We start from the raw sequence: 66578 nt of genomic DNA on the forward strand, positions 1-66578 counted from the left end.
CTAATATAAATTGTAACAATGCAAATATTTAGTTTCATAACTGGAATATATTTCTCAGATTTAATGTAACATCTGAATTTATTACATGAATGATTTTCAACAGAGAGTTAGTCTATCAATGATAGATAGTTTTACAGACAGAAGAACTATAAGAAATGAATACAATATGGAAAGGTAGGAGAAAGGGAATGAGAACCTTTAGTAGTTTAACATAAATCAGGTTATGAAATTACTGTATGGATGCTCTTCTGAAATGAACTCAAAATATTAATTAACTGACACCATATATATATATATATACCAAAGTTATTCACCAAATTGTAAATTATTGCATCAAATAAACTGTTTGGGTGGTCATTCATTTTGAGTGTGGACAATACTCTTAGTCATTTTTCCTAATTAACGCGTTTTTATAATTAAATATTTTGAACAGATATATTTTGAAAATGACATCTTTTGTAGTTTTTCACTGTAATAATCTAAATGTTGAGTATGTTATTCTATAATGCTACTTAAGTTTATACTTCTATGTACAACATCCAGCTTTTAAAAATAAATAACGATATACCTCGTTTTACAGACTGTTAAACTTGAGCAGTAACCAGAACCACTTTTGCACTTACACATAGAAAACAAAATCCGTTAATCAACTAAGAGCTTCAAAGTATCTATAAAACGTCGGTCTAAAACCGTACATTTTAGCCTTATCAACCTTTACCGTTAGATTGCTATTCTTCATTACATCATTGGTAACTTATATGAAATATTAAAATAAACAGTTACGACTTAAATGCAATTTACTGTAAGTGTTAACTTACAACAACAATATAGTTCGATGTATTCAGAAGGTGTGTTTTTCGTTTCTTGTACGTCTGAAAATTTATTGAATCCAGCGCAGTACAAGTACAGTGTGAACTGTAAACAAAAAGCAGAATTTATGGACATTTTTCATAAGGATGCGTACGCTCGATGGTTCTCACGTTAAAGACAAACAAAAACTTCAGTGATTTAACTCCTAAATGATCAATTGTTGTTCAAAGCTGTAAACAACAATCATCATCTAAATACTGGTGATTCTAAGTTCCGTAGAATGCTCCAATAATTTATTTTATTTTGTCTTAATACAATAAGTAACGGGATTCTTGTCACGTACTTGCTTTTTCTAACAGAAGTGGATGCATGATCAACAGTTCTAAACATACAACAATCAAAGGCTTCTGCTCACTGCAAAAACCATCGAAATCACAATGAATGTGATTCATTCAATTAACTGCACGATAGTAATGTGTAGTCCATATCACTCAAACACCTGTGGCACAGCTTTCTTGGTTTACAAAACATATAACAGGTTAAAAGCCTGGTCAAAGAATGGTAAAAGATAGTCCCAGTATTTACTGATGTGATTTTTCTCATTTTTGAACTATGTAACTTGACTGAAAGATATGTCCCACTTCTCATGATTCACCTCTTGATTAATTGTATGGAATATTATTAACTATTACACTGCTTTAAGCAAATTCTTCTCGGCTAAAATACACTTCTTGATTTCCCATAACCCAATTCCTTCGAAATATTTTTAACTTTGGGAAAATTGTTATTAAAAGTATTTAATACCAATAGATATACTACTTGAATATCAACTAAATCTTTAATCACTGAATGTGTTATGAGGAAAAAGAACTCACCTCATTATAAAACACTGTAGTACAGTTCTCCTGAAGTAAACATTTTAATTTACATTTTTCTGTGTCATTTCTCAGCATGACTGACTTTAAGACAGGTGTCCGGATTTCTGTTTTATCATTTTTCAATACTATCCACTTTCCTAAATCATCTGAACATCCAAGAAGCAAAGCTTTTGTTTTTGGTAGGTTAATACACTGACAGTCAACAAGTTTTATCAGGTAAACTGTGACGATAAGTAACTGAAACCAATTCATGATAAGATAGATTTATAACACTCTCATACTACATGAAATATATATATAATTCCGTTAGTTCCACTATTGAAATCAGTTCATAAAATTTGATTGGTTTATCTTACGTGATTCGTGTGTACATAATAACCAATAATTACTGAACAACTATGTAGTAATACTAACCACGTACAGGAGGAATCTAATATGTTAAGGTTGAGTCTTTAGGTTACAGAACAAATGTTTTTAAAATGAAAGCAAACTACCAAAAGTAGATACATCAAAATCCACGTAATTTACACAAACAAACAAGTACAATGCAGAATCTAGCAAATCTAACATGCAATATAATATGACTTACGTGAATCCCATGATTCGACTACAGATGCTTATCTAAGTAAACCAAAGATATACTACAATGACCACATTTAAGTAAAACTACTGAAGGTTCTTCTTCATTTCCAAATTGTATTCATTTCTTATAGTTCTTCTGTCTGTAAAACTATCTATCATTGATAGACTAACTCTCTGTTGAAAATCATTCATGTAATAAATTCAGATGTTACATTAAATCTGAGAAATATATTCCAGTTATGAAACTAAATATTTGCATTGTTACAATTTATATTAGTATTGAATGAAGATAAGATGCAAAGTGTAAACATCCTTCATATCAGAATTATTTGACAGATATCTTCCAATCACTGACGACATGATATAACATTACGTCTACAATAGGTTTCGCTTAGGTTATATCATATGTTTTGTAAATTACAGTAATATCATAAATTTGCAATATAAGGCTGACGGATATGATGGAACTTTAACGACGCATTAATACCAAGTCTCTTTGATTATAGTAGGTCCATTTACATGGTTAATTTTAGTGGTATTTGATAAAGTCGAATAAGGAAACTGAGGCGAACGTTAAGGTTTTGCAATCATCATAGAAGACATGTTAGAAGTCGAAAGTTGAACAAACACGAAAACAATCTTCAAATATGCAAACTGATATACTACTTACAACCTCATAATTGAAAATTGTTAATTGTGTATCATAAATAACTTGAGCCAAAATGGAATTATTGACTAGCTCGATAGGGATAATTTAATTAGAATTCAACATGCTTAATATGTCAGAATGATTCCTTAGATTCCTTACTGATTTGAAATTAAGATAGATTTCAAAATTGAGATGTTTACTTGGAAATATACGACTAACTTCACAGCTGATTATCAAATCCGGATTTGATGAAATGTTGGATTTCATCAACAAACTCTTTATATTTCGCATGTTGCTAACATCATGCGATGCGTTTCATGAACCACACGTTCAATGGAACCACTGAGACGCATTTTCTCACCTAGTACGTGGAATGTATGCGCAGGAGATTGATTATACTAATTCCGCAAAAAATAATCAAATAAAACTATTTGGAAATATAAGACGATCAAGAAGCGATATCGGCCTAAAAGTTCAAATATCGATTTGGAAATGAAACAGAATGTATAAATTCATCTGTTTGTGAGTAAATTTACATGTGTGATAAATTTATCTTGTTTGTGCATCCGCTTTAACAACATAATCTGTTGAACGGACTATACTCACTTCTATCTACATATCACATTCTACATTCCGTAGACATCTAATATTTAATTATTTCTGTATTTAACCCGATGCATCCCAAACAGAATTTATGTTAGTTAAAAATATGACTATAGTATGACAGTTATTCGGACAAAGTTATTGTGAAATAATGAAAATTTATAGTCAAGACGCTCTAAGAAACCACATGAGACTTAAACCTGCGTTTTGTTTTCAACTTGGATTCATTGGTGACGATGTTGCAGTGATAATCAACAGAAGATTAAAATCACACCGATCAGGACGGGTTCAGCAGAGAAGATTATTATTTTGTATAAAACAATTTGCTTTTTATTCCAAGCAGAGATCGACATGTACTCTTTTCAAGTTACTGCCAAATGTCTACTCAAATTTCCATGTACCTGCCAAACCGGTTACATTGCTAAAACTGAAAGTCCTACATTTAATACCAAGAAAATATCTAAAAACATCTCAAGTCAATGGGATCAAAAGTGATTCTCAGTGCTATTGTGAAACATCTCTGTGACATGAAGTATCAAGTTAATTTATTCTAATTTTACATGATCGTAAATTGACAGTCTAGCCATAATCATTAAATGTCTAAAGCCGGATTTATGTATTCAAAATAAAATAACGGTAAATTTTTCTTCACAATGGTGGCATTCTCGTCAGTTGACGTATCAGTTTCTAATTTTTTTTCCTATTTTGTCTACTTTACTTCTTTCAAGTTCATAAACTTATGTTTAACTGATTGATCTCAACTTATGCTTTCTTTAAATGCTGTTAATTTACTGTTAAATTACTTCATTACATAATTTTTTTAGCCTTATGATCTCTTGTAAATATGGCTGATGATCCAAAAGCTTATCTCACATATTGTATTTATTAACAAAGGTTTTCATATGTTTTCAATTTCATCACTCAACCATAATGATACATATCTAATTCCACTTTTATAAGTATGTTAACCTGACAATTGTTTCGATATTAAAACATTATAGATTGCAAGCAACTAATGAAAACCTAACGAGATCAAATAAATTCATACTATTCTCAGAAGGAGTTTTGTGGAGATTGCAGTAATTTCAATAGTTGAGATCATGAGTCAATTGAAGCTAGACCAACCTGGAAACACTTGATGGCCGTTTCGTTCTGTCGTGAGACTCTTCAGCAGTGCGCTTCCGCGACCTCGCCTCGCGAGATTCGAATTTAGGACCTACTAGTCTCGCGTGCGAGCGCATAACTACTAGACCACTGATCCAACGTCCAATGCTTCCGGGTTTTCAATATATTATACCAACAGTAGAACCAGTTGTGAATGTACTTCCTAGTCATACAGCGAATGAGTTGAAGGACAAAATAATGGCCACATTATTACATCAGAAATCTCACAATTCTAATATTACTAAAAATGAATTATATGCATTAAAACAGCTGAAAAATGACAAGACAATTATCATTACAAGAGCGGATAGAGGGAACACAACAGTTATTATGAACAAAACAGACCACGAGAAAAAAGTCAGGGAACATATACAAGAGGGCCCATATGCACAGTAGGACAACTCTCAATAAAATCAAGGCGGAAACCAGTAAAATCTTACAGTCGTTAAAGGTTAAACTAGGATCGTCATTATGGTTTATGTTATATCCAAAACGTTTTAACCCTTATGGAGTTTATGGACTCCCAAAGATTCACAAGAACAATACTCTGCTGAGACCAGTGGTTGATTTTACAAATTCAGCGACATACAACCTAGCGAAATATTTAGCTAAGATACTTATAGCGTATGAAAAACTGATTAGTCATGGAATTACAAACTCTATGGAATACAAGAATTTTATTGATACCATCGATATAGAAGAGGATGAAATAATGGCAAGTTTTGATGTGTTTTTCTTATTCACTAATGTACCTATCAATAGAGCTTTGCATATTATCAATGATTGTTTAGAATCTGATTCAGATTTGAATTTACGTTGCCCAATAGATCCATCTGAGGATACCAAATGCTTGGAACCATGTTTAAGATCCATCTTATTCACATTTCGAGGAGAACTTTACGGACAAAAAGAAGGTATACCAATGAGTTCACCAGTTTCTCCGATTGTAGCGAATTTATTCATGCATTCCCTAGAAACCAGTGCAATCGCAAGAAGTGTATGTCCGCCAAAGGTCTGGCGTTGGTATGTAGATGACATTTTTATTATCAACAAACGGTATGGTTTAGAAGAATTGTTTAACAATGTAAACAACATATCGGAAAGCATTAAATTAATTAAGGAAGTATAATCCATTGACCACAAACTAGCATTTCTCGATTGTTTGGTTAAACGAAGACATAATAATAATAATAAGTTGAAAGTAAATGTATTCGGGAAGTCAACACATTCTGAGAGATACTTAGATTATGGTTTGGCTCATGCGTAATGCACGAAATTCAATGTTGCAAAAAATTTACTGAACAGAAGTACTAAGCTCGATACATATAAGGAAGACCAACGAGTTGAATGGAATAGAGTATTTTCTACACTTAGGGATAACAACTACCCAAAAGAGTTTTTAAAGAAGATTGTTAGAAATGAGAAAAAAAACTAGAATGTATACGAAGAGTCTGGAAGTAAACCGTGGTCATTCCATACCGTAGTGATACATCGGAAGAAATCAAGTGGATTCTAAACAAACATGATATTAGAGTGTATTTTCGAGCGAGCGGCACCATAAGATCGACATTAGTGAAAGTTAAGGATAGGTTACCAAAGGAAGAACAACAAAAGATTGTGTGTCAGATCAACTGTCTTGACTGTAATGCAGCTTATGTGGGAGAAGCATACAGACAATTGAATGTAAGGTTGAAGGAATACAAAAAGTGTTTGAAAAATGTTCCCAAATCATCGGTTGACTTTAAGAAACGAGAATAAATCTGCGATAGCGTTACATGCGTTAGAAACAGGGGACAAGATCAATTTTGAAGGGACCAAAATACTTCAGAAATGTTTTAACACTCATAAAGAAAGCGCTGTATATATGGGCGAACAAGAACAGCCTGAACCGAAAAGATGCTTTTCAACTAGCGACTACCTGGCAGATATTCATTGACAAGTAATTTGAACCGTTTCCTTATTCGGCCTGTTTATTTCGCATGCATCGTTATTTTGACTGAAATTAATGTGAGTTTTTTGCAATTACAAATTGACATGCACATCAATGGTTCGGAAACAATTTTTCAACCTTGAACTTGTGCTTTTAGTCATTTATTTATTCCTTCATATATAACATATTAACACCGAATATCCATAATTAATAACTTAATCTTACACATACATACACACATACAATTCGTTTTCAGTTAATTATTACCACGTTGTGATTACCGTTATGATTACCGTGTAAACTGACTTGTGTTATCCTATTTTACGAAAATATGATTGATTTAACACAGTGTAGTTTTGATTGTTAAAAAGCCATATATTTCTTTGATGATTTCGATTTTGATTATTACCCTGAAGAAGTCCAGACAAGTTAGCTGGACGAAACGGTAGAATTATTTAAATTTCAATCACTGAGATCATTTCAAATGTAATTTTCACATATAATGACTTCTTTATATTTGGCGCCCAATTTCTGTCAAACTATTCGTTTTAATCTTGACGAATATTCATATGAATTAGACTATTACATTTGTAAGCAGTGATAATTGTAACCTAATCAATATAACTGACATGATTGTCATAGGAATTAGAAGTCACAAATTGATCTAAGATATTTATTATAAATCATTATTAATAATTATGGGATTTTTAGTCACATAATCAGTGTTTAAATGATAATCTTAACTAATACAAACTATTGGTTATAAATACTAAATATATTTTGAATCTAAGTGAATATCGAATGTGAACAACAACAACATCAACATTTTCGTTAGCATAAAATCACAATGTACATATATGACATATCATTTATGATTGAAATAAATCCAACTGCGTAAACTACAAACATAAAACATCACTCCTTAAAACAATAATTCATTAAATATATTGTTTATTATTTTAATGATGAAATCTAAGAATTGTTTAAATCGTTTAACTACTGTTAAATTTTAAGAAGTTTTAATTCATAATACAATACAGTTAATAGGAGTATTAAACTTATGAACTGTTGTTATATCATTCTATTGTGCATGATAAATGAAACAATGTAGAGCAGTTGAAGTATGATTCAGAAAAGAAATCTAATTTATCTTATTGTATTGTTATCTATCTATTGTTCACAATGAATAGTGTTATGATTGACAATAGAATTCACTTTCAGCTGCGTACACATACAAGTGATAAAGTTCATTATATGTAAGTTACTTATATATGTGAAAATGAAATATATATATATATATATATATATATATATATATATATATATATATAATTGTAATGAAATGTTGTTGTAGAAGTTATGTAAGTTCATTGACAAGTTGTTCCAAATAGAGAGACAACTTTCAGATATTTCTATGGTTTGTTTGTTTCACATGTCATTTCAACTAGATATGATTTTGTGAATAGTTGTAAAGCAAACGTTACTAATACTTAAACATATTTTCTACAATATGAGACTATTTCTTTATAAGACTTATGATTGTTACACTTTACTGTGTCACTGATGATTCATTTTCAAACACCGATGATAATAATAATAATAATGATAATAATAATAATAATATATGCGTCTTATGCCCTCAACTACTTACAATCCTATCATATATTCACTCAAAATAACTTAAGGATCTTATCCACTCAAATATTTTATGCTAACTTCCTAATGATGCTTCTTGTTTTCCCTAAACGTCGTCATGGTAGTAAAAAAGTTTGTAATTGATATTGTTAGTATTAGCTTAATCAGTTGTAATGCAAATGACACATGAGAAAATTTTTTTACAGTCGTGTATGATATTCTTTCACATTTTAATAATGATTGCTGATGCTTCCTTGAATAATATGTAAATATGTAGTCACGCAATAAGTTAGTGAATTATCATTGTAAAAGATAATTTAGTTCAGTATAAACAAATCTGACTGGTAATCTAACTATAAACAAATCATATGAAATATAGTGTATTCCCAAATCATTTTGATTTATTTTGAGAGTCAAATAAAATCTTATCACCAGTCTTTGGATTGTACTACAGTCCTCTTTTCCTGTATCTAAGTTCCCGCATAGATTTGATTGAGGTTATTGGAATCGGTTAGGAAGACAGTTTAAGTGTCTCGGTAGTATTCTGTTAACATTTTCAGAATATATGTATAAATGTGTGTATTAAAACTGTTGTTAATATGAAATAATGCTAATACTAATAAAAGCAGTTCATAGATTTCACCACTTGAATCCGCATTTTATCTGATAATATATCAGAAACTGTTGGGATATTCAGGAAAATATCCCAAAAATTATCCTGTTAAGCCTAATGCTATCCTTGGACATGAAATGGTATCATCTTATTGGTCAATATTTGTTTAACGTGTCATTTTCCTACTGGCCATTATTGTACAATGTTATTTTCTATTCTATGGTACGTTGTGGTCTGCTTGACTGGTATATAAACAAAGTATGTTTGAAATATAATGATTCATATATCCGAGGATGAGACTTGCGTTCTGGACTTAACTGGCTGGGCTAGACAGGGAAGCGGGACCAATCAGAACCCTAGGCCGTTCTACGTGTTTGCGCGTCTTTGGTCCGATCAATAATTCGCTACCCCTTAATCAGCAGCATATTTTTTCAGTTATAACATTATCTTTCCGTTTATAATTGTATTTATTTGACCTTATATTTAATTGGCCTTCGTCAGTCTTTACAAAAATGGGGTAAGTAATTCATATGCGTTTAAAGTGTTCAGAATATATGGTGTAAATCCGTCTTTTCATTACATGATCAAAATTTTTTTAAAAACGACTAATTGTTTCCACTCCTGTTACATTCACTGATGACTCAACTATGCTTTTCGACTCATCAATAACACAGTACATTATTTCATCGACTCATTGATTTAAATATAAAATATATATGGGAAAAATTATTCTTAAATTGACTTTCGAATATATTTTGCACCCAAAAATCTAAATACAACAACAGGAGAATCACAACAGTTTCGTAAATAAATTGTAGCCATCTTCCATTCATACGATTATTCGTCAATATTTGGACGAATAGTTTAATAGAAATTGCGTGCCGAGTTTAATATTTGCGCAAAAATCATCTCTGAAATAATATCAGTGAATGAAATTTGAATAGTTTCATCTTCCCGTCGATCAATCCTTGGACCTATTCAGTGCAACAATCAACACGTAGTGTGTTCTCTAGTCTTCCTTTCCGATCCGCGCCTTCACATCTACATTAGATCCACCCTAATCATCAATGATTCTGCCCAAATATGTAAAGGTTTTTACATCTTCCAAATCTTCTCCATCAATTGTGACTGGATTGGTGCATGCTGGATTTTACCGGAGAATCATGCTTTTCCCTTTGTGTATGTTGAGACCTACTGCTGCTAAGGCTTCTGCTACAATGGTCGTCTTCTCCTACATTTGTTGTTGCGTTTGCGATAGAAGGGTCAGGTCATCTGAAAATTCTAGATCATTCAACTGCATCCTAGATGTCCACTGTATCCCGTGCTTCCCTTCAGATGTTAACGTCTTCATGATCCAGTCGATCACCAGGAGAAAGAGAAAGGGTGAGAGTAAGCAACCTTGCCTGACACCGGTCTTTACTTCGAACGAGTCTGTCAACTGTCCTCTAAGCATGATTTTGCGATTTAATCCATCATAGGAATTCTGTATGATATTGACTATTTTCTCAGGTACGCCGTAGTGTCGAAGAAGCTCCCATAGGGTCGTTCTGTCCACGCCATCAAATGCTTTCTCGTAGTCAATGAAGTTGATGTAGAGTGATGAGTTCCATTCAATTGATTGTTCCACAATGATCCGAAGTGTTGCGATTTGGTCTGTACACGATCGATCCTTACGGAATCCTGCCTGTTGGTATCGCGGTTGGGCGTCTACGGAGTCCTTCATTCTGTTTAACAATACCCTATTGAAGACTTTTCCTTGTATTGAGAGAAGAGGGATGCCTCTATAGTTATCACAGTTGCTAAGATCGCTTTTCTTTGGTATTTTGACCAAAAGTCCTTCTTTCCAGTATGTTGGTACTTGTTCTTCATCCCAGATCTTGCTAAAGAGAATGTGGAGTGTCGTTGCAGTTAACGCTACGTCTGCTTTCAGTGCCTCTGCTAGGATGTCTGTTTCTGCTGCTTCGCCGTTCATGATCTGTCTGATCGCTTCAATCAATAATGGCAAACATCGATTGTCAGGTCCGTGCGTGCAGCTTCAATTGCAAAGGAAACACGACCGATTTACACCATACTACTGTTAATCAAATATGTTTTGCTTAAAATAGATGAATTATTGTCGATTAACCAAATATTCTCATTAAGACAATCAAAATACACGTTAAGTAAAGAATTATTTCTTCCCAATTAGTTCTTCATCAGGGCTCTATATTAATATCCAGTTCTTAGAATTTAGTATCAAATCAACACCAAATAAGTAGTGGCGAGTCAACTTAATATGATACTCATTATAATAGGTATTATATTTTCACGATCACAAAAGTAACTGTTAGTTCATGCTTTGCCATCTCAGACAAATAAATAAACTCACTTAGAAATACAAAATCGCACGCGGATACTATTTAGTCGTTTGTAACTTTAAAAAAAGCCGTATATATACTGACTTCATAAGACCGAATTACAAGTTTGTTTGATATGCCGTTAGACACTATTTTTACCAAAATGTTTTAATGGCTTTCAAAATCCCCCATTTAAAAAAATACTAGAGAACAATTTACTTATCGTTGCCAAACTGTTTTCCAATTCCTTTGTGGAACTTAGAATGAAACTATCACGTATAGAGTAATATAAGTAATCGACACCTCGTATTTAAAGAAAACGTACTTCATGTAAAACCTAAAGATCAAACAGACTGGAGGACTTACTATAAGTTGAGTCATATTCCTTAGTTAACTCTGAGTTAACGAATTCTCTAGAATATTAAGTTAATAAAATGACGATCGGAAGTATTTGTAACGATGGATGTGGATATAGGTGTCATATTCTGTGAATCTATTGGTTTACTCATTCAGCAGCATGAAAAGTGACTGAGTAAAATAGAAATTTGATGCTACTTGACTAGACCGTCTGGAGAACATTTAATTACGCCTATTTCCGCTCATGGAGGAACATAAGCCGCCCAAAAGTACCCTCCATCCAACTCTGTCCTGGGTAATCTTTACAGGTTGTTTCTAGTTGCTGTTCATCCTTTTCATGTCTGCTTCCGATTCTCAACGCCGTATGTTCTTTTGCCTTCACTTTTTCTGTTTTCTTTCGGGATAAAAAGTCAGCACCTGCCTCGTGATACAGTTCGGTGATTTCTGAAATGTATATCCTATCCACTTCCAGCATAATTTATTAATTTCCTCCTCATCTGAAGACTGGTTGTTCTCTCTCACAGTAGGCTGATGCTGATAATATCCAACCAATAGACATTGAGTATCTTGCGTAGACAACTGTTTATAAATACGTGTACGTCTTTGATGATAGTTGCGTTAGTTTTCCAAGTTTCAGCTCCGTACAGTAGAATTATCTTGATGTTCGTGTTGAAGATCCCGACTTTGATATTGGTTGACAGATGAGTTTCATATGTCCTTCAGTTGTAAGGATGCTATAATTGCTTTGTCAATCCTTGCCTTTACGTTTGTATCAGATCCTCCTTATTCATCGATGATGCTTCTCGGATAGGTGAAACCTTTCAACTCTTCCAGAACTTACCCATAAACTGTAGTTTGTTTGGCGTTCTCCGTATTGTATTCCAGGATCTTGTTTATTCCGTTGTTTGTGTTGAGGCCTACTGATCCAGACGCTGCTGCTAAATTAGTTGTCTTGACATGCATTTGTTCGTGGGTGTGGAATGAAAGGGAAAGTTCATCTAAAAGTTCAAATAGTCTAACTGCACCCAAGCTATCCATTGTATTCCGTGCTTCCCACTCAGATATGGAAGTCTTCATAATCAAATCAACCACGATAAGAAAGAAAAAAGGAGAAAGTAAGCAGTCTTATCCGACACCGATCCTCACTTGACGACCAGAAAGTGATGACCTGACGCTATATCAGCTCCTCTCCTGGTTCTCACATCCTCCATCTTCCTCCTGAATTTTTGTTGATGCAGATATGGTCGATTCGATTCTGTGTTAACTGAAGGCACATAGCTTTGCAAATCTCTCATCATTTTCGTTCCTTTCTCCCAGTCTATGTCATCCAATTATGTCTTCATATCAGGTGTTGTCCATCCCGACTTTGGCACTTAGTTCTACCATCAGAATGGTCAAGTCCTTTGCTGGGTACTTCTCAACGATTGGCTGCAGCCTATCGTAGGATTAATCCTTAGCGTCTTCATTGTAGTCGTTGGTAGGTTCATAGCATTGGATGACATCTATCTTAATGCCCTCTCTCCTTGTTTTCAAGAAGGCTTTGGTGATCCTTGGTCCATGAGATTCCAATCCTATAAGTGCGTTTTGTGGTTGTTTTGATAGCATCAATGCAACTCCTTGTGAAATTGAGACATTTTCTTCTTCATAGCCGGAGTATAACAGAAGCTCCCTTGAAGCTAGCCGTTGCAGTCCACCATGCGTCAAATGTACTTCACTGATCCCGAGCACCCCAGGTTGTATTTCCTCATTTCTGCAGCAGTTTGGAAGACTCTCCCGGTCTCCCACATTGTACGAGTGTTTCATGCGCCCAAATTAATGGCTGCTCTGAATGTCAGGAATGACATCAGCCTTGTTACTTCTGAGGAATTCGGCTTTAACCATGAAGCGTCATAACTCTTCTGAATTAATATCTTCTAACCCCTAGGGCAGAGTTTAAATGGTTTCGACTATTATTTCTGATTAACGTTTTTAGAGAGTTAGCTTTCTACGGGATGGGGTCTCTAACCCATGCCACACCCTCCTAATTTATACGGACTTGGGACCAGAAGTAGCCCCAGAGGCGCTCCAGGTGGAGTTACATGGGTTGGATAGAGATAGGTTTAATTACTTATTAATGACCATTCACCAAAGGGTGGCTAGTTGAATAGCTGTACAATTGCAAATATATACTTATTTTTCAGAATGCTAATTACAATAATAATAGTAATAAACTTTTCCAGTTGTCCAATGCTTCTTTAACCTCAGTTTCATCTAGACCAACACCAGGTGGTGATCTGAAGTTATGTCAGAGCCTGTAATGGTTCTAACGAATCCATTGACCCTGTGAATATTTTGCTGATGAGAAATATGATCTATCTGGAACTTCGTAGTGTGATCCGGACAGACATATGTAGCTTTGTGCATGCCGTTAATTGGGAATATTGTGCTCCTATAACCAATTTATTTAACGCACATCAGTTTGCAAATCTCTCTCCATTCTCGTTCCTTTCTGCCAATCAGTGCATGTCGTTCCATGATATCTTCATATCCTGTGTTGTCCATTCCGACTTTGTAGTTTAGGTCTGGCATCAGAATGGTGAGGTTCTTTCCTGTGTAGCTCACTATGATTGATTGCAGCCTATCATCGAGTTGATCTTTATCGTGTTCATTTTTATCATTGGTTGGTGAATGACATTGGACAGCATTCATTGTAATTACCTCCTTCGTTATTTTTAAGGATGCTTGGATCATTCAGGATCCATGAGATTCCCATCCTAAAGTGCTTCATGTGCCTAATCGATTCCAACAGATATGGACAAAAACAAGTTCAGTTAAATCTGTTGGTTTTCTTTCTCTACAATGAGATTACAACACTTGTCAATTATTTTTTCATTACTGTGACTTTCGTAAAAGAAGCATGTGCCTACCTGTTATCTGGGTATCACCCAGAATGATTTTAACAGTGAATATTAGTGGCATATATTTGGATTTGTGCAAATCTAAGTATGAGATTACATGTGACATGAACATAAAAGGGGTGATGAATTGCAAAACAAACATTATAAATCAGTAAGCAGAGGGAAGTATTAAAAACGTAAAGAAAACTGGAGCCTTATCATAGAAAGAAAACCGGTATCTTATACATACATCTGACTTTATATCGTGTATGGCTAATGCTTCCGCCATACGGAGGAGTTCTCTGAGTAAACAAACTAGGAATCTTAGAAATGAGGTAACCTAACCAAGAAGAACTAGATGAGCATGAGCAAACGCATTGTATCTGTAATTTGAAATCAGGCAATCCCCAAGCACAAAGGAATCACTAATTTTATACAAACACCACACCCGCCAAAGCTTAAATTGGAATCTAAATTTTGTAATTGATTGTATGTCTTCTCCTTAATTTCATAATGTATCTGTCCGGTAGTGTATTGAACATATACTATGTGTTATCTAGAATGTACGCATGAGTATTTGAATTAACAGCCGGAATCGAGACAGACTCGCATGGTTCATGGAATCGCACTTGATCAACATGACAGTCGTGTGTTCTCAAATCATTGATATCTAGAATTCGCACCAGAGATTTCCTGACATTCTTCACCACAATCCTCGTGTCTGGTCGAAGATCTTTTCTACGATAATATGTAGCTTTTGCAGACTTCAAACACCCCATATTCGAGCGAGGAATCCTTCTTTTTAGTAGCTTTGATGAGGTTTCTTTCGTTACAAAATGTTTAACATTCTTTATATTGCAGTAGAAAAGTATCTACTCCCCTCTTCAGTTCCTTAAATGTTGAAACAGCAATAGAATCAATAGGAGCCTTCAATTTCCTGGCAAAATTTTCTGCCTGACCATTAAAACAAAGGTGCTCGGGAGAAGTAAACAGATGTCTGCACCCTATACCATTCAAACAGGTAGTGACTGCATCTGCAGCAAAATGAGAGCCATTATCAGTCACTAGCACCATGGGAACCCCGTCTCGACTATACACTTTTCTTAATGCTTGGTTTGTGAAATCAGATTTTTGTGAGCTTGTGCATAACTGTGGTTTTCTTATTAATCCATCATTCCTTTGTACTTGGTAACTGTGTGAATTCGAATTCCAAATACATTGAGTTCATTCATGTTCGTCTAGTTCTTGGAGGTCTAAATTGCGTTATTTTGGGAATTGCTGATTCGTCAAATGATCTTAACACTTCGATTTATCACATTTGCACCTCTATGGGGCATGTGATGGAACGGTTGAACGTTCATTCAATTTCTGAAGCTTTTGAGGTTTATTTGTAAAGGTTTGGAATCTAAAAATCGACCATGCAAGATTTGGAGGGTTATAAAATTGTGGCACATTTCCTTCCATTAATCCGAAGCCTACAGTTTATTAAAATTTTTGGCATTTCCAGTGAGGCCTGTCTCACCTAGTTAGACAATCTCACGGAACTACTATCAAATCATGTAAACTGAACCAGTTTTAAATTTCGTGGATTGGCGAAATTTCACAAGATGGTCTTTCATAATAATCAGAAGGTTGGGGAATTCACCCCTGAATTGCGAAATCAGGCTACCAAATGCAATTTTGGTGATCAACCTCATGTACATCTGTAGGATTAACATACCGGGTCTGGGTAGAGAGTTGTTAAGAATACCGAACTGCTTCTTTGAAGACTCTAGGACTGTATGTATTAACTACGAGGAAGTGAATGAACTTGATATCCAGTCCATGAAAATTTCTAATAGTTTTCCCATTCTTCATGATGAAATACAATTTCATTGTGGATCAAACTCGCAGTCATTTATTGGTGATTCCTGTTCTCGTGAAAATAAGGAAGGCGATTCATCAAGAAACTGGAAAGCAAACCACCAATGTGAGAATAATTTTGGTAAATGTTTATCCTGTGGCAAATTTCATACTTGTAATTCATGTGCATTTCGTGATGCTAAATGTTTTAAACGTGGTAAGGTGATATGCAGAATAACTATTCATTTTGCTTCAAGTGTTACTAAACCTTGTAATTTAGGTCCTAAAAATTCAGCTGTTCCTTATGATCATTTATCCATATCCAACATCACCAGAGATTATATACATCCCTTGGTTCAATTCATGACTTCATTGTGAACATAGGCAGTATAAAATTCAATATTTCATTCAACATCTTGAAATCCATAGATCCTAAGGTTGTGGTAAGACCCATGGAAGTCCCAGAATTGTGGATTACTGGACACAGGCTGCCCATACGTTGATGCTGTGGACTGCTAATAAGAGATGATAATTCCTCATACGTGCCTTGTAAATTTTTAGTTAGTGAAACAGGACTGTCAATACTGGGCTTAAGGAATTTGAAAAGACTTAAAATGGAGTCATCTTTACTAGTTTCTAAAGAGAATTCTGATGCTCTACCTAAAGATTTAATAGCTATGTTTAAAGGGTGATCAGGTGTTTTATAAAAGTCGAATATTCCTATTTTGTCTTCCAGAAATGGTACGTACCATATTGAACGATTCGCATGCGAAAGGTATAATTGAACCGCTTCAGTATTCAGCGTGAGATACATCAATTTTTATGCAATTGAAGTTGGATGGCAAGACCCCTGGAATATATGTGGTGACTATAGACTGACAATGAACTCCAGTTTGTTGAAGCAAACGTGCACGGCGGTAGAGGCTGAAGATATTCTAAATCGACTTCATGGTTCTAAGATGTTCCCGAGTGTTGACTCGAAAGGCGCCTGTCTTAGAATCCCTTTAGATTTATCTTCATCTCTTTTGACAACAATTAACACTCCTTTTGATCTGTTAAAATACAAAGTCCATGTGGTCCAAGTTGTTCACCAGCAATGTTTCAGGAAGTGATGAAAAAGGTCGTCAGCGATCTTGAAGATGTTGAGATTTATCAAGATGATCTCATTGTTCATGGTTCTTTGTCGCGTCACTCAGTCAAAAAGAATATTTCTGTTAATCCGAATAAGTGTTGAATTTGTGTATCTAATAATGAATTTCTTGAATAGCTCCACTCACAAATGTACCGTCTACGAAAAGTCCTGCATAACTACGTCCACTAGTGTGTGCTCTTCAATAGTATTTCCGTTTAACGTCATGACATCCACTTCATTTAAATGGAGTGAGGAACAAGACTCATGTTTACGAAGTTTAGTAAAGTTTCTTCAAGGTGATGCTGCCTTTTGAACTGACTGGGCTGGTGTACATTCTGTAATTATTCCTGATGCATCATCTGTGAGTGCTGGTGGAGTTTTAAGCATGAAGGCAGACCAGTAATCTGTGTTTCACGCAAAATTACTGTTGTTGAGCGAGATTATTCAAAAAATCAGCGAGAAGGATTAGATGCTATACAGGAAGGTTGGACTGCTAATCTGAGACGTAGATCTCTTGCCTATTTTTAAAAGCGGGATGAATTATCTACTACTCCTGATGGTATTTTGTATTTAAATGAACGTTTTGTTATTCCTCCCTCGTAACGAGAATTTTTCATTGATGATCTTCATAGTCGACATTTTGTCGTAGAAAAAATGATCCTCTTGGCGAAACTCAAACGTTGGTTGCTGGAGATAAATGGGGATGTATGTCGTACAGCAAACAGATGTAAAGATTTTGAAATGGGTGGCATGGTCAATATAGTCTGATGCCAAGTAAAGAATTCATGCAGACTATTGTGGTTAATTCTTTTAGCAAACATTATGCGCCTGTAGTCAGTGATAATTAGTCGAACTGTTTTTTCACAACTACAACAAAATCTAACTTCACAAACCAAGCATTAAGAAAAGTGTATAGTCGAGACGGGGTTCCCATGGTGCTAGTGACTGATAATGGCTCTCATTTTGCTGCAGATGCAGTCACTACCTGTTTGAATGGTATAGGGTGCAGACATCTGTTTACTTCTCCCGAGCACCTTTGTTTTAATGGTCAGGCAGAAAATTTTGCCAGGAAATTGAAGGCTCCTATTGATTCTATTGCTGTTTCAACATTTAAGGAACTGAAGAGGGGAGTAGATACTTTTCTACTGCAATATAAAGAATGTTAAACATTTTGTAACGAAAGAAACCTCATCAAAGCTACTAAAAAGAAGGATTTCTCGTTCGAATATGGGGTGTTTGAAGTCTGCAAAAGCTGCATATTATCGTGGAAAAGATCTTCGACCAGCCACAAGGATTGTGGTGAAGAATGTCAGGAAATCTCTGGTGCGAATTCTAGATATCAATGATTTGAGAACACACGACTGTCATGTTGATCAAGTGCGATTCCATGAACCATGCGAGTCTGTCTCGATTCCGGCTGTTAATTCAAATACTCATGCGTACATTCTAGATAACACATAGTATATGTTCAATACACTACCGGACAGATACATTATGAAATTAAGGAGAAGACATACAATCAATTACAAAATTTAGATTCCAATTTAAGCTTTGGCGGGTGTGGTGTTTGTATAAAATTAGTGATTCCTTTGTGCTTGGGGATTGCCTGATTTCAAATTACAGATACAATGCGTTTGCTCATGCTCATCTAGTTCTTCTTGGTTAGGTTACCTCATTTCTAAGATTCCTAGTTTGTTTACTCAGAGAACTCCTCCGTATGGCGGAAGCATTAGCCATACACGATATAAAGTCAGATGTATGTATAAGATACCGGTTTTCTTTCTATGATAAGGCTCCAGTTTTCTTTACGTTTTTAATACTTCCCTCTGCTTACTGATTTATAATGTTTGTTTTGCAATTCATCACCCCTTTTATGTTCATGTCACATGTAATCTCATACTTAGATTTGCACAAATCCAAATATATGCCACTAATATTCACTGTTAAAATCATTCTGGGTGATACCCAGATAACAGGTAGGCACATGCTTCTTTTACGAAAGTCACAGTAATGAAAAAATAATTGACAAGTGTTGTAATCTCATTGTAGAGAAAGAAAACCAACAGATTTAACTGAACTTGTTTTTGTCCATATCTGTTGGAATCGATTAGGCACATGAAGCACTTTAGGATGGGAATCTCATGGATCCTGAATGATCCAAGCATCCTTAAAAATAACGAAGGAGGTAATTACAATGAATGCTGTCCAATGTCATTCACCAACCAATGATAAAAATGAACACGATAAAGATCAACTCGATGATAGGCTGCAATCAATCATAGTGAGCTACACAGGAAAGAACCTCACCATTCTGATGCCAGACCTAAACTACAAAGTCGGAATGGACAACACAGGATATGAAGATATCATGGAACGACATGCACTGATTGGCAGAAAGGAACGAGAATGGAGAGAGATTTGCAAACTGATGTGCGTTAAATAAATTGGTTATAGGAGCACAATATTCCCAATTAACGGCATGCACAAAGCTACATATGTCTGTCCGGATCACACTACGAAGTTCCAGATAGATCATATTTCTCATCAGCAAAATATTCACAGGGTCAATGGATTCGTTAGAACCATTACAGGCTCTGACATAACTTCAGATCACCACCTGGTGTTGGTCTAGATGAAACTGAGGTTAAAGAAGCATTGGACAACTGGAAAAGTTTATTACTATTATTATTGTAATTAGCATTCTGAAAAATAAGTATATATTTGCAATTGTACAGCTATTCAACTAGCCACCCTTTGGTGAATGGTCATTAATAAGTAATTAAACCTATCTCTATCCAACCCATGTAACTCCACCTGGAGCGCCTCTGGGGCTACTTCTGGTCCCAAGTCCGTATAAATTAGGAGGGTGTGGCATGGGTTAGAGACCCCATCCCGTAGAAAGCTAACTCTCTAAAAACGTTAATCAGAAATAATAGTCGAAACCATTTAAACTCTGCCCTAGGGGTTAGAAGATATTAATTCAGAAGAGTTATGACGCTTCATGGTTAAAGCCGAATTCCTCAGAAGTAACAAGGCTGATGTCATTCCTGACATTCAGAGCAGCCATTAATTTGGGCGCATGAAACACTCGTACAATGTGGGAGACCGGGAGAGTCTTCCAAACTGCTGCAGAAATGAGGAAATACAACCTGGGGGTGCTCGGGATCAGTGAAGTACATTTGACGCATGGTGGACTGCAACGGCTAGCTTCAAGGGAGCTTCTGTTATACTCCGGCTATGAAGAAGAAAATGTCTCAATTTCACAAGGAGTTGCATTGATGCTATCAAAACAACCACAAAACGCACTTATAGGATTGGAATCTCATGGACCAAGGATCACCAAAGCCTTCTTGAAAACAAGGAGAGAGGGCATTAAGATAGATGTCATCCAATGCTATGAACCTACCAACGACTACAATGAAGACGCTAAGGATTAATCCTACGATAGGCTGCAGCCAATCGTTGAGAAGTACCCAGCAAAGGACTTGACCATTCTGATGGTAGAACTAAGTGCCAAAGTCGGGATGGACAACACCTGATATGAAGACATAATTGGATGACATAGACTGGGAGAAAGGAACGAAAATGATGAGAGATTTGCAAAGCTATGTGCCTTCAGTTAACACAGAATCGAATCGACCATATCTGCATCAACAAAAATTCAGGAGGAAGATGGAGGATGTGAGAACCAGGAGAGGAGCTGATATAGCGTCAGGTCATCACTTTCTGGTCGTCAAGTGAGGATCGGTGTCGGATAAGACTGCTTACTTTCTCCTTTTTTTCTTTCTTATCGTGGTTGATTTGATTATGAAGACTTCCATATCTGAGTGGGAAGCACGGAATACAATGGATAGCTTGGGTGCAGTTAGACTATTTGAACTTTTAGATGAACTTTCCCTTTCATTCCACACCCACGAACAAATGCATGTCAAGACAACTAATTTAGCAGCAGCGTCTGGATCAGTAGGCCTCAACACAAACAACGGAATAAACAAGATCCTGGAATACAATACGGAGAACGCCAAACAAACTACAGTTTATGGGTAAGTTCTGGAAGAGTTGAAAGGTTTCACCTATCCGAGAAGCATCATCGATGAATAAGGAGGATCTGATACAAACGTAAAGGCAAGGATTGACAAAGCAATTATAGCATCCTTACAACTGAAGGACATATGAAACTCATCTGTCAACCAATATCAAAGTCGGGATCTTCAACACGAACATCAAGATAATTCTACTGTACGGAGCTGAAACTTGGAAAACTAACGCAACTATCATCAAAGACGTACACGTATTTATAAACAGTTGTCTACGCAAGATACTCAATGTCTATTGGTTGGATATTATCAGCATCAGCCTACTGTGAGAGAGAACAACCAGTCTTCAGATGAGGAGGAAATTAATAAATTATGCTGGAAGTGGATAGGATATACATTTCAGAAATCACCGAACTGTATCACGAGGCAGGTGCTGACTTTTTATCCCGAAAGAAAACAGAAAAAGTGAAGGCAAAAGAACATACGGCGTTGAGAATCGGAAGCAGACATGAAAAGGATGAACAGCAACTAGAAACAACCTGTAAAGATTACCCAGGACAGAGTTGGATGGAGGGTACTTTTGGGCGGCTTATGTTCCTCCATGAGCGGAAATAGGCGTAATTAAATGTTCTCTAGACGGTCTAGTCAAGTAGCATCAAATTTCTATTTTACCCAGTCACTTTTCATGCTGCTGAATGAGTAAACCAATAGATTCACAGAATATGACACCTATATCCACATCCATCGTTACAAATACTTCCGATCGTCATTTTATTAACTTAATATTCTAGAGAATTCGTTAACTCAGAGTTAACTAAGGAATATGACTCAACTTATAGTAAGTCCTCCAGTCTGTTTGATCTTTAGGTTTTACATGAAGTACGTTTTCTTTAAATACGAGGTGTCGATTACTTATATTACTCTATACGTGATAGTTTCATTCTAAGTTCCACAAAGGAATTGGAAAACAGTTTGGCAACGATAAGTAAATTGTTCTCTAGTATTTTTTTAAATGGGGGATTTTGAAAGCCATTAAAACATTTTGGTAAAAATAGTGTCTAACGGCATATCAAACAAACTTGTAATTCGGTCTTATGAAGTCAGTATATATACGGCTTTTTTTAAAGTTACAAACGACTAAATAGTATCCGCGTGCGATTTTGTATTTCTAAGTGAGTTTATTTATTTGTCTGAGATGGCAAAGCATGAACTAACAGTTACTTTTGTGATCGTGAAAATATAATACCTATTATAATGAGTATCATATTAAGTTGACTCGCCACTACTTATTTGGTGTTGATTTGATACTAAATTCTAAGAACTGGATATTAATATAGAGCCCTGATGAAGAACTAATTGGGAAGAAATAATTCTTTACTTAACGTGTATTTTGATTGTCTTAATGAGAATATTTGGTTAATCGACAATAATTCATCTATTTTAAGCAAAACATATTTGATTAACAGTAGTATGGTGTAAATCGGCCCTGTATGCTTTACGATTTAAAATGCATCAGATATTAGGAAACTGGGATCTCTCACACAACTAAGGACAAAGAAGCCAATCTTAATAGACTATCGCGAGTTCTGTGAAATGGTGTCTTGGGAAGATGAAATAAATATGTTTTTTGTGTATTCTTTTGTAACGCTTTAGATGTAACGAAGTTCCGTATAAATAATTTCTTGGTATGCTACACTGTGTTAGATCTTTGAACCGTGATTGTTTTCAGTAATACTATTAGATTTATCTCCTACGTCCAGTCGTAATTGCTATTACTTGCAAACGAACTTTTGTTGATCAAGCGAATTCGTTTTTCTTTGTGATCTCAGTAGGAGCACACAAGTAAAAATAATTTCATAACGATCCTTTTCATTTTGTTGTTTAATGAACCACTTAATTGTAAGTGATAATTGTTACCGGTTCGCTTTATTCATAAATGGACGCCCCAATTTGTAATGTTAATATTCTTTTTGGTGTATCATTAGTAACCGTGCACATTGTCACATGTTGTATAATTTTTTAAATTAGGATCCACTGCACATCTGACAATCAAATGCTCCTTCAAGTCTTATATTCCGAATTAGCATGCAGTTTAGTGGATTTTTGCGGTATTTGTTCGAACAAGCGATTTTTTACAATACCGGATTACCCATTGATTATGAATTCCAAATGCAATAAGTTCGTTCATGCTCATCTATTTCCGTTTAGCTCAAATTGCACTATTTCGAGGATTCCTAGTTAGTACGATAAGTTGAATACTTCTAATAATCGTAATTTTACATGTCTATTTCAGATAGCATATGTAGTCTTACACATAGGAGTTCACCAGAAGTAAACAGTTTTCCAGAGTTAAATAGTTTTACCTATGAGATTAATTACTAGTTGACTTTGGCGAAATCACTCGATAAATGCATATTCAAACTTAAGAACTGGAGAATCAACTCCGTTGTCTGTTTGATTGAATATGTCTGTAAGTATATTAGGCACCTGCTGCAGATTAAAGGACAAAACATCCATATCATGATAGATTGTAAATGCTGACTTGTAAAGAGGAGCTTACAAATATCTGATTTGCTATCTATCTTCTCGAGCTCATACTGCATTCTGTATTAAAGATAAAATACCGTACTGAAAAGGTGGGGACGATCTTCTTAATACCACTTTCTTTTATCTTTGGTGTTGACTAGAATGCATCCGCGTTTATTTTGCGTCTCTTGACTGGTTCTCCATGCGGTTAAACGTGGTTCCTTACTGAAACACCTAAGTTATACTTGAATAATGGTTACATCACATTTTCATTGTAACAAAACATATAGGCATCCACAGATATAATGTGGTATACGTTTTTTCTAATCAGATTTCTCCAGCTAGCAGAACACACAATGTATCAGTATCAGCTTCAGAGATTTTAAACCATCTCTCCATGTGAACTTTCCTAAACCCTTTTTAATACAACAAATGCTGCCTCACAATTGGTTAACTTGGAACGTAAATAATTTTATTTGGAAGATGTGGAATGTGATAGGGTGACTGGATAAGAATTGCATCTAATCAATGTTTCCGTTTTAAATGATTATAATGTAGCGGTAAATAAATCCCCAAAATAAATAGCTCTGTAAGTTTTCGACATTGGATGCTGACCATATGTTTTAGTGGACTCATCTAGCTGAAGGCTCTCGGTCAGGCATCCGCACCAGATCACGTGTGGTAACGCCGTGCTCAACATCAACCGCAATCGCTAGCCAGATTAGATCAGAGAATTCCGATATATTGGTCATCGCCAAATATACTCTTCCGATCTCCTCGACTCTGTCTTTTGATTTCTCTGGGTGGGAACGAAATACATTAGAAGGTGTTACTGGTAGAAGCGTTGTCAAACACTGAATACCTGTGACATCATCATTGGTGAGACCGACGTGATCTGGTACACCTTATTGCAACTGTGAGTCTGTTCCTTTTTGGGATTTTTGTATATCATTGCCTTATTTTTTATTTTTTTTTGAACATTGTGATTTTTTTTTCGTGTTTTTTCTTGGATATATATATATTTTCCCCTCGTTCATTATCGTACTTCATACTTCATCATGACTGAACAGACACCTAAAGTACTCAAGCTTAAGACTTTGTCCCCACCTTCGTTTCAACTGATGCCTTTCTGGCCCGACAACATCGAAGCCTGGTTTTGCTACGCAGAAGCCGACTTCTCCGAGCACGGCGTGATCGACACGTGCACAATTCCTCGCAGTAGTCAAGGCACTACCGCGCGAATTCAACAGGTACGTAACACCTGGTATGTTTACTAGTGATGTTTCCGATCCTTACGAAAACTTAAAACGCTCGATTCTTAAACGAGGAGACCTAACCGATCGACAAAGGTTAGGTCAACTCTTCAATAACATCGACCTGCAACACGGTTCTGCGACGGACATGTTGCAACGGATGAGAGAGGTAATAGGCCCAAGAACTTTCGACGAAGGTCTATTCAAACAACTCTTGTCAAAACTTCCCCAACAGGTGCAAGCAGTTCTGGTCTCGTTCCAGAACAACGCCTTAGACGAGCTAGCTGCATCTGCCGACCGCATTCTAGAAATTACGAAACCTTCTACTACCGAGGTATTTTCAGTCAACGAAAAGCCTCACACGACTCAGAATGATATAACCGACTTATGTCATACACTCACGCGTTATCTTAGTCTTCGTACCGACCGTAAGAGATCGCGCACACCACGTGGAAGCATTTCTCGTAAGCGATCTGTCTCTAGACCACGAGAGACAGATAACCCCGACTGGTGTTGGTATCATAACCAGTATGGAAAGTTTTCCAGAAATTGCAGAAAACCCTGCAATTTTCCCAACACGAAACCGAGTGACTTGAAAAACAACTCGGGAAACTTCCAAGCCGGCACGCGTTAACGGCAACCGTAGCCGGCGAACAAAGCCGTCTGTTATTCGTCACGGATGTGACAACGAGAGTTCGCTACCTCGTCGACACTGGCGCAGAAGTTAGCGTTCTCCCAGCAAATCCTAACGACCGGCTTCACGAATCGACCCTAAACTTACAGGCGGCAAACGGAAAACCGATCGCTACGTATGGCAAAATGTACGTTTACCTTAACGTGGGTTTACGCAAACCCATACACTGGATTTTCGTTGTTGCAGATGTTTCTATGCCAATCATTGGTATGGATCTTCTACAACACAATAATCTGATCATCGACACGCGCAAACGGAGGCTAGTAGACGGAAACACTAATTTGTCCGTTTGCGTAACTTCTTTTACTGGTTGTAGAGTATCCCCAGTCACAGTTAAACATATGATAGACCCACTCTATCAACCACTACTCGATAAGTACCCTGGGATACAACAAACGCAACCGAGATTACCGTGTGTAACCAGCAAGGTTACACATCACATCACGACTACAGGACCACCTGTATTCTCTAAAGCACAACGACTAGCTCCCGAAAAGCTAAGGTTAGCGAAAGGCGAGTTCGACCATATGATAGACTTAGGGATCATACGACCGTCAAGTAGCCCATATGCATCTCCGTTGCACATGGTCCCTAAGAAGGACAGCAACGATTGGCGTCCAACTGGTGACTATCGGCGATTGAATGCAAAAACCATTCCCGATCGTTACCCGTTGCCTCACATTCACGATTTGACAGCTACCTTGAAAGGTACAACTGTCTTTTCGAAAATCGACTTGGTTAAAGCGTATAACCAAATCCCTATGGCTACTGACGACATACCGAAAACAGCTATCGTTACTCCCTTTGGACTTTATGAATTTTTGCGAATGCCCTTCGGTCTAAGAAATGCTGCTCAAACATTCCAAAGATTCATAGACGACGTTTTTCGAGGTCTCAACTTCGTACACGCGTATGTTGATGACTGTCTAATCGCAAGTCCGGACAGAGAAACACATCTCAAGCATCTGGATCTTGTTTTCGAACGATTACAAAAACATGGCATTACTGTAAACGTTCAAAAATGCCAATTCGGAACCGACTCGTTAGACTTTCTGGGACACACTATCGATGCTCAAGGTATCCGACCTTTTAGAACCAAAGTGGCGGCCATTCTGGATTACCCAGAACCGCCCACCGTCAAGCAATTACGCACGTTTAACGGCCTCGTAAGTTTCTATAGACGTTTCATACCGAAATGCCCATTACTTATGAAACCTCTGACCGACCAACTTCGTGGAAATGCGAAATCCATCAATTTGGACGACACCGCACGAAAAGCATTCTCCACAGTTAAGGAACTGGTTGCTTAAGCAACAATGCTCGCACATCAGGACACCGAAGCACCCATTAGTATCGCAGTAGACGCATCGGACTCGGCAATCGGTGGCGTCTTACAACAATGGGTTAACAACTCTTGGCAACCTTTGGCATTTTTCTCTAGAAGGTTGCTAGACACCGAATCGAGGTACAGCACATTCGGTAGGGAACTCCTAGCTATGTATTGTGCTGTACGGCATTTCCAACACTATATCGAAGGTCGTGAATTCACTCTTTTCACGGACCATAAACCACTCACTTTCTCGTTAAGCTCTCCTTCTGACAAGTACTCTCCCCGTGAGTCTCGAAAACTGGACTACATTTCGCAGTTTACTTCAGACATTCAACACATCTCTGGAGCAAACAATGTAGTTGCAGACGCTTTATCTCGCATAACTTCCTTGAACAGTTTCCAAGGCATCGACCTTCTTAAACTCGCCGAGTTTAAAAAGAAGACAGTGATCTTCAGCACGAGTTATCGTTCACAACACTTAAACTACGCATCAAACAGATGGGAACAGGTAAGGAAACCTTACTTTGTGACACAACTACAGGTAGGGATCGCCCAATCGTGCCGAAACATTATCGACGCAATGTCTTCAACACATTGCACAAACTTTCTCATCCAGGTGTTCGTGCAACCATCAAGCTTATAGCAGAACGGTTTTGCTGGCCTGGTATGAATAAAGACGTGAGGGAGTGGGCACGCTCCTGTGTAAGCTGCCAAAAATCTAAGGTTATCAGACACAATAAATGTCCCCTAGGCTCGTTTAAAACTCCCGATGCTCGTTTCGACCATGTTCATCTGGATTTGGTAGGACCTTTACCAGATTCAAATGGATACTCTTACCTCTTAACTTGCGTTGACCGTTTCACTCGATGGCCAGAAGCAGTATATATCAAGGACATCACTGCTGAAACAGTGGCCCGCACCTTCGTCGAACGATGGGTAGCAAACTTCCGCTGCCCTTCAACCATCACTACAGATCGCAGACGTCAGTTTGAATCTGAACTTTTCCGTCGTCTGACCACACTTTTAGGAACCACTCGCTTCCGAACGACTGCCTACCACCCACAAGCAAACGGGCTGGTAGAACGCTTTCACCGACAACTAAAACCTTCACTATCAGCTGCAAACGTTTCACAGTGGACCGACGCTCTTCCACTCGTCTTACTAGGTATCCGCAATGCAGTGAAAGCTGACGTTCGATACACTACGGCCCAACTCGTTTATGGAACGACACTTCGACTTCCAGGAGAATTCGTGGATCCTTCATCCTCTCCAATGAACATGGATCTAACCTACTACACGAACAGGCTTACAAACGCAATGCGTTCAGTTAAACCTGCTTTCACTCGACCTCAATCAACTGATGTTTTCGTTCAACCTGACTCACGATATAGTACACACGTTTTCGTTCGTCGAGACTCGCATCGACGACCATTCGAATCAGCATACGAAGGACCCTTCAAAGTTCTTCAACGTGAATCTAAGTACTATATAGTCGATAAGAACGGAACAAACGATAGCATCAGCATCGATCGCTTAAAAGCAGCGTATTTAGAAGGAAATCCTATCTACGTGGATTTTCCTTCGGTACAATCGAACGACACGACTCCGACACTTACAATACCTCATCCGACAACCAACACACACGATGATACTTCGACAGTATCCGAAAATAAACTTAAAACGACGCGTTCTGGAAGAAGGGTGAGATTTCCAGAACATTTAAACGACTATTGCACGTAAGGCACTTCTCGACATTTTATATTATTTTTAAAAAAAAAACAATTTTAATATGCTTATATATTTTTATTTCTATTTAAAAAAAACAAAACAAAAAAAAACAATTTTTTTAATGCTATTACGTGTTCATGAGTTTATTTTCCATTTTTTTTCCGCCGACATTGTGTTTTTACGCACATACGAGTGTATTTCGACATGCACTTACATTTTCTTTTCCAGGACGGCTGGAAAAGAACGATGACGTTTATGAGGATCCGAAATTTTCATTGTACATTTTCTTTTTTTACTATGTTGTACCTCCGTCCCATATAGTAAGGAAAGACGACCAGACGCTGCTAAATTTAGTAAGCTATCAGAAGAGTGTTTACCAACGACAAACTCGTTGGGTTTAAACTTCTGGCTGGCCACGTCTGAGGGTCGTCACTGCCCCACTAGGGGGGGAGTGATCTGTAGCGGTAAATAAATCCCCAAAATAAATAGCTCTGTAAGTTTTCGACATTGGATGCTGACCATATGTTTTAGTGGACTCATCTAGCTGAAGGCTCTCGGTCAGGCATCCGCACCAGATCACGTGTGGTAACGCCGTGCTCAACATCAACCGCAATCGCTAGCCAGATTAGATCAGAGAATTCCGATATATTGGTCATCGCCAAATATACTCTTCCGATCTCCTCGACTCTGTCTTTTGATTTCTCTTGGTGGGAACGAAATACATTAGAAGGTGTTACTGGTAGAAGCGTTGTCAAACACTGAATACCTGTGACATCATCAATAAAATGGATAGGTGAAGCTTCTTATTGTCAGCTTTTGGCGTCTCTTTCACTCCACTGTTTGCTCTTTTGGACCTAAGTAAATGATAACATATAGAAATGAGTCAATTATGAGTTGTTATTCATGAAATGTACATGAAGCCGGCAAGTGAGAAAAATTTATACCGAGGGTCACAGATATTTTACTATGGCCAACACTTCCTATTGTGAAACGTATTTGAAACGACTGGATTAAAATGACACAACAAGGTTTCACAAAGATAGCTGTCAGACTAAGGAATGTTTTAAATACGCAATGAGTTGTTTTTATCAGTTCATATAACTGTTTTGCGGATCTTTCAAAAGTGTTCGTCACAGCTGACGTCCTCTTCCTTTGTTGATAATTTACGATACGGCTACAGGACCTGTATGCTTATATTAAGATAGTAAACTGAACAGGCTTAATACGTGTCCACTTAGTTTTCACCAAAACGTTTTAACAGAGAATTCTTTCCAAACGTTATCAAAAAAATGACAGCCCAACCAGAATCATTTCAATTCAGTCCTCAATGGATTAGGGAATTATCAGATGATGCATTTAACTCTAGAAGACAACAAAGTCATAGTCCAACCGAAGGTCGGGTTTCCAGCAAATCTCCCAGCCTGTTCTCAAACTTCGTCCAGAAACATTCTAATTTTTCTGTCCCAGGGGATAAACGAAAAGGTTCTCTTCTAAATTCGTTGACTATTTCTTTGTTAGATATGGTTGTAGGTAAAGTTTCGAAACTTGTGTGGTCAGGTGACACCATTTGCGCACCTTCTGTAGCTGAAACGGACAGGCACGTTTCTGTTATAAACGTACTATATTTATGTTGTTGTTTAACATAAAATGAGATCAGGGTTTGGGGTTAGTGACGTAAACATTTTTAATACATACAGATTGAGCTCCATCTATCACAGTTTATTCTCCATATCGAGAAATCTGATTTCAACACCATTTGTTGTATAGCTCTTATCTAAATCTTGTTATGGCACCTTTTATGCTCCATGGTGCTTATTATATCCTATCCTGTCCCTATTATTCCTTTTTGGAAAAAATATATGATAGTGCATCCCTAGTGGTTTTTCCGTCCTAAAGATTTCGCAAGTTTTCGTCATTGCCATTCAATGATTGTAAAGTTAAAAAGTTAGGATGATGTTATGCAGACCCTACGAGCCTTAATTTACCTATTCACCTTGTCCATCCTTCCACTTGAGCGTACTGCTTTGATTTTTCTCTCTGATTACTTCAGTTTAGTCATTAACACCTTAGCAATTGTCGTTCCAAACCCAAGTATTATCCTACATCGATTGTAGTGCAGTAGGACACCAAAATCATAGAGCAATACCAACAAACTGAAAATATTATAAAATAGAGAAAATGGGAAAGTGTCGTACAATTGGTCAATAAGTGAATGATAATATAATTGAAAAGACAGCCAAGAAGATCCACTCACTTAAAAGGGTCTTTCTCATTTTTGTGGATTTTGTGGTACGAAATCACGAAAAGACTCCCCTGTACTTTTCCCCAAGACATAACATCGTCTCGTTGGGTTTTACTCCTTATTGTGACAAGTAAGACTTGGCTGCAGTTCCAGTCACGCATCCATCTTCCTTTTAGTATTAAGCTTGTTATTTGGTAGTTTTCTTTTCTGTTCCGAATTACACTTCATGTATTAGGTTTCTCATGCTCATATGCGTTTATCATCTTAATGTTTTCTACAACTTTTTCTTCATTCTAAGAGAAAATGTAGCAACTTGAACCCCTATTTATTTAATCTAAATCCTACTTCATAATCGATGTTCATATATATATATATTTTTTTTTTCTGACCTGTTTCACAGTCAAGGACAACCTTCCACAGAGGTGACCAAACAGTACTCACACAGCATACTGTTTTCTGACTCTATATATGGTCGAAAATCCAATGCCAATCAAGTCATCAATCCTGCTAGCCATTGTGTTGATACCAACAAACAAGCAGTGCAATGGACTCAGAAGTCCTCTATGATTTCTCCTTCCGAACCGTGTTGGCAACTCCACTCAGACTCAGGCATTGAAACGTCCGTAAGTATGCATTAGTTTTTTTAAAGAGTTGTGTAGTTTTGGGCTGGTTCATACTTCCAGCAGTTTAAACAACCCTAGGAAGTTTATGATCTATTGTTTTAAGGAGTACACGTGGTTCTCGGCAAATGCATTTTCTATAGCACTTGCACTTGTTAACTCTTCTCTGTGATGCATACTTTTCATTTGTAAATTTCTGGGACTCTTATTCTGTGACTGTATGTTATCCCAAACTGCTATTATCTCCGTTTCTATTAAAGAGGAATAACAAACAGTATTATCTCAGAAACTTCATTTCTGGCTAATTTTTAAAGTATGATATTACCGCAGAGTATAACATAAAATCTGGTTATGCGAGGATTCGTTAGAAAGTAAGTTATCGATACGTAGTAGATTAGCGTTTTCTTCCAACAAATTGTGCTCTGTTTAATGGGACTAGTGGTGCTACACGAACCCCCAAACCGAAATAAGTTGGGTGGAGTTCGAACCCAAAAGTTATTTGCTGAAAGTCGAACGCCTTAACCGTCGACTCACCGCTCCACCTCTCGTGTTGGTAATTACCACTAATAGTTTTTTTTTTTAGATATAATGGATTAATACATAGAATTATTTCGAATGGCTTTTGTTTTATAGTTTAATTTTTATGGCGCTATAGTCACTAGTGTGTGTGTAGTGTTTAATATTGTCTCTGTGTTTAGCTTACATGGCTTTGCACTCCTAAGATGGTTTCATCGGGATTTAAAAGTAATGGTATATAGTTCCATCCATTTGTTAGTAGCATACAGTTTTGACTCGACTGATCATTTTCAACCAAAACTAATCAAGGTATAATGGAAATTGCCAAAGGACAATTGATTCGTCTACTTTCAGAGTGGTCCGTGATTTGGAATATTCTAGTATGTCTCAGTAGTCTTAATAGTTATGAGAAAAATCAATTTGAACCAGATAGCACAATTTTAAGAGCGTGAATTTCAAATTATGTAAAAATCAGAGTGCGTTGAATAAGTCTGCGGTTTCTATTTCTGATTAAGTAAAATTCACTTTTTTTTCAGGTTAACAAAGTACCAGATACAATAAGCCTGAATACATCAGGTCATTCTTTACCTTCATCGAGTGCCCGACCTCTCGAAGTGCAGCATGTAGGGGGTTCTCTCTTATCAGGAAATTCGTCAGTTGTAAGCAACCCAACGTTGAATATAAATTCTATTTTACCTAATGATGGTATCCCAGTTCCCCGATCAGATCCATATAGTCACAACACTGATTCATATAATAATCAGAGTAAACGGGCTGTCAGTGCTTATTATGGAATCAATGATCCAGACAAGGTATCAGTTTTGCGTTTTACGATTACTTTTACTTAAATTCAAGCAATTTCATTCTAATAAAAACAGCTTCAGTTAAACGAACTTAATAAATCATAACAATGTTTGAATTGATTTCTCACTTGTGCTACAGACATTGGGACACACTCTATAAACCACTGCTAGATGTACAAATCAAAGCAATAAACATTGATGTTATTTGGTCCACCAAGATGACTTGACTGCCGTGTCATCCGAATGATGTTCAAGTCTGCTTTACAGTGCTTCATAGAACGCTTGTAGTATTGATATTGAGTGTGTATAATTCATTTATCATAAGCGACCATATACTAAAATGTAGTTGAAAACTTTCTATACTTGTCTATTTGGAAAAGAACATTAGAAGAAATACCAAAGAAACAAGATATGGGATTCTGTAGCAAAAATTAATTTTGATTAACGGTAGTGAAAAAACTTTATCGACAGATCCGATTGATGCTTTTTTAGATCTGACGGTAAGGATACTATCTTCAAAGTGGCTTAAACTTGTTTCTTGTAGTTGTACTGGTAAGTAATTTATCTTCGTTGAGGTTATCTCGAAAACTCGTCAATGCTTTAAATTGTTACTGTGGCATCACAAAAAATCATTCTATCAGTTTTCCAAGGTAGCAATATTAGTAACTTGTTTATCAATAACAGGGTTATTTACTGATTTTCAAACCACACGTTTTGTGCGATGGCTAGTGGTAGGTAACACAGGAGTTGAAATTGCAACCTCTATCGTTGAAAGCCACGTACTTCGAACAATGAACTACCAATTTCAAAGTCATGTAAATACTATATTAACAACTCACTTGACTCCCTTTCCTTGAGATACGAAAGCTGTAATGATCATCCTTCTCCTAATTGCGACTTAACTGAAATTTATGTTTATCGTTTTGTGTATCGAATTTTGTTAAATTCCTCGACGTATTAGTACTACTTCCTCGACTGTGTTACCTTGAATACAAAGTATAAATCTTAAATAAATTTAATTGTACTATCATATTTCAATTTCTACGTTCAGTCGACAGCTTCATAACACGTTTTAAAATGATTTCTGCTTTTCCTTCTGTATTGTCATGACTAATTTATCTCTTTTGGATTTCTTAACAAATTGTGTTATAGACCTTAGATTCCAGTGTAAATTCAAACGCTATATGGATGCAGCAGCATATATGGTCAAAGTCTGTTCCACAGCACTTACATGGCTTTAACCCTATTGATTCCACCTCCAACTCCGTATCCAACTTCTGTGGGGTCGCCGCTACTGAAACTAATAGACATTCTAGCTGCAGCGTTCCTGACGCCGAAAACATACGTGGTTTCTTTTCACAATTATCTTCATTTGATCGACTTGGGCAATCAAATTCAAGTCAAGCGTATCCGTTGGTAAGGGAATACATGGACAATCATATGTTGAGAGTTAAATGCACATTAGGCTTTTGATATTTGCTTGTATATTTAGTCATATCCCTGTTTGATGTGTTGTGAGATATGTGTTATTCAACTCTTGATATCAGGGTAGATCTTGAATGTATGCACTGCAATGGTTGTAAGTATTTGGCGAACATCCTACAAAATTTCGACCAAGATTTTCAAAGATGAGACGGATTATGTTAAAACTATTTTATTATTGTCTTCTGCCCATTTCTTTCATTGGTCTAGATTCTTACTTCTCTGTAATTTGATCACTTGGTATGTTAAGGTCTAAAATCCATGTATACTAGTTGTACTTTGAATAGTCCATACTATTTCTGTACACTTGTGAATTTGAAAAAGTCTTATTAAATATTAATTTTACACATTTTTTAGTTTCGTTTGCAACATTTTGTATAAAACTGGTTTTTTCTATCTGAAGTTACTACAACCTTCTCTGGTAATATACTGATATGAACAAAAAATGCAGATACATATCTGTATTATAAACCGTAAAATAATTTTTCGTATTCCACTGAACTATGAACATTAAAAAATATCTCTGTAGAACAATATTATCATGGATGATATTCATATTTCGTGTTGCTTGTCATCGAATGATTTCTGTGGATCTGTAAGACGACGTACCTTAGTAAATTTTACTAATCTCTTTTAGTTCTATGAGTGTACCTGTTTTTGTGCTCATTACTCACTGAACGATAATGTTTATAGTTGTGCACACAGGCCATAAGGTAAACTTTTACTCTTTTTCAGACTATTTACAAGTTCTTCGACCAGCCTGTTAGCTACTTAGTATCATAGGATGTTCTACATTTCAACGTTAATATTTGTAATTATATTTTGTTTTCATATGTATGAAGATTTTTTTTAACGTTTCTTCTTTAGTTTTGTGAGACCTGACATTTTCAAGTTCAGTTTATTCGACCACTCTTTGTGCTCGATCATCGTTCTCCTGATGATTGCCGGCATCAAATGGCAAAACCATGTTAGTATTCTCGTCGTTTGGCGTGCGTGCTCAGAAAGTGACGATAGTTCAGTTAGTGTCGCTACACTGTGTAACATTGACGTGTGGCATGGACATGTGTTACGAATGTCATCCTAACGGCTTCCACATCCTGCTTTATTTGCCGACACTGAGATAGGGTGTAAAGCAGCTTACTAGTGGTCAGTTTTTGACATGGTGTCGTGGTGTGAAAAGAAGCTGTATGAGACTGGCTTCTATCAATTCATCAAAATTTCGGGATCTAGGTGGTGTAACTCAGCGGCCTGCTCGTAACAAAAAACCATTGATAATTCTTTTGTAGTCTTTTCTCTTACACTTCATCAAAATGAAGGGAATTTTTTTGACTGAAAAGGATCTCAGTTTTATTGCTAGGTGAACTATGTCTTCTGTCAAAATTTCTTATCGAATTTTTCTTTTCGATTGTACTCCCTTTCCCTCATTTCTTCCTTCACAAAGTTTTTGTAGCCTATTATACTCCTGATACCCAGGTTTCATGTTTTTTAATTATAAATTTTCCAATTTTGTTTTGCATTTTAGTCGAATAGCAGTGTTCAACATCCTCCTAATGTACTGAGCGCAGAGAAAGGTTTCGTTAGACGTAATGGATCTGACCAGTCGGATGAGCATATGTGGCTGTATGAAGATCCACAGGGTCGGACACAAGGTACTTTCAGTGATGCACAAATGAATGAATGGCTTATGGCTGGGATTTACTTTACTCCAAATCTTCGTATACGACGTCAATGTGATGATACATTTTCTACTCTCGGTAAGATGTCTCGCTCTTCAAAACCATTCAATTTGTTATGCATCGGTTAAAGTACTTTTGGATTTAAAATGGTAGGTGTTTTAAACACTATAATGCTTTTACACGTAGGGTGCAATTCATTAGTAAGTTAAGAGTATCTTCATTTGTTAATTTTCAGCATATATTTGTTGCGGATTAGATTTATTGTGATTTGATGGACGGACTTTCGATCGTCAATATGAAAGCAGAATGTTGACCGATATGAAGTACACAGTGACATGTTGTGGTTAAGTGATGATTGCTCACGAGACCGATTTAATTATGTAAACTCTCAAATGATTTGAAGTCAAAGATAAGACCAACAGTCAGGAGAATAACTTTTTTACATAACAGAATGATATGCCACAAATTAGAATGTCATAGGCTATTGGACGGAATAAGTTTATAGATCACTCACTCGCCAATCAGTTTAGACCTAATTCCGAGGCTCGATTTTTGGGTATGGCACCAATACTTCAAAATAATCCAAAGGATGATGAAACAGTAGAGATGGCATTTTTCAGATCTTTACAGGGAAGTGTATTTGGAAAATCAGTTTTCAACTTAATAGCTGTACTCGGAAAGCTTTAAAATATACATTAGTATGAGTTCGAACTCGTCTGTTGTTACTTTTAGGTATTATTTAAAGGCTAGAGGACAAAGCTGACTGAAAAATAAACTTTTTTCTTCCGATCAGTTTTCCTTTTTCGACTATTATATATTGTGTGTTTAAAATACTCTGTTAGACTGTTCATGGTTATCAGTTAGTTCATCTAATCCTAATAACGAATCGCAGTCAAAATTCCATGTAAATTCTAAGTAACCGTTAAGTTGAATCGTAGATTGCAATCCTCTATATAATAACTATGTTCTTAAAATGAAATCGGATTCCTCAAAATTCGCTTAGCTATTCGGTTAATAAATCAACGTTTTATTCGTGCAAGCTGATAAATTATCTTACGTAATTCTAATATTTTATAACAACTCATTACATCTATGTGGACAAATATATTTGTTCTGTCAGCTTTGAATGTTTTACATTTTTTCGTAAAAATTAAGCATTAAAAATTAGAGAATGACATTTTTCTTGCTATATTTGTTGTTTAGCCAGTTACACACAGTTGTTTGAACGTGTTCCATTTGTCTCTGGTCCTCGAATACCCCCTATTCGTGGAGAGATCAATCAAGCTATGTTAGCTCTGTCTTCATCTGGTTTCTTGAGTAAACCACATTTTAAGAACTCCGATAACCCTCCGACAGATTTGTTACCTTGTAATTCAACCAATCATGATCAATCAGAGGGTAGTAGAGTAAATGCAAGTATGGTTGGAAATTCCACAATTGACTCTAGTCGTTCATTGTTGTCAGAACCACAGCACCAGTTGTACCAGCAACTTTCAGATTTTTCCGTAAGTTTGATTTTTATCTTCTCAAAATCTTACTACCCATAGTGGTGTACCTAAAATCCATGTACACGCTTCTAGAAACTACTTTATTCAGCGTTGTATCCTTGAAGTTGTTGAGTGTTTTTCTAAACATTCAGTTTCTGTTTTATTTTCTTTGCAACGTTATCCTAGTATGAAAATTTTTAATCGTTCGTTCCCGTCTTTCAAATTAGGAATATTTCTCTTGTTTTCTTCAGACATCAGCTTCTAACACTACAACGTCTGCCGGAATATCGGTACCTACTTGTCAAGTTACTGAAGAGGGTTTAAACACCACAAATTCTAAAAGTCTTGCCTATGGCTCTATCAACACATCAGTTCCTGTGAGTGTACCCATGTCCTTGCTAAACAATTCAATCAATAATCTAAGAATTCGGGACAATGCAGAAGGAGACTTTAAATCTGTATTAGACGATCCTAATAATGTTCAACAACACAAACAGGCCATTTCTTCTGCCCCGACATTCATGAACTTAACTTCTTTGATTCCACTGAATCCATCCTTCCCATCTTTTAACTTGCAGTTCCCCTCCAGACTTCAGGGCACTAATGGAACTACTATGGATGATCTTAATTCAGCAGCTAGTTCATTTCTATCTCCAGGTTTTTGGTCTGTTTTAACCCAGTACTTAAACTTGCATCCCCCGTCTGCAAATCAGACTTCTACTCCCATGCAGCAGCTCGCAGAAACAGCGCAATTGGCGGCTCAGCTCGCAGCACTGGTTGGTTCTCATAGTCCGGATCAAACTCCTATGCAGCCATCTCAGGCGTTAGCTTTAGCGCAATTACTGATTACTCGAGTAAGCTATGACCCCTAGGCAGTTATCATGCTTCGTTCTTTTTGATATTTTGCAACTGTGTGATTTTGCTATGCTCTAACGTTATGTAAGACTTTGAATGATTATTTAATAAAGATAAAATAGATTTATTAAAGGCCGTAATATTTGTGATTTGTTATAGATTACATTTATAAATCCTCTAAGTTTAAGGATACACATTTGAAAAAATAGTAGTTTCAGTTCTAGCCTTTACATAAAAGACTTCTCAAGTCAAAATACACAATCCTTGAAAACACATTGTTTCAGAAGGCATTAGTTTGTCAGAGAAGCATATGAATTTGCTGTTGAGTATCGTGTAGCACATTTTTTCATTTGATGTGATATTTCTGGACATTTTTAATGTACCAGTTCTCTTTACACTTTTATTACTACTTTGTTCACCGACGAGGAAAGCTAAACATCAAGTTTTTTAGATTCATAACATGGAGTCCTTTCTTCCTCGACAATCTAGACTAATACAATTCCTGTTTTTGTTATATTTTAGTGTTATTTCGTCTTTTTAGGGAGTCGGGTTGGGTAATATCAACGCAGAAGCGCCTTCTTCTAACGGTTTGCTCACTTCTAAAAAGGATAAGCCTTCTGATAACGAATGCATTGCCAGTTCATCGATCTTCCATACTTCGGAAATCAGTGCTGTAAGCGAGCGACATCAAGAATCTCAAACACAATGGCCTTCTCTTGGTTCTACGCTAAATCAAAGTGCACCTCATTGTAGTGAAGGGTAAGGAGCTTACTTCTTTATTATTCAAATCCATTGCATTTAAGTTGGATTTGTCTGTTCACTTAATTTTTATGTGAAACTGCATGTATGCTTTATATTGTGGACTGTAGCAATTTCCCCAAGTTTTTATCTAGCAAACAACATTCTTAAATTGTTTTATGATGGATTCCTGGGTTCAACTAAATTATTGTAGTCAGATAAATAAAATAAAATTACATCCATCGTAAACATTGTATTATTCACTTGAAACTAATAGTTTCCCCCTAATAAAAAGATGATAATGTAACTCCATTTATCAAGCTCAATTTTATCTATTCACTACACTGAGTGAGGATTAGCGGTAATATCTGGCTGTCCAAACCCAAGTAAAAAAAGCGCTGTTCAAACCTTCGATCTACTAGGCAAAAGCTGAGTGTTTTAATAACTAAAGTGCTTCTCCAACTAATTGTATTTCTTCTTTTGTACTAATTTATACACAGCTTTGTTTTTAATTAATCAGTTATACAAATGTTCCCTGAAAAGTAGTGTTTTATTCCCCTACTATTGAAGCGCGATGAAAAGATAGGATTTTGGAGAAATGGCGTTCAGTTACTGCCTAATCTCACAATCACTTATTTGTATGCTGTTTATTCCTGTGTTATTTGTTTTTTATCCTTTTTGTAGGCGATTCAATCCAGCACCACTTAACAAGGTATCTAGTGAGTTATCTTATGGGAAAAACTGTGAGAAAGACTTGTCGGATAATACTTCTGCTGTTAGTCAGAATCTTCATAGCTGTCGTCCAAATTATTTAGACAAGCCTCAATCTACACTTTCAAAGCCGTCGACTAGTCCTCGATCGACTAATGTTAAGTCTAAAATCCAACTAGATTCAACATTATCTGAACCTGTCCAGTCAATTTCTTTAGATGGATATAACCGAACTCAGCAAAATGGCCGAGGCCCCAAAAATACTGAGGTTTGTTCTGGAGGTTCTGTGCGCAGTACAGAGCAGAAACAGACTGCAATTAGTTCGTCTCGAACAGGGTCAACAAATCAAAGCAGAGTTAAGGTTAGTAAAAAGTAATAATTCAGCTATTTTCTTTGGTAAATTATCTTTTGCACTACTTGTTCTGTTCATACTGTGGCATTCGTTTTTGTTAATTAATTTAATTATTTTTATATCATAGATTGGAGGGCATTATTATTAGTTGACACTTCATCATTCAAAATTTAAATTGCTATAGTTCCGGGATTAGTTTAGAAGTTGTACAAATAAGTTTTTCTTGGGCATAAATGAACATAGATAAATATACTTGCGTTCTTTGGCTTATAGCTTATGTTTAGACCCTCAATTTCCTGTCAAAAGGGATATATTATACATCGTAATATTTTCCGATGACTATAATAAGGTAATACTTGTGTAGTCCATTTCTACTTTTGTTGTTAGTTAAGCTTTGGATAGTTAGGGTTACTTCCCATGTTTTGAATTCCTATACCTGTTTCTGCATGCAGTCTACAAAGTGTCTGTTAGCATTGAAAGTCTTTTATAGTTTAATAATACTTTTATCTACCATTGGTGAAAATTTCTTGATGATAGTACTAAGTATTTCATCGGTTTTTAATACTATAGAAAACTAATTGTTTTTATTTTACTATGGTTGGTGATAATCCACTACGTAGTCAGTTTAGACCCCGAGTCTCATATCCGTTTATCCTAATTCCATTATGACAGTTATCTTTTGTTTTCGTAGTCCAAATGGTCCCATGTTTCTATACGAAAAATATTCCTTATGTAACTAAATAATAATTTTATGTGGGGGGATGTTATTTCTTTTGGTAAGACCAAACGATCAGCTTGCTAGTGAGGATTTGGAATGTCTCAGTTTTGGATTCTAAATAAATACACTTCATGTCTACTATACACCTTTGAGCTGCTCGTAATAACAGTGAAAATCTCAAAAAGCGAAATGCCACTCACTGATTCATTTCGTCATATTAACCACTGTTCTCGTCAACTTCTAATTATGAAAACATATCCTCGATTTATTTAATTCTCTTCAAAATTTGTATTGAGGGATATGTGAAGACTATAGAAGTTTGATAGCTTAAATCAAGAACTAATTTTAAATAAACTACCATTGAAAACATGAAAGCGCAGAACGACCGTTTCGTCGTAGAATGGAACTCTTTAACAATGCACATGCACAACCCCGCATCCGAAGATCGGAAATTTGTTTGAATTTATCAGCTCTATAACTGCGCAGCAAATAGTCGTGTTGTTATTATTTGGAAATTTGTCACAGGCCAGTAGTGCTGTTTGATGATAATTATTTGGTTTAATTTCTTTTTGGTAAATTTCAATATATGCTGTAACTTGGAAGATTGGTTTTGTTGTTTTCATGCAGGTGTGAGTTCTGTGAAAATATTTGAATCTCGAGTATATCAACTTTTTGACGTGATGTACTTGTTGATCTCGGAAATAGTATAATCTTCCCTACCCATCGTTATTTATTGTTTTTTTGTCGTCTTAGTTTTTGTTCTGGTTGTTTGACTATTATGGTCTATCAATAAGCTTACTATTTTAACGTTAGTCATTTTGTAAATGTTTTTGGAAAACTAAATTGTTCAACGTTTATATGCATACATTGTCTATAATTATTTTAAAACAATGTTAACTGGTACTTGATCTAGTATCATGTGTCTTTTATATTTTGAAATCCCATCGACCACTGGTTTCAAAATCTCACACTGCTTTCTGAAATAGTTGGGCAATAGATGTACATCCTTGTTTCCTCTTTCGGACATCAACATAATGATGTAGATCTCTCATTCTTTTGAAAAGCCCCTTTTTACGATTATTTTTTTCGAATAAACGTACTGTTATACTGTATTAGTCCTTCAAGCATTATGAACTTTTCCACTCGCAATATAAATGCGAAACATATTTGCAGACAAAACTTTAAACAAGCGTTCTGCTCTAATTTTTTCCATACTGTCTTTAAATATTCATGCTTTTAGGGGTCTAAATCAAACAACGTCCGGTCACCTACAAAGGCAATCGTTCAGAATAATTCCTCGTCATCCCAGGTATCCTCTAGCGTGAATATTCGTCCTACGGAAGCAGCTTGCACCTCAGTTGCATCAAATTCGGAAACAGATCCTGACCAGACAGTTGAGGATGAACTCAAAAAGCTTACTCAGTGGTGTCAATCGAGGCTTGGTTCAATGCCGATGCGCGAAAAGGTGGATATTCCTACTGTTGTTGAGTTACTGGCTACACTGGATGCCCCATACGAAGTAAGGCATATTTTGATAGTCTATATATTTTGTCATATCTTTTTCCATTCCTGTGTATTATACGTGATTCCCGACCGTTGCTGCTACCTTGACGTGGTGGTCGGGCTTGCCTATCGTGATGAAGCAACCGAGCTATACTGTCTGGAACAACTGCTCCTCAAGGTCCTACCATGCCACACAGGTCGGTTGAAGAGCAGCAAGACTAAAAGCAGCAAACGCAAGTTCCGAAGGCGAAGTCGTACTGTTGACTGTACAAAGGTGTGACGGTAGTTAGATGTTTCCTTAAAACAACCAACATAATAGCGATGTTGCCTTCCCACAAGGAAGAGTGGGGTTAGGAGAGGTCGACCCTAGAAATGTCCATTTCGCCTTATCCTAAGTATTTCCGTATCCGGTGGTAAGGTTCCAATAAGTACGGAGCTAACACGAAAATTACCCACAAAAAGATCGTGTGTGATCGACATCAAGCAGTTGTCCCCTGGGCACTGCGGTAAAGCTCTCAGGTCACTAAGACCACCTCTAATCCCATTTCTTTTTCAGGTACCTCCAGAAAAACCCTTCCACAATGTGGGCAACTGGGAAGTGATAACCGCCCTCATACCTCTAACAGCACTCATGATCACTGTATTCATAGTTAATCTCCCTCTTCAATTCCTATTGTTCCTCGTATGTCGACGTTCATCTCTAAACCTTCTCTTTTGACTTCCTCCTCAAGTGTCACTATGGCCAAGGATTCTAATGCTCGAAATACTGTCCCAGGTCTACTGAAACCTAGCTCCAAACTACACATTGGAGCCTACAACGTACGCACCCTATGTCAAATTGGCCAACAGGCCTCCTTGGCTAAAAACCCTAGAATCTCGTACCATTGATGTATGCTGTGTCTCCGAAACACGCATACAGGATCCTAGCGTGTTCATTCACTTGACCTCGCCTCGGCAAAACGGAGAGCCGACGAGATACACCCTCTATACATCTGGTGACCCGATGGCTAGTTCTCGTGGACTGGCAGGTGTAGGCATAGCACTAAGTACGAGGGCAGAACAGGCACTATTAGAATGGATCCCCGTCAACAGTCGCCTTTGTGCTGTTCGGCTAAACGGCTCCGTAAGAACTCGGAAGGATAGGGCCACACGTCGTTGCCTTTTTGTCGTTTCTGCCTACGCTCCCACTGTTTGCAGCCCGGATGAAGTGAAAGATGACTTACAGAAAAATTTCTTAACTTCTTCAGAAAGCTAAACACTGAGATGTAGTACTCGTATCAAGTGATTTTAATGCCTAGGTAGCTAGCTTAAACCAAGCTGAAAGACATTTAGGTGGGCATTTTGGTGTTCCGGCTCAGAGAACAGATAATGTTGACCGTCTGCTGCAACTGTGTTCAGACAATTGTTTATTTTCAACAAGCACTACTTTTAAGCATAAGGAGAGACATCGTCTTACATGGCGGCCGCCTTCCCTAAACCAACGATGGACTCAAATAGACCATATTGCCATCGGTCATCGTTAGAGAGGCTCAATAGAAGACTGTCGCTCTTCCTGGAATACCTATTTGGACTCCCATCATGCTCTAATACGAGCATGCATGTCCTTGCACCTCTCTGGACGCAGGAAAACCACATTGAGAAGACACATTACGGTTGAACTCAGTAACGCGAAAGCCAGACGTAGATTCCAGGAATAACTGAAGCCACGCTTAGGCGATTTTGAAAACAAGGCTGACCCAGATGTTGCTAGAAAAGATATACAAACAGCTGTGGAAGTAGCAGCGACATCTATTAGTGATTTGAACGAAAGGGTCACGTAAAACTAGTGGATTTCTACTAAGTATTGCACTGATAGATTCTCGTAAACTCATCAGACTCTGAAGAGGATGAGGAGCGAAAACAAACAAAAGTTTAAGAAACCATTTACAGACAGCCTGAATGGCATATTGAAGTAGGTTCCCCGACTTTACAGAAGTTCAAAAGGCTATAGCTAATCTGAAACGAAAAAGAGCAGCTGCTCCAGATGGATTAACTACACAGGTCTTTAAGAATGGCGGTCCAATTTTAGCGATTAGGTTGACTAATATTGTAGCTAAAATCTGGGATTTAGATTTAATCCCATCTGACTGGTTCCAATCACTGATGGTCCCAATATATAAGAAGGGGTCAAAATCATCCTGTGATAACCATAGAGGGATTAGTTTGACTAACATGGCATCTAAAATACTAGCCTAAATAATTACCGGGTGCCTAACAAAGATTCGTGAACTGCAAACACGAGAAAATCAGGCTGGCTTCAAACCTGCTCGTGGCTGCATCGACCACATATTCACCATTCGTTAGGTTCTAGAACACAGGCGTGCTTATCGGCGTCCGACAATGGTGGTCTTCTTGATTTAGAAGCAGCATTTGGCTCTGTTGACCAGGAGGTGCTGTGGCAGTGTCTGTCACTGAAAGGCGTACCTCAGAAGTGCTTAAACCTTGTGAGTGCTCTTTACTCGAACACTACCAGTCGAGTCAAAGCTCTTGGCGAACTGTCATTTAATTTTGCAACGTCAAGAGGTGTCCGAAAAGACTGTTTATTATCTCCATTTTTGTTTAATTCCATCATTGACTTAGTGATGGATGCAACGTTTTTGTCGACTGAATTATCGGGGATTCATCTCCTTGCAGGAATACGCAGATGACATAGTCCTGTTTGGTGAGGACACTGATAAAATTCAGTATTTTGTTAGCACTGAGCAACAGTGCTAGGATGTTTGGGATTCGTTTCTCCTCCTCTGAATGCAAGTTGTTGTTTCAGGTTTGGCCTGCGTCATTATTATTCCTTGGTATTCTATTTGAGAATAGTAGTTTGATTAGTTTATACTTGACTAGATTTGGGTTTGTATACTGTCTACGCATCCGCGGCAAGTGAAATGTATTTCCGAATGTTGGTAGATGCAGACTACTTGGTTGGGGTCTGCGTGACCATTATTAGTGAATGATGGTAAATAAGTTGATGGTGTTGTAGATCTACATCGACTGAGATGGTTGGTTCACATGATACGCATGTCAACCACCGACTACCACAGCGCGCAATGATGACTAGTGTTGGGGACGGATGAAGGAAAGTTAGGAGGCTGCCAAACCAAAACGTGATATCGATCCGTAAAGTCACCAACTTCTGACCTGAGCCATGTTGGTAGATGCAATCCACTTGGTTGGGGTCGTAACCAGTGGTTGGAGACTCTGCGTGACATGGCTCAGAATCGATTACAATGGCATCGGTGTATACACTCTTTATCTTCCCTTAAACCGTGAGATTAAAATTACTTTGTACCTTTCTTTCTACGAGCGAATTATTTCCTTATACACAATCTTTTTTTATATATTACTATCATTGAAGTAACTACTTCTATAAATTTGGTGTCCATGTTGTTGGGCTAATGAGGTATGACAACTTGGATCGGTGCATGTAAGTTCATTTTCCTACGTTGTAGCTGACATTATACACAGTCAAGACTAAGTTATTTATTTCTATGTTGTACTCTTCTAGTAAACCCGTCTTGCGAACAAAAATTTCTTCTTACTTTTATATCTTGATTACGAAATCTAAGTGCTTTGATGCTTCATGTCTGGTTGAACTACCCGCTTCTTTTTCATCAGCAGATTCTCTGTCATTGGTAAGTTCTCAGATAACAACTAGTTTCTGAGATAATTGACCGTTATTGCAAGTCTAAAGTTCCCAGTATCCGTATTGGGTTCTCAAGATGGGACCGACACCTAATTTCGATATACCAGTTGAACTTGAACTTCGGACTTTATATTCATCAAAACCTTTTTGTGGGGTCTCTGTATTTACCTTGGCACACTACTCCACTAGCTATGGTCACTTATTATCCCTATCACAATGCATTTACCGACCATTTACACAATCAATCTGAACTGTATTAAAGTACCTTGTCTATGCTTAATAGCCTACATGTTTGATGCTTCGTTCCGTGTTCCATTTTTACAAAAATATTCTGTGTGTTTTAGTCAGTAGAAATATTCATCGCAGCTACCAAAGTAAGTAACGCACTACTATACTCCATCTTGTATGATATGTTTCAGAGAAATCACGAAATATCTTGATTTACTGTTACTTAATTGTCACAAAGATTTATCGACCAATTTTTCCTACAGACAAATATAATCATAACATAGCACCTAGAACTAAAATTCCCCGCTTCAGATTAATGACTTATGACCCTGATAATTATCACGTGACAAAATCGCCAGTCAAAACATCAACTTATATGACCGCATCAATGACGCGTTAACCAGCTTGAGCAGCAACCTAGAATCAACTCGGAGTTTTTATTGGTTCTCTGTATATTGGCTTCTCGCCTAGCCCAACCCGTTCAACCCAGATCACAAATATCAGCCTACGCTATATGAATCGTATATTTCAACCATACGTGGTTTATTTACAATCAGACCAGACTGCTGAACACCATTTCTGGTGGTTTTCTTCTCTGAGTTGGATGGTTTGGTCGTAGAACTTTTGTCGTTTTCTGAACAATATCAGCACAAATTTCAGGTGAAAGTAAAGTGTTTGACTTTCTCCACATCTGACTCGCAGCTTGTCCTGTGGATCTCGATATTGACTGGCTATTGTTGACCTTTAACCCGTTATGGTTTACTTTGTTTTGATTGTATCATCATAAAATGTAAAATTATTATTATACAAGATCAAGCCAAAAGTGATTTTTGATTGTCGGCCTAAAAGTATTTTGGCTAAAGTATTATTCTCGATTGTTTCAGTCCACAAGGACTTTATTAATGTCTAAAATGTTACGACTTACATAGTTACCAACTTAACGTTCTTTTTCTTCATTCTGAAAATGTATTTAGTTATAAATAAAAACACTATCTATTGCTGTCAAATTATGCTATTCATCCAAGCACTATATGTATTTATATATGGCACATTCCTTAGTTAACATAAAAAATAATATCAACCACATGGTTCAAATTTAGGTTACTTGGATTCAAAACTGAAATCAATAATTTATTCACTGTTACGTGTGTATATTTATCAGAAAAATTATCCAAAATAATTCTGTGACTGGAGTTTCTCGGTATATATTTTTAAGATATTTGTGTACGTGTATGTTTTAGACAGCCTTATTTTTTGTCTACACCCATTGAATCTAATTGTTTATATATCAAATCTAAATAGGTTGAACGAATGGTCCAGACCTTTTTGGGAGAAACTGCTCGTACAGCTCAATTTGTGAAAGATTTTCTTGATCGTCGTCGGCCATTTTGGCAGTTGCATAGGAAACGACGGGAACAAGAAAATACAATCCAAGAATCAGCAGGTCAAAATTCTAATCAACCCACAAGTACAGTTCGATCAACTGAGAAAAAGAAACGTACTAACCCGAATGATACCGCCACTAATAATACACAGCGCCAGAATTCAAGCATTTGCAATGGACTGAGTTGGAATAAATCAGATTCTACTCACTTATCTAACATTGAACAAATTCAGGACAACCAGGTTGGAATTATAAGTATCTAAGTTTTTGCAGTTCTTCAACTGATCTTTAGTTTTTTTCACTCATCCAAATTTTGGTTCCTTCCCAGAAGATTAGCACTGTTTTTGTTGGTTGAAACTGTCAGAATCAAACCACTTCCGAACTTTTTTAAAATTAAGCTTTTTACTTGTGGAAATGAAAATCAGCTAATGCCTGTTACGACGGCTGATAGGATATTGGTCATTTGTTTTCGTCATGTAGGCTGAGTTAAGATAATCGAACTGAAGTTAAGAAATTATCTCAAATTTCTTATTTACTATTACTATGGATATTAAGTAGCTTGTGACAAACAAAGTCATCCATTGAGGAGCATTAGATTCATTTATGCGGATGCAGTCATGTTACATTTTGATAAATACTATTATTGGTTCAAAATAACGAAACCTTTAAACTACATTCTCTTTACGCTGTGTCCTAGTGCCCTTCTATTGTGGAATTTGCCTGTAAGGGAACAAGAGTCCATAATATATGCAAAATTGAAATAGAAATATTTAAAGCTTGTTGCGAGCGAAATAACTAGTTGTCTGTTATCCATTGATTGATCAATCAGTTTGTTCATATAATCAATTCTGTGACGTTAGTCCTGTTCTTTGGTAACAACATTGTACTTCCCCTCTGTTCTTGTCTGGATGTGTACAATTAAATAGGGTGGTCTAGGCGGTAAACAGGACATTTAACCCCCCTATTTTGGAGATTATAGTGTGAAATGCCTCAAATGCACTTCGTGTAACCACTAGACAGAGTGCCTTCTTAATACATATATCTTTAGTACCGTCAATACTTTTTGAAATAATGACGTATGTTGGCGAGGTATTTTTCTAAAGGAATTGGAAAATTGATGGGCCCATTGGTACTATTCAGATATACTACTGTGAAACTCTTGCAGTAGAAGTATAGAGGAAGGAACATTTGGTACAATACTTATTTCTTATAAAGTTTATTCATAGTGGATGGTGCTTGTAGTATACTGACAGTTCAGTTTCGTTAGACATAAGTTTTTAACTGAAGTCTCGTATTTATTTGTGTAGAACGTTTTCGGGCGTATATTGGTAACCTTTTGCCCGTTTGTTACTATTCATGGATACACTGTCTCATTACACTTCTCTATCTTTCTTCAGTGGCATCACATCAAACCTAAAGGAAGTCATAATCGTAAAAGCAAAAAAGACAAATCTGCGTGAAAATGTGTACACCCTTTTCCACTTTTCTTTCAACACAACTGAGCAACTAGCATCCCCATGTTTTTTTTTATTCTATCGCTTATCTCAATCGCCTATTACTTTTTTTATTGGGTGCTGTTATAAGGAATGTAAATTGTCTACTTTTTCTCCTTGAGACTTTTATTCACTCTCTAATGTTATACTTTCTAGTGACGTTTGTCTTTTTTAAATTGCTTATGATAATCGTGACATAATGGCGTTTTATGTGCCGTCGTAATATTTGAGTTTTAGCCGGCTGTAATTTCTCTTTGATATATTTTCAAAGCTGGTGTTTGTGTGCGGTTTCCTTGAATATTATTTTATTTGACAGATGAATATGTGTATATATCACAATAATGGTTGCAATGCATACTTATTTTCAAAATTCTGTTTTACCTCCAATCTAAGTATTATATTATATATAAAATACGGCATCATAATTTATGAGCTAAGCTTATTTGTGTTAACCTGTCTACTCGTACACTCTTTCAAGTTTAAAATATCATTGAATCAACTATCGTTTCTGTACCATCGTCATTTTAGAAGCATCTTAATTCTGAAAATACTCTCAAATGAACCTACCATAAAATAAAAGTCTTTAATTTGTAAGCGGTGAGATGTGATTGTGTGAGTAAACTTCAAACATAAAAAGTGACCATCTACCATACGTTTAAATTAATGAATTTGTACCATTCATGAAACTTAGAGAATTCTTCACCTGGTATTTTATCTGAAGAAAATTTATATTTGTTTCTTTACGTATCTGACATCCGTTTACTTCAAATAAGAATTGGAAATAATAAAGCTGCTCAACATAGTGAATCATTTACACCTTAGTTGATACCTTTTATTACCTTTTGTAAGTGCATTTTGATGGTAGCTGTGATCCTACGATTCAAAGACATAAGTGAAATTTACAATATTATTTTATTCGATTACAGTTTGTTGCTTCTTGACTCAAGACAACAATCACATCATTCAAATAATTAATACGTCTATTCACACAGCTTACAAAGTTTTGCTGCTTCTTAAAAGACAAATATCATATATGATATGTACTAGTGAGAACTTCACTCTTATAATTTTCTCATGTAGATGATGACACCCGAATCATTTGTTTAGTCTTCATTAGGTTAAGTAACATTAAAATTCACCGATTTGTCGTTTACACTTGTTCGAAGAAAAGTAATTCGCAGAATGATTTATATTCTACAGATTCATTTATTTATTTTAAATGTTAGGAATCACTATTCAGAATAACTCACTACCTGTTATGTGTAAATCAAACGTTGGAATCATTTCGTGAATACCCATACGTTTACATCAATGTATCATTGCTTCCCTTGGTAGTGTTAGCTTAGTTTATGAAAGATTGCTTCTATAAGTTTAATTGTTTTTTTTGTGGAACTAGATCGTATGGATCACATGAGAGTCCATCTGAGCCTAACGATGTGTCTAATAATTTGTTATAACCAGATGATATTGGCTTGCTCATGATTTTGCTTGAAATTTTTATAGCATATTAGCCATTCATGTTAAAAGAAGTCATAACTAGTCGTTATTTTAATGTTTAAAATAAAACACTTCTGGAACATTTCTGAAAGGGAAGTGTATTTGTTATCAGTTAAATATTTAGTGTAACTTGTCTTCTCAACTGTTAGGAAACGGGTACTAGGTAAGGATGGCAAATCAGTTGATGAAATAGTGAAACTTCAGTTGAAATAGCTGGGACACGTGTTACGTAAAGATTTTTACTTATGTCTTATTAGTCTTCTCAAGGAATCCATGTCTCGGTGCATACTGCTTTTTGACAAGCTATTCACTTTGGTGTGCCATAAAGTTATTTGCCGAATTCAGTTGTCTTAAGTAATAAGACATACCATTTTGTACGTTTATGAATAAAGTATCACAGGCAGTTGCACTTGAATGTTAATGATTACACCGCTACATACATCATTATTTGAGTCGTAATAAGGTGAGAATAAAGCGGCGGGTTCAGTGATTCTTAGCAAAACTTAAGTTAATTCTCTTTGAGGAGCGTAAACTCCAGCCTTGTTGTTTACAGAGTGATGAACATCGTCTGATTACAATAAATGATGAACTGAATACTACTCAAGACAACATTGCAAATCGCCAGGTGTCTCATATAACATTTACGATATTTTTCCCCATATTTGTACTCCAAACCCTGCAAACCACTTGACGAAAATAAGTAAACTCGATAGTGATTATATATTGATTTATGACAGCTCCTCTAATACCATAATCAATTTTATGTTGATTTTTGGAAATTATCTTTTGCTTTCCAACTGACCTATTGGCTGCCCTGTCTTACATTGAGGTTAGAGTGTCTCTATTTCAGGTTGCACGTGATTAAACATATTTACGAATATTATTAAATATAACCTACTTAAAGTTGGATCCCAATTATGCATAAGAATCTTTTATTTCTGACAACTAATCTAATGTATACTAGGGTGTAAATTCACACTGTGATGGAGTTCTTTACCCTTGAGGGCTGTAGCAACAAAATGTCTCATCAGTCATGCGGCCAAGTTTCCCATTTTATTTTTCCAGTAAAGTTGTTTAAAACATATTGATCTGTGATTCTTTACTAATTGAGCGTTCCTACCATGTTTATTTCTCGTGTTGCTTTTTTGTGTCTGATTGGCAAAGTATCATGAAAACTGTGGTTACATCGTTTTAATTTGTGAGAAGTATCTTTCCTTAGGATTTCACATAATATAATTATCAGTCCGCCACCTCCTTTGTCTGGCTTTTCTACTAAGGCTTTATGTTTAATATCCTTATTGTTTCTCTCTTGATTACACTGTATACTTTACCTCTTTAAATCTGCAGAAATTCACTCGATTTTATATCATTCCTCAAAATCCTACTTATTAAAAACTGAATATCTCGAAAATCAATTATAATTCGTCCAAGTAGCAGGTTGAGTTTTAGTGTTGATTCTGTAAAATCTTTATGATGGCAAACACTACAAAGTGATAGCGTGCTAATTTCTCTTCATATAGTATCTTATACTTTCCTTTTCCTTTTACTTACGCGGGTTGCATCACCAGTCTGTAAAAGCTCTGGTTTATATATGTGTTGACGATTTTGTTATATACTTGATTCTAAACTTACTGGTGACACAGAAAATGCTAAGTTTAAATAAATCAGACTATAAATAGACGCTTCATTGATATACGTTTAGTATTTGTTTCCAAAGTCAATGATGAGAAACAAGAATCCACTTAGCGTCTTAGTAACTCACATCAAACGTCCAAACATACACTTATCACTGCTTTCTTTATGTTTGACCAGTGTTTATCTGTAAATAAACTTAATTTAATCAGTTCCAATCATCCAATAAAAACTAAGCACTCAAAGTTAAAGCCTTCATGATGCGACAAACTTGTTCATTTTCTTCCTGTAAGTGTGCACAGTGTGATAAAATTACCGAATGCCATAGTCAGTTGATAGGCGATATATTACTCGGGACATGTTGTTTAAGTCGAATCTGGTTTTCACACATTAAATGCTCCATAATAAAAACGGGGTCTTAACAGGCGTAACTGTAATATCTGAACATTCGTGTCTGTCAAACAATGAGAGCGGACCAGAAAATTATCAGTAGTTAATCTGAAGTCTCATATAGTCAAAAGCAATGTTCTCAATAAAATAATGGATTTTAATTAGTAACCCACGCAATAGATAGACTTGTCCTATGTTCACAAGAACCTGGGAACGTCATCTGGAGCCTTAGGGGATACATAGTAGTATTATTCTGTGTTAACATCGACGAGAAAGTCAACAATTGGGTTGAACTACTGAAATAAAATAACTATGTGATGACACGAACACATAAACACTAGACAATATTTGCCGAAATGTATTTGTACGAACTAAAGGTTCCTTGGTACTTGATTAGCCGCTGATCCTGAATTCCAAATATATTACGTTCATTCGCGCTTACCTAGTTCTACTTGCTGTAAATCGCACTATTTCAGAAATTCCTAGTTAGTACGGTAGTATGAATACTTCTGATCAACATATTGACGTCACGATCGATACACATTCAGATTCTGAAGTTTACCACGATTATATGAAGAGGTTTTTAATCTGGAGTATGACCAAGAAACATGTTGAGGACGATGCGATTGGAGCTCATTTCCTCACACTCATCGGACAGAGTACCTACAGCTTACTAGAAACTTTGGCTTTCTCAGACAAGCCTGTTGTACTCCCTTGCGCAACTCTCAGAGAACTACTACTACTAAACCATGTTAAGTGTACTAGTTTCGAATGTCGTGAAAGAGTAAAATCTCATTAAATGATTCGTCAGAACGAACAAAAGGTTAGAGAATTAATCCTTGAATCTCAAAAATAAGCCGTGTAGTGTAATTTTGATGATCAACTTCATGGTCAGCTGCATCAACGATTAATTCTAAAAGATATTATACAGATACCGTAGTGTTCCTTTCGAGATGCTAGAACTGCAGTATATGAAATTTACTTCCAGGACATCAAGAATGCTACTACATTACTTTGTTGTCGTAATCCCATGTGCACTCTAGTTCCAGGTAGGCGTTTGATTAACGATAATCCTCGTTCTCATGGGAACATGAACAACAAATTGAGTAATTTCAAAGCAGGTTACGGTGTTCACAGGTTTGGTAAGTGTTTATTTTGTGGTAAATATCACCTACATAATTCATTTGTCTTTTCTTATGCTAAATGCTTCAAGTGTGATAAGATGGGATACTTTAAGGTTTGTAAAACTGCTGTCCCTCTCACCGCAATTAATACTATGCTTTGTAATCTGGATCCTAATAATTTGTGTAATTTTAGTAATCATATAGTATTCTTATTTACAACTTCCAATATTTAACTTCAGATTCAAAAACGATTATATTTGTCCACCGATGCTTTCTATCATTTTGTTGACATTAACAGTATCAAGTCCGTCGTTTCTGTTGGAAATTTGAAGTCAATAATACTCGATGCTGTATTTAAGCCACTCAGTTTTTTTACTTTGAGTATTCTTGGTCATAAACGTCCTATCCATGCGTGTTGTGACTTGCTGATTAGAGACGGTAAACTCTCGATCCTAAATTGTGAATTCCTCACCAGTGGTTGTGAACCAACAATCTTGGGTCTAGAAAATTTAAGAATGCGTCGGGAGCAGCCTTCCTTAATGGCCACTGAAGACTTGATAACTTGCTAATCACAAAATCGAAATGCAAAGAATTGACAGCGCCTTAACCAGTAATGCCTTTATAATCGAAGTATGCCAAATCAGTCAAATCAGAAGTCAGGAATGAAGAACTTCAATGATCTTTTCAGAGGCTATCGGTATGTCAAGGAACGTTTGGTGTAAGTTGACGAATAGTTGAAGGTGATGTGTAGTAAGGCGTACCCACTCGCAATCTGGTTCGGATGCATGACCGAGGGTCTTCGGTTAAGTGAACCCATTAAAACTAATGCGATCAGCACTAAATATCGAAGATTCGCGGAGCTACTGACTGGGGATTTATTTACTGTTTCACCCTCTAATTCTCATATGTAAATAGGAAATGTCAAAACCTTGGAAACGAGCATTAGTTATTTTACTGCTTTAAAATTCAGACTCTGATAGGAGAGAAAGTGTAGTCTTTCAGTGCAGGATGGCCGCGCCGTATGGAAAAGAAACAATGACGAAATTACTTGAACAAAAAGTCTCACAGGAACTCCCTTCCCACAATGTATAAAAGGTCTTCCAAAACAGGTCAGTGAACTTTGTTTTTGTTATGACCTTGAATCAGTTTTACCCCGTTGATACTTTGTGATGACTTGATCTGTCTAGTTTAGATTGTGACCTTGATGCGATAGGCTGAGCGGCTTGACTTTGAGTCTAGTACGCGTGAGTTCGAGATGAGGTGGAGAGAGGACTGTTCTAGAACCTGATTGGTTGACAAGCACGCAAGTGAGAGAAGACAAGACAGTTGGAACATTGAATTCTGAATTCTCTGAATTCGGATTAGTGCAAAAAATGTACCACAACGTACGATAATTTGGGGAAATACAATTATGTCCGAAACTAGGGATTAGGGTAGAAAATAAGGTGCAGAATATTATGTTTAAATTACAATAGTTTCGGAACAAAAAGAGGTTTGACAATGAATGATACACCGAACGAAAGCTCATGTTCTGTAGAATAAAATAGGGACAAAAATAAATGTCAGTATTTTACAAGCTTTGAATAAAATGAAATAACGTCCCAAGAAATAGCTTTCGTAGTTTGTCTGGGCTTCTTATTCCCCCGATCACAACAGTTTTTATGCAGGCTAGCCACAATAACCGAAGACATTATAAGAACCCAGGCGAGTCTGTTCCAATTTCTGTTGTTAATTCTAATACTAATAAGTACATTCTAGACCACACATATACAGGATAAACCTGAAGAGAAGAATTACAATCGATTACAAAAGTTTAGATTCCAATTTAGGCTGTAGCGCTTGTGGTATTTGTATAAACAAATGATTCTCTTATACTTGAGTCCGCGCTGATTACGAATTTCAATTGTAATAAGTTCCTTTGTGTTCGTCTAGTTCTACTTTCTCTAAACTGCACTATTTCGGAAATTTCTCGCACATTAATCACAATACTTTTAACGTCTAGGTTTATTTAAAAAACAATATTCTTCAAACGTAAATGAAAAACAAGGATGCAGTAACTACTTTTTTTCAGCTGTCACTAGTGATTTTGACTCCTTCACATATCAGATAAATCTCTCAGCATGGACACTGAAAGTGTAAATTGGTAATATGTCTATTTATGCATAGGAATCCCTTTTATTGAAGAAAGGCTTCAAGCTCAGTTTTAGTTATACTCATATGAGTATACAAGACAACTAAATCTAATCATATGACCACAGCAATTTAAAAGATCAAGGGAGGTAAAACAAAGCTAAGTAAAACCGTTTCTATCAAAGTGTTTGTTGTAGATTCACTTGTACTTGCTGGACTGCATAGCGCTGCAGGTCTCCTTGTCATATTTTCTACTACACTTATGCTGGCATTACTTTCTCTGGTCACCAGATGGTTTTTCATAAAGAGAGATTCAATTGTCTTATCTTTTTGTCCACCTGTACACAATTATACTTCATGTAACTTCAGCTCTGATGCAGACTTCACGAGGTTCTATTGGTTTTGTCATACTCATATAGTTGTAAATCATCATATAAAAATGTGATGTCTGGACTTTGATTTTAATGATCACGAACTATCCTTCAAATTAGCATTTAATGCTTCGACACATTTGATTATTACTATGGGACATTGAAATTAATGGAAACGCTGTGCCCTTTTTTCCATGCTTTTCAATTCGTTGTGGAAACATGGACGTTCGCATTGTTTTAAACAGATTCAGAGGTCACTGACGAACGTGAGATGCTTTATGTTATAAGATTCATTCACATTACAGATTATGAAGATAATTACATTCTCGAATTGATGAGTACGAGAGAAGCATTGTTTATCGTTAAGATTATAAAAATAGGTGATATTCCTATCATCTTACAGGAAGGATTGAGAAGTTGTGTTCTCTCTTAATTGACCTTATGACATCATCTTGGATTCACCAAACCAACAATGGACCAAAATGGAAAATATCGCCATCAGTCATCGTTCGGTAAAAGACTGCCTCTCGTTCGTGTCTAGACTATGGTAATGCTCTAATATGAGCATGCCTTTGTTTAAAGTCAGCGACCAGAAACAGCAGCGACATCAATTAAGAATGTGAACAAAAGAAATAGGAAAAACAAGTCGATTTCTGCTACATCTATTGGACCGATAGACTCATAGAATTATTCCGTCTGGCTCCGAATATAAAGAAGAAGGAAAACAAATCAGATCGAGGTTAACCAAGAGTCTACGGAACGATCGTGAGCACGAGTGGGCAGCCAAATCAAGAGAGATGGAGGGGGCGGTGGTTGAAGGTTATACCAGACACCTTTACAGATTAATAAAAGAAACCTGAATTAAGAAGCCAAGTTTGATGAAACGATCTCGGAAAAGGATGACGCTCTTATCTACTTTCAGTCCAGGCGTTTAGAATGATAAACGGAACACTTTTAGGGGCAGTTAGCTAAAAAAAAAGTTGACACTCGTCTGCTCTCAGTCCAGACATTGTGAAAGATGCCCTCCCCCGACTTCATAGAAGTTCAAAAGGCTATAGCTAATCTGAAACGAGAAAGAGCAGCTGCTCCAGATGGATTAACTACACAGGTCTTTAAGAATGGCGGTCCAATTTTAGCGATTAGGTTGACTAATATTGTAGCTAAAATCTGGGATTTAGATTTAATCCCATCTGACTGGTTCCAATCACTAATGGTCCCAATATATAAGAAGGGGTCAAAATCATCCTGTGATAACCATAGAGGGATTAGTTTGACTAACATGGCATCTAAAATACTAGCCTCATTAATTATCGGCTGCTTTACAAAGACTCGTGGATTGCAAACAAGAGAAAATCAGGCTGGTTTCAAAACTTGTCCGTATCATAAACTTATATTTAATCATTTTTGTACACATTACTACAATTACAATAATTGCTTTTATGAACTTGATATTCATCATGTTTTTCTAATGAGTTATAGTGACTTGGAATGGTTCGCATATTTGCCCTGTTTTATGTTGTGCATGGTTAATTGACTGACGGGTCTAACTTCTGTTAACAAGGTCTGTAGTATATAATGATTGTATAAGATCTATATCTCTCATTAGAGTCATTCCAGAATGTTGAATTTATTTACTTCACTGGTAGTCACGATGTAAAATATTTAAGTTCGGCATGCTAGCATCGTTGGCATCTATCATATTCGACCGCTGTTGCTCCGATTAACTTGAGTGTCCTCACATGCAGCAGCCAATACGTATTTAAATCTCTGTGTTGGTTGATTGCACATCGAGTTGCAAGGAATTAGGGTGTTTTCACAGTTAGTCAGTCCGTCGCTTCAGTAAAAATACAAAATCATTGCAAATATCATCCTTTTCTTTCTTTTAATCCATACTCTGGCTTGACAGTTGCCCCTTAATTTGGTCTCGGAAACCAACCGTTACACACAACCCCGTCTCTTTTGTATAGATTTTGATGAGGTCCAGAATGAGACTTAATGTGGATAAGAATAAACTAACAATTTTAAATGTAAGAAGTTTGATCAAATCACTATTTTACACGAAATCGAAGATGAAATGCCAAACAACCGGTAATTGCTGCCTCAAAGCTCAAGGCTAGATTTTCTATCTTAAATTTTAGTAAGTTTCCGCAGTTAGCAACGTATAATTGCAATGATTACCTTTTTTATTTCGTTTTACAACTACTTGGTGCTGTTCATAGTGCTTCATTTTCAAGAGATATAACAGTCAACGTAAGCGAGATAGTACTGAATATGCGCTGAGTAGATTTCAAGAAGTAGGGAAATATCAATTTTATCCTTTTCCAAGCAGTTCTCACCCATTACATTCATGTCGACAGTAAATTATTGAAGCACAAAAGATTTAAATACATGTGTTATTGCGTTTCAGCGCACATTTGGTCTAACAGTAAACGGAAAACTGTCAGAAGTTCAAGTTATATGTGATATTAAAAGTTCACGTTTCTGCACGGCTAATCAATTTCCCGTGTAACTTTGAAAGAAGATATATGTCATAAATCCTTCGATATTTTTCACAGTTACTTTTGCAGCAGCATATAAACTAACTGTGCAGACGTTATGATGTAGATATAAGTACTTTCGAGTGCAACTGTCCAAACATTACGACATGCAGGTATCCAACCAGTTATATTCCTCTAACATACATCAGAAGACTAATTGCTAGAGGTAAGCCCAACAAATAACAAACTGCAAACTCTATAATTAATCATCTCAAACAATGCAGTCAATGTAAGGTAGCAAACACATGCCTTCAGTATAAACACAACACATTCGTTCCACTTACGAAACAAACTGTGCATACAGGTTCGATGAGGCCAGAATGTGCAGCAACTACAGATTGTGGTCAAATTTCGTGAACTGAAAAGTCGATAAATATAAATCAAAGCTCATTATTAACTAGATGTGATCAAAGATTATTTAGCAATTATACATGTAGTCTGCTTTACGAAAAGAATATATGGCTCTGCATATATGAAGGCGTTCAGACGTGACAGGAATACTGTTTCCTATAATTTCTTTGCAGTTGTAATTTTAGCTTTGAAAAAACATGAAGATTCAAGAATTCTTTCTCTGCACCAAACGTTGTTTTTCTTTTATCAGTGGTATAAATATGTTGATGAACTTTTCGCGATTGTAAATTTTGTATTTATCATAGTATAAGGGTTAATAAGAACCCAAAATAAATGGTTCTGTATGTCATTGACGTTGATGGTGACCTCAATAGTCTTATTGAACACACCTGGCTGAAAGCGCTCGGTCACGCACTCACACCGGATCATGAGTGTGTACAACTTGTACACACGTTTTGCCACTACAAGCCAGCTTACACCAAGCACATCTCGATATATCGATGGCTTTCTGAATATACTTTCGAAACACTTCATTTCTGACTTCTGATTTGACTGAGTTGGTATCTTTTGATTATAAGCCATTGAGTCATTTCAGTATAACATCTTACTCTAGTGAATACCAGCAAGCTTTGTAGTACAAAAGAACACAAACTGTCACCAAGCTTTAACGGAATATGAGACACTGCGCATTCTTTGTCTCTAGTGTGCTTTAGCGAACAATTTGAAAAATTGCGTTCAAGTTGAAACGGCTCGCTTACGTCCACTGAAATTTCACTTGAGCATGAAGCACTACAGACAACACGCATTAATTATTGAAAAAAGTTATTCCTTGAAAAAAACTAACTGAAAGAAGTACAACAAATATTCAGGACTTACCGTTGAGTTGACATTTCGTCTTAACTCCTTTGTTTAACAGTCAGTCAGCTACAACGTAGGACCAGGCACATATGTGCATCGGTCCAGGTTGCCATACCGCATCAGCACAACAAGATGAACACCGGATTCATAGCAGTGGTTAGGTCAAAGGTGGTAATATATAAGAGAAAGATTGCATATAGTACAAGAAGAAAGAATTGGTTCGTAGAAAGAAATATATGAAGCAATTTTAATCTCCTAGTTTAAGGGAAGACAGTGTATACACCGACGCCATTGTGATTGATTCTGAGCCATGTCACCCACAGTCTCCAACCATTGATTATGATAGTTGCGCGGACCCCAACCAAGTAGTCTGCATCTACCAACATGGCTCAGACTAGAAGTTAGTGACTTTAAGCACTGATGCCACGTTTCGATTTGGCCGCCCCTAACTTTCTTCCAACCATTTCCAACACCGGTTAGCATTGCACGTCGTGGTAGTCGGTATTCAGGCATACGTAACACGTGGCCCAACCATCTCAGTCGATGAAGATTCATAACCTCATCAACTGATTTGCCATCATTCCCTAATACCCTGCGTCTAACCTCACTACTACTTACCCGGTGATCCCAGCAGATGCGAGCAATATTTCTAAGGCATCTGTGGTCAAATACTAATAGCTTACAGGTGTCTTCTACTCCTAATGGCCATGTTTCGCTGCCGTAAAGTAAAACAGGACGGACTGCCGCGCAGTATACTCGTCCTTTTATTGATAGACGGATATCTCGCCTTCGCCAAAGGTGACGTAAGTTGGCAAAAGCCAAGCGAGCTTTTCGAATCCGTGCTAAGATTTCGTCAGACACCAACCCATTAGGGCTGATCAGACTTCCAACATAAGTGAAGTTGTCAACGCGTTCGACTACTTCACTCCCTATCTTTAGTTCAGGTGTTGACGCAGACCAGTCCTGAAGCAACAACTTGCATTTAGAGGGAGAAAAGCGCATTCCAAACATTCTGGCATTTTCTGCTTAGTGCTACATAAGACTCTGCATTTTGTCAGCGTCTTCACCAAACAGGACTATGTCATCTGCGTATTCTTAGTCGATAAGTGGACCTCCTGGAGGGAGATCAATACCCGAGAACTCAGTCGACGAGAATGTTATTTTCATCAGTAGATCTATGATGAAGTTAAACAAAAATGGGGAAAGTGGACAGCCTTGACGGACACCACTTGAGGTTGCAAAAGTAGATGACAGTACGCCGTAAGCTCTGACTCGACTAGTAGTGTTCGAGTAAAGAGCCTTCACAAGGTTTATGTACTTCTGAGGTACGCGTTTCAATGACAGACACTGCCACAGAGTCTCGCGGTCTACCGAGTCAAATGCTGCTTTTAAGTCGAGAAAGACCACTGTAGCGGTAAATAAATCCCCAAAATAAATAGCTCTGTAAGTTTTCGACATTGGATGCTGACCATATGTTTTAGTGGACTCATCTAGCTGAAGGCGCTCGGTCAGGCATCCGCACCAGATCACGTGTGGTAACGCCGTGCTCAACATCAACCGCAATCGCTAGCCAGATTAGATCAGAGAATTCCGATATAATGGTCATCGCCAAATATACTCTTCCGGTCTCCTCGACTCTGTCTTTTGATTTCTCTTGGTGGGAACGAAATATATTAGAAGGTGTTACTGGTAGAAGCGTTGTCAAACACTGAATACCTGTGACATCATCATTGGTGAACCCAACGTGATCTGGTACACCTAATTGTAACTGTGAGTCTGTTCCTTTTTGGGATTTTTTTATATATCATTGCCTTATTTTTTATTTTTTTTTGAACATTGTGATTTTTTTTTCGTGTTTTTTCTTGGATATATATATATTTTCCCCTCGTTCATTATCGTACTTCATACTTCATCATGACTGAACAGACACCTAAAGTACTCAAGCTTAAGACTTTGTCCCCACCTTCGTTTCAACTGATGCCTTTCTGGCCCGACAACATCGAAGCCTGGTTTTGCTACGCAGAAGCCGACTTCTCCGAGCACGGCGTGATCGACACGTGCACAATTCCTCGCAGTAGTCAAGGCACTACCGCGCGAATTCAACAGGTACGTAGCACCTAGTATGTTTACTAGTGATGTTTCCGATCCTTACGAAAACTTAAAACGCTCGATTCTTAAACGAGGAGACCTAACCGATCGACAAAGGTTAGGTCAACTCTTCAATAACATCGACCTGCAACACGGTTCTGCGACGGACATGTTGCAACGAATGAGAGAGGTAATAGGCCCAAGAACTTTCGACGAAGGTCTATTCAAACAACTCTTGTCAAAACTTCCCCAACAGGTGCAAGCAGTTCTGGTCTCGTTCCAGAACAACGCCTTAGACGAGCTAGCTGCATCTGCCGACCGCATTCTAGAAATTACGAAACCTTCTACTACCGAGGTATTTTCAGTCAACGAAAAGCCTCACACGACTCAGAATGATATAACCGACTTATGTCATACACTCACGCGTTATCTTAGTCTTCGTACCGACCGTAAGAGATCGCGCACACCACGTGGAAGCATTTCTCGTAAGCGATCTGTCTCTAGACCACGAGAGACAGATAACCCCGACTGGTGTTGGTATCATAACCAGTATGGAAAGCTTTCCAGAAATTGCAGAAAACCCTGCAATTTTCCCAACACGAAACCGACTGATTCGAAAAACAATTCGGGAAACTTCCAAGCCGGCACGCGTTAACGGCAACCGTGGCCGGCGAACAAAGCCGTCTGTTATTCGTCACAGATGTGACAACGAGAGTTCGCTACCTCGTCGACACTGGCGCAGAAGTTAGCGTTCTCCCAGCAAATCCTAACGACCGGCTTCACGAATCGACCCTAAACTTACAGGCGGCAAACGGAAAACCGATCGCTACGTATGGCAAAATGTACGTTTACCTTAACGTGGGTTTACGCAAACCCATTCACTGGATTTTCGTTGTTGCAGATGTTTCTATGCCAATCATTGGTATGGACCTTCTACAACACCACAATCTGATCATCGATACGCGCAAACGGAGGCTAGTAGACGGGAACACTAATTTGTCCGTTTGCGTAACTTCTTTTACTGGTTGTAGAGTATCCCCAGTCACAGTTAAACATATGATAGACCCACTCTATCAACCACTACTCGATAAGTACCCTGGGATGCAACAAACGCAACCGAGATTACCGTGTGTAACCAGCAACGTTACACATCACATCACGACTACAGGACCACCTGTATTCTCTAAAGCACGACGACTAGCTCCTGAAAAGCTAAGGTTAGCGAAAAACGAATTCGATCACATGATGGACTTAGGAATCATACGACCGTCAAGTAGCCCATATGCATCTCCGTTGCACATGGTCCCTAAAAAGGACAGCAACGATTGGCGTCCAACTGGTGACTATCGGCGATTGAACGCGAAAACCATTCCCGATCGTTACCCGTTGCCTCACATTCACGATTTGACAGCTACCTTGAAAGGTACAACTGTCTTTTCGAAAATCGACTTGGTTAAAGCGTATAACCAAATCCCTATGGCTACTGACGACATACCGAAAACAGCTATCATAACTCCTTTCGGACTCTATGAATTTTTGCGAATGCCTTTCGGTCTAAGAAATGCTGCTCAAACATTCCAAAGATTCATAGACGACGTTTTTCGAGGTCTCAACTTCGTACACGCGTATGTTGATGACTGTCTAATCGCAAGTCCGGACAGAGAAACACATCTCAAGCATCTGGATCTTGTTTTCGAACGACTTCAAAAACATGGCATTACTGTAAACGTTCAAAAATGCCAATTCGGAACCGACTCGTTAGACTTTCTGGGACACACTATCGATGCTCAAGGCATTCGACCTCTTAGGACCAAAGTGGCGGCCATTCTGGATTACCCAGAACCGACCACCGTCAAGCAATTACGCACGTTCAACGGCCTCGTAAGTTTCTATAGACGTTTCATACCCAAATGCGCATTACTTATGAAACCTCTGACCGACCAACTTCGTGGAAATGCGAAATCCATTAATTTGGACGACACCGCACGAAAAGCATTCTCTACAGTTAAGGAATGGATCGCTAAAGCAACAATGCTCGCACATCAGGACACCCGAGCACCCATTAGCATCGCAGTAGACGCATCCGACTCAGCAATCGGAGGCGTCTTACAACAATGGGTTAACAACTCCTGGCAACCCTTGGCATTTTTCTCTAGAAGGTTGCTAGACACCGAATCGAGATACAGCACATTCGGTAGGGAACTCCTAGCTATGTATTGTGCTGTACGGCATTTCCAACACTACATCGAAGGTCGTGAATTCACTCTTTTCACGGACCATAAACCACTCACTTTCTCGTTAAGCTCTCCTTCTGACAAGTACTCTCCCCGTGAGTCTCGAAAACTGGACTACATTTCGCAGTTTACTTCAGACATTCAACACATCTCTGGAGCAAACAATGTAGTTGCAGACGCTTTATCTCGTATAACTTCCTTGAACAGTTTCCAAGGAATTGACCTTCTTAAACTCGCCCAGCTTCAAAAAGAAGACAGTGATCTTCAGCACGAGTTATCGTCCACAACACTTAAACTACGCATCAAACAGATGGGAACAGGTAAAGAAACCTTACTTTGTGACACATCTACAGGTAGGGATCGCCCAATCGTGCCGAAACATTATCGACGCAATGTCTTCAACACATTGCACAAACTTTCTCATCCAGGTGTTCGTGCAACCATCAAGCTTATAGCAGAAAGGTTTTGCTGGCCTGGAATGAATAAAGACGTGAGGGAGTGGGCACGCTCCTGTGTAAGCTGCCAAAAATCTAAGGTTATCAGACACAATAAATGTCCCTTAGGCTCGTTTAAAACTCCCGATGCCCGTTTCGACCATGTTCATCTGGATTTGGTAGGACCTTTACCAGATTCAAATGGATACTCTTATCTCTTAACCTGCGTTGACCGTTTCACTCGATGGCCAGAAGCAGTACCTATTAAGGACATCACTGCTGAAACAGTGGCCCGCACCTTCGTCGAACGATGGGTAGCAAACTTCGGTTGCCCTTCAACCATCACTACAGACCGCGGACGTCAGTTTGAATCTGATCTTTTCCGTCGTCTGACCACACTTTTAGGAATCACTCGCTTCCGAACGACCGCCTACCATCCACAAGCAAACGGGTTGGTAGAACGTTTTCACCGACAACTGAAAGCTTCGCTATCAGCAGCAAACGTTTCACAGTGGACCGACGCTCTTCCACTCGTCTTACTAGGTATCCGCAATGCAGTGAAAGCTGACATTGGATACACTGCGTCTCAACTCGTTTATGGAACGACACTTCGACTTCCAGGAGAATTCGTGGATCCTTCATCCTCTTCAATAAACATGGATCTAACCTCCTACACGAACAGGCTTACAAACGCAATGCGTTCAGTTAAACCTGCTTTCACTCGACCTCAATCAACTGATGTTTTCGTTCAACCTGACTCACGATATAGTACACACGTTTTCATTCGTCGAGACTCGCATCGACGACCATTCGAATCAGCATACGAAGGACCCTTCAAAGTTCTTCAACGTGAATCTAAGTACTATATAGTCGATAAGAACGGAACAAACGATAGCATCAGCATCGATCGCTTAAAAGCAGCGTATTTAGAAGGAAATCCTATCCACGTCGATTTTCCTTCGGTACAATCGAACGACACGACTCCGACACTTACAATACCTCATCCGACAACCAACACACACGATGATACTTCGACAGTATCCGAAAATAAACTTAAAACGACGCGTTCTGGAAGAAGGGTGAGATTTCCAGAACATTTAAACGACTATTGCACGTAAGGCACTTCTCGACATTTTATATTATTTTAAAAAAAAAAACAATTTTAATATGCTTATATATTTTTATTTCTATTTAAAAAAAACAAAACAAAAAAAACAATTTTTTTAATGCTATTACGTGTTCATGAGTTTATTTTCCATTTTTTTCCGCCGACATTGTGTTTTTACGCACATACGAGTGTATTTCGACATGCACTTACATTTTCTTTTCCAGGACGGCTGGAAAAGAACGATGACGTTTATGAGGATCCGAAATTTTCATTGTACATTTTCTTTTTTACTATGTTGTACCTCCGTCCCATATAGTAAGGAAAGACGACCAGACGCTGCTAAATTTAGTAAGCTATCAGAAGAG

At 37.2% G+C, this 66578-nt stretch overlaps 1 protein-coding gene across 1 annotated transcript; it reads left to right on the forward strand.

The window, feature by feature from the left end:
- The first annotated feature begins 30085 nt into the window (after window positions 1-30085).
- GIGYF1_2 (GRB10 interacting GYF protein 1) lies at window positions 30086-49968 on the forward strand. Its single transcript, XM_051218480.1, has 14 exons — window positions 30086-30160; window positions 30193-30457; window positions 30494-30572; window positions 31618-31840; window positions 32890-33165; window positions 34309-34572; window positions 36161-36392; window positions 37518-37819; window positions 38053-38655; window positions 39198-39415; window positions 40079-40466; window positions 42416-42694; window positions 47885-48208; window positions 49364-49968. Exons 2-14 carry the CDS (start codon window positions 30265-30267, stop codon window positions 49424-49426), a joined length of 3444 nt encoding a protein of 1147 aa, XP_051074044.1. The 5' UTR covers window positions 30086-30160; window positions 30193-30264; the 3' UTR covers window positions 49427-49968.
- Window positions 49969-66578: the final 16610 nt, after the last annotated feature.

This window comes from Schistosoma haematobium, chromosome 1 (genome assembly GCF_000699445.3).
Source record: "Schistosoma haematobium chromosome 1, whole genome shotgun sequence".
Classification (NCBI taxonomy): domain Eukaryota; kingdom Metazoa; phylum Platyhelminthes; class Trematoda; order Strigeidida; family Schistosomatidae; genus Schistosoma; species Schistosoma haematobium.

Coding starts and splice junctions, on each gene's coding strand:
- GIGYF1_2 (XM_051218480.1), top strand. CDS start 30,265: ATGACAGCCCAACCAGAATCATTTCAATTCAGTCCTCAATGGATTAGG. Junction 30,458..30,493: donor CCCAGGGGATAAACGAAAAG/GTTCTCTTCTAA, acceptor TTTCTTTGTTAG/ATATGGTTGTAGGTAAAGTT. Junction 33,166..34,308: donor GAATCAATGATCCAGACAAG/GTATCAGTTTTG, acceptor ATTGTGTTATAG/ACCTTAGATTCCAGTGTAAA.